At 35.7% G+C, this 72,089-nt stretch overlaps 2 protein-coding genes and 1 long non-coding RNA gene across 4 annotated transcripts in view; 2 read left to right on the plus strand and 1 right to left on the minus strand.

Annotated features, from left to right (window-relative positions):
- Positions 1–5,573: 5,573 nt before the first annotated feature.
- LOC135076474 (neuropeptide F) lies at positions 5,574–45,013 on the plus strand. 2 transcript variants are annotated; one of them, XM_063970937.1, is made up of 5 exons: positions 5,574–5,657; positions 24,455–24,614; positions 37,095–37,214; positions 40,657–40,705; positions 44,295–45,013. In XM_063970937.1, exons 2-5 carry the CDS (start codon positions 24,463–24,465, stop codon positions 44,337–44,339), a joined length of 366 nt encoding a protein of 121 aa, XP_063827007.1. In that variant the 5' UTR covers positions 5,574–5,657; positions 24,455–24,462; the 3' UTR covers positions 44,340–45,013. The 2 variants fall into 2 exon arrangements, with proteins under 2 accessions (XP_063827007.1, XP_063827009.1); XM_063970939.1 differs by lacking the exon at positions 37,095–37,214.
- Positions 7,009–11,691, plus strand: LOC135076799 (uncharacterized). Its single transcript, XR_010258333.1, has 2 exons — positions 7,009–7,715; positions 11,094–11,691. It is a non-coding gene; the product is annotated as an uncharacterized LOC135076799 (long non-coding RNA).
- Positions 45,014–60,570: 15,557 nt separating the features above from the next.
- Positions 60,571–72,089, minus strand: part of LOC135076655 (C3 and PZP-like alpha-2-macroglobulin domain-containing protein 8) — a 23,134-nt gene continuing 11,615 nt past the window's right edge. Inside the window, exons 5-10 of the mRNA XM_063971075.1 lie at positions 64,091–64,249; positions 63,529–63,726; positions 62,867–63,092; positions 62,654–62,761; positions 61,452–61,740; positions 60,571–60,999 (exon numbers count right to left, since the gene is read on the minus strand). Coding sequence (XP_063827145.1) covers positions 60,571–60,999; positions 61,452–61,740; positions 62,654–62,761; positions 62,867–63,092; positions 63,529–63,726; positions 64,091–64,249 — 1,409 coding nt within the window. The remainder of the gene's footprint in view (positions 61,000–61,451; positions 61,741–62,653; positions 62,762–62,866; positions 63,093–63,528; positions 63,727–64,090; positions 64,250–72,089) is intronic.

Below are 72,089 nucleotides of genomic sequence, written 5' to 3' on the forward strand. Positions count from 1 at the left end.
CGTTACATTTAGCAAGATTTAACGCAAGTTAACGTTAATCGTTAATCCGTTAACACATTATAATAAAACGAAAAAAATAATTGTATGCAAGGTTCAAATAGTTTCGAAAGCTTGTATCGCGCATGGACTTTATTCCTCTTTTTAGCCAGACAGTTTTGACAGTTCCAACTCCTTGCCAGACAGTTTTTTTAGGATAGCTGCATCTGTGGATAGCTGCCAAAGCCACGGTGACCCAAACTTCATAATTCACAACATTCTAACCTATATTAACCTATATTGGGAGCATACGCTGACAAACTTTCAGTTTTTATAAAATGACGTTGGTCTGGCGTTCACCAGCTCTTATTCTATATTATAGTATCTCAATCTCAGAGCCTTCCTTGGTTCAATTACAATACCCTCCTGAGACCCAGACACCTAAAAATTGTCGGATTGTCTTGAATTTTGGAAGGCAGGCTAAGTTACATATGTACAACAAACAAAAAATGCGAAAAAAAATCTAGCCACCTACATACGTCAAAATGGGGGGTGTCACTACGGGTTTCAAAGACATTAAAACGGGCTTGAATTAATTAATATTTTAATTACTTCAGGTATGGTAAAATAGGTGTTTTTAGTTTCAAATTGATCTGCAATTGTTTAGAATCATATAAGATTTACTTGTATGTTTGAGTAAAATCTTGGAAGCTGAATTAGAGCTACTGCTTCCTGCCTGATTGAGCTGAAATTTTGCATAGAAATGTAACTCAGATGAAACTTCAATTTAATGAGGTCATGGAGCTGATCTGATGATGGAGACGGAAGGTAGCCATAGAAACTCTGTGACTAAACGATGTAACTCTGTCGAGTTTTGACTCATTTGATTGGTATTGTCAAGTACTCTGGTCTTGGATGATATCGAGGGTCTGATCTGAGGATGGAGCATCAATTTTTTCATCATCATCATTGTCTCATCAAAGTTGCATAACATTGACTTGACGTTACCATCAGACAATCCTAAAAAGGACCATATTTCAAGTCACGCACGAGTGCCCAAAGTGTCACCAGTGACACTCGAATTAATTGACGAAAATACTTATTACAATAGAAACATTTTAATAGTTTTATCGCACAATCTGAGAGATATATTACCGTAGCACACAGAAAACACAAAACAATACCAAAAAACTTGTTTTAAATAATATTTTCTTTTCTTGGAATGTGTCATGTCGGAGGTCACGCGAATTCAAAATTTCAATTAATGTTTTCAAAATTAAAAACCCTTTCGTGCGAGGCATAGCAATTTTTTGGATATGTGACATATTCCAATGTTTCACACACTTTTATTAATTTTCATAAATACCAATAAATGGCGCTGTAAAAAAAAATTATATACTCAAGTGTCACGAGTGACACCGGGGGTCTCAGGAGGATACAATTTAGCACCAATGTGCTCGAAAAGACAAATCTAACAAATCCAAACTCGGTAAGATTCCACCGTTACGTTTAGGAATTCCTATGGCCACCTCCGGACTCCATCATCAGGACCCTGGACATCATCTAGTACTAAAGTGCTCGAAAAGACAAATCCAACGAACCCAAATTCGATGCGATTCCGCCGTTTCATTTAGGAGTTCCTATGGCCGCCTCCTGACTCCATCATTAGACCAGCTCAATGGTACCACAACATTCCACTTTCATCGTACTTACATAAGTATACCAAATTGCAGCTCAATCGGTTGAGGATAACTGGTCTTAAATTCAGTTGCAAGATTTGTCCCACCATACTAACAAGTGAAGTCAATATTGATATAAGCTTGTAAATAAATAAAAAAATAGCATTTTCTATATCGTTTCTTTCTGGTTACAAAAACTGTTGTTTTGGGTTCTGGAAGCCCGAACGTACTTGTCAGAACGCGTTTTTCTAGTGTTTTTCAGCATGACTGCTTTATCTTTTTGGTAAATAGTAGGTACTGGATTAACGATTAACGGACTTAGGATAATTTAACGGAAGTTAACGAGTCCGTTAACATTTTTTAAAGTTAACTTAAAAGTTAATCCGTTAATAGAAATGTTAACTTCGTTAATTAACGATTAACGGATTAACGAGTTAATGCCCAGCTATGGCCCTCAGGTTAGGCAAATTGACAACCGGATGTCCACATGTCCCTTAGTCTCCTTTTACGACATCCACATGTGGGAGTGGTCCTATTCAACTCTGATGGAGACACACAAAGACACGACTATCACTCTACCGGAAGTAGCGGAACTACACAGCTGAAATCAAATTTCAACAGCAATCAAAGATTGGTTTCCTCAATTCAATAGATAAATTGACAGTTCAATCGGGCTTTATTTATTTTTATTTATTTATTTTCTTAGAAAACCAACAGAGTTTTTCTGATATTAAATTATGGCTGAAACATATCCAAAATCATGGCAAATAACAGGTTTTCCTTCCCTATCAAATAGTAGAGTGTGTTCTTGGTAAAACAAAACTTTTTTGTCAGACATATTATTAATAAATGGGCTAGTGCTGATAAGAAGCAGCGCAACACCTTTTATAGGCCTGAAAGGCATTTCATGTTGCACCTAATAAAAAAAATATCGTTAGTTTAGAAAAGAAAATATATTTTTAATAAGTATTAAAAATACCTGAAAATTACGAAATTACTCGTCTTTTCTACCACTTTGTATGCTTTCTCTTAGAATGGAACGATTGCTTTCAGAAACTAATTCTCATCGCTAATCTCGTCTGTCATTAATCTGGCTGGATTGTAACAGTATTCAATAATCATTAGACTAACATTTCTGTTGGTGTAAGCAAAAAGGTTAAACAAAGTAGATGAAGAGCAGTGGCAACTAATAAAAAGTAAGTACATAGTACCTACCTTCAATCAGGCTAAGAGGATTCGATAGCAGTTAGCCCTTATTGGTTTGCACCTCGAGTTTGTTTCTAATAAAAACAATTGGACGTTTCACGTGTCATTTTGGCTGCAATTCTTTTTTATTTCATTAACAAATTGATTTTGACGGTAAGGTCGTACCTAACATACTTAATAGTTATAGGAACAGTGATATGGGATGATTATCCTAATGAATATTGTCTTTCTGAGCCATATTTACTAGGTTTGTTTATGCAAAATTGCAGAAAATGCAAGACAATGTTGACTTCTACTTGTTTTGCCAGTAAGTATTGAAAAGTTCATAAAGGTAGCAGGGAAGCGCTGGACGCAGGCCGCTACCAATCGATCAACATGGAAAGCATTGGGGGAGGCCAATGTTCAGCAGTGGACGTCCTATAGCTGAAATGATGATGATGATTGAAATGTTTGAAAGTAGCAACAGTATTAAATTTCTCCTTTGAATGATGAAGGAGTTAAAAAGCATTAAATTAATGCTACTTAAGTGCCATCATATGCATGTCTCGTTAAATGCCTCTATATACCCTAAGACTTCGATGCTAACTTTACTGGTCAGTGGAATCGTATTAAACATAGGAAAATCTTATTGATTTTAGCCAGTAATGTCCTTAACTGGCGAGTGTTTGACATTGTGATTGCTCTACCATCTTTGTGTGGGTCTATGTGAACCGATCCTAAGTACAAACAATGGCAAATCACAAGCTGAACACTGGCATCTTAATATTAGTTACATAAATATCCTATACTCTATAATGAAAATGAGTTACTTTACCAAAACTTATCTATTATCAGTTAGTTGCAACGATTTTAAGAAGAGATTAAAGAATCAAAAGGGGATTAATTTAACTAGATACCTTAGCTAAGGACAGAACAGACTTCTCTAGAAACTTTTACTTTTTGACGAATGAAGAATTCCATATTCTTCTCTTCTGATTTTCTCACTAGGCCCAAATTAGAAGAACTTAACAAGTTTCTGTTGCTGATTCTTGTATTAAAGTGATTTAATGAGTGATTTCATCAGTGACAATAAGAAACTTCGTTTCATTGTTTTTGGTCAGCTTTCTGAAATGTAAGTATTCGAAGGAACTTTGTTAGTAAATGGTTATTGCTACTATGATTTTCATTAAGACTTATTTATGGAGATAAGGGCTTTTAACTTGTGCTAGCCAAATGCACTATAACGAGTTTAAATTGCCAATGTCAACCCTATAATGAAAATCCTGTAACGCTTGGAAAAAGTTATTGTATGCTACTAATATTATAAATGCGCGGGTAGATAGCTAGTTGTATTATAAATGTGAAAGATCTTGAGGATAGATGGATGTTTGTTACTTTTTCATGCAAAAACTATTGAATGAAATTTAGTATAGAGATTGTGAGATACTTTCAGACCCAGGAAATACAGAAAGTTTTTATTTTGCTCTTTCAAAGGAGAACACGCGCACGATAAAGTGTTTCTGAAACAGAACGAAAATCATGCTGAAAAAAGTATGTAATACTTATTCCGACTATTCTGCCTTTCATTTAACAAGCACAGATATTATTATAAGGTAAAATACCCAATACTCTACACTTTTTGCACTTTGGCTAACTTTGCAACGGTGGTACGAAAAAACTATTTGACTTTGAAAAAATCTGATTGCCTGGCCAGGTAGATAATGTATTCCTCTTTTATGTTAATTTTTATTCGTTATCGTAGGTATTATGAATTAATTCAAATAATTATTTAACTGAAAAAAGACTAGTCTAAAATTAGCAATGTTATGATGAAGTAGGTACTTGAGCAGGTTAAATAGATAAGCTGTATTTAGGATCCGATGTGATTCAACTTTTCTAGGTGAAGAACGTTTTGCAAGAAATGATAAAAAAAATGTATTGTGACAAAAGGATATTAAAATAAGTGAACAGAAAGACATAATTGTGAAATAATGACCACAATTAATGTCAACTGTTAGGAGCGAATTAATATTTTTGTTATTTAAATATAAAGCAGTAGGTAATACAATTCTCTTTCGCAGTTATGTTATAGAATTAAAGTTTTTTTATTAGTTCAGTATTAAAATGACTGTTACAGGCTACTTTAGCATCAGAAAATCACACGCCGTAGTGTTGCTTTTTTATTTTAGAAACAAACGTAACTTGTTATTAAACCAAATGCGAAGGTAATTACAAATATGTAGTACCTTTTATAAATCTTACTGGCCACCTACTATCGTATCAGATGATCAGACAAGAAGGTTAAACGCCTTTTCAGAATAAAAAACATAGTAAAATAATGTTTTCAGCACGGTTATTAATATTCATAGTTCATAGTATTCGATAAGACGTGTTACTGGCCAGCTACTTCAGCTCCAGAAGATCGAACGTCAATTTTTTTTTCTGAAACAAAGGAAAAAGTTTTCTAAAAAACACATGTTTAAAATTAATAGTATTCGATAAGTGTAACTGGCCAGCTACTTCAGCTCCAGAAGATGGAACGTCATTTTTTTCTTCTGAAACAAAGGAAAAAGTTTTCTAAAAAACACATGTTTAAAAATAGTATTCGATAAGTGTAACTGGCCAGCTACTCCAGCGTCATCAAGGAGGTCGGTGCTGGGTGCTGGCGCCCACGCGTGCGTGGCCCCGCCTACAGCCCGCCCTAGCCCTATAAATGCTGGAACCTCCGTGCTCGAAGTCCACTCAACTTGTTGCTCATCCGTGCAACTCGACCTACCAAGTTTGAAAAGTTCGCCGCGCGTTCCGCACATCTATCCGGTAAGTGAGAGTTCTGATTTTAAATTTTGTTTCATAGCTTAGAGACTGTTTTAAATCACCTTATTAAAAATGTACGAACGAATATAATCTAGAAATAAAACAAATTAATATTACTTGAAAGGGAAAATAAGACATTGTCACAAAAACTAAAGTTGACTTCAAATTAAAAATTAAAATAGGAATTTTAATTACTACTTGAAAATGCTTAGAATTATTGGAAAATATGCTAAAATAGTGACTGACTTTCTTACATGGCACTATTCCTCATAAATCGAGGCAGGTTTTATGTTGAAAAGTTATGGTGGGACGTGTAACAGAGCTTTTAAAAAGCTCTTTTAACTACTGAGAATAAATGTTGCTTTTATTTTAAAATGATCTTCATAATATAAGTTTTAATGTTAAAATACCTTTTTACGACAAAGCTTTTTCTCGCCTTCGCTCCCGTCCTAACAATAGAGCTTAGACTTTTTTATTAAAACAATATTATAACTAATTATTATCCATTAAAATGTTAATTAAAGCTCTGAAATATTTTATAACTTTACAAAAATACAAATGAGAGAGAGAGAGAGAGTTAAGTTTAAGTTTTTATTAAGTTCAGAATGGAGCTTATTATACATCCTTTTATAGCAAATTATTATCTTTCTGAATTAAGTCCGTAGAGTCTGTTAATGTTACATTCCAAGATAAAAAATAAATAATTTACTTACAAGTATTATTGTTACTTACAAGTTTATTTATCTTACTAATATTATAAATGCGGAAGTTTGGTTATCTGGATGTCTGGATGTCTGGATGTTTGTTACTCTTTCACGCAAAAACTACTGAACGGATTTTGATGAAACTTTACAGTATTATTGTTTATAACCCAAAATAGCACATAGGCTATAATTTATGACGATATGTGACAAACTAAATTTCACGTGGGTGGAGCCGCGGGCAAAAGCTAGTCTTTTATATTCGCTAATAACAAGAGTCAATAAACTGTTACTAGCTCAAAACATGGACTCAATAAATGTTCATTGCTAACGAGCATCATGTAAGTACCTAACTGTATTTAGTTACTGTATTTTATCTAACAGAATACTGTTAAATATTGAGACAGCAAATAAAATCATGTCTTTGTTAAACGATTTTAATCTCTTATTAAAGTAGGTAGGCTTAGTTTCTAACTATCCCATAATGACATGAATAGTAGAGACTTTTGTTATTTAATGTCATAAAGTTAGTTTACCTTTATGTTTTAGGTAAGGTTTTTGGTTCTATAAACTTAAAATTTTATAATCGCAATAAATTATCACGAAAATAATGTACTGTATTTAAAAATAATTCTGTTTTCTCGCTGTTGCGGCCCTACTCGCGCCTCGTCATATTCTTATAGCAAAATCTACTTCTAATGTAAATGTCACATAACTTTTGTCAGTCAATACTTTATGTTGAGAACCATTGTATAAAATCACTTCTCTTTTGGATTCCGATCGAACAACATCAAAATTGTAACGTCTCAAGAATACAACGAAATAAGCAGTTTCCGAGTTTTATTTATAAAATTCCATCGCGTCTGCAAGGCGCGAACATTGGCGACCGTGACAGGACTGCAATTTCGGACAATTCTGGAAGATTAAGCCAAGGACACCTGGAGTCAGCCGAGCAGTGACGCAGCAAAAGCTTCACCTCGCAGCCTGGATTTCAGATAAGTGCCCTGATTATTCCTTCCTTACATCATCCCAACACTATTAAACCACACCTAAACCTTTTTTATTCCCGAAATCCTATCCAATTTAGTAAAAACTTTCACTTGTGCAAATTGTGTCTACCCCATAATTTTTATTCATTGTTCAAAATATCATCAAATCATTGTAATTTATCTCTTTTTCAAGTAATTAAAGCCAAATCCTAATCACAATAACGTATCGCGCCAGTAGTTTCCCGGTTTTTAGTATTTTTTGCCGAATATTTCAGTTGTGCCAGCGGCCGACCTCAACGAGCCGGCTAACGGGACATCAGCTGATTCAACGCGTCAACACCGGCTTCCTAGCTGCCGTCGGGGCTGAGGGCGTGAGATACGTATTCTTTTTATTATAAATTTGTGTCTTTCTGGGGCGCGGCTTTGTAATTTTGATTGGAACTACCTCGCATATTTTTTATCGTGTAAATTCTTTAAACATTCTATAATTTATTAATTAAACGCATTTCAATACTACAATTTACATTTCAAAACAGTATTTTATTAGTAATTTGACAAATTAATAGGAAATAATGACTGATCCAGCCACTTTATCACCGCATTTGGTATCGAGGCATTCGATGTCGAAAGATTTATTAGTGAAACGTAGTTCAATCAAAGGGCAAATTACTAGATTTAAAAACTACTTAAATAAAATTACAAAGCAGCCCTCGCTGACGACCATTGAGATTGCTGAGTTGTCACTTAAACTCAGCAAGTTCGAGGGTCAGTTAGCCAAATACGACGAGCTGCAAACTCAGATCGAATTAATAAATTCTGAAAATTTGGATTTTGAGATGGACGAGCGTGAACGCATTGAGCAAGACTTCATTTTGTGCATAGCTATGGCAAAGAGTTTCTTAGATGAACAAAATGAATCGAAATTAATAAGTCAAGACAAAAAACGCCGCGAATCTTTATTTTTAGAGGCTCAATCTTTTGACGCAGATTCTAGTGTTCGCCTACCTCAAATCCAAATAGCCAAATTTGACGGATCATATTTCCGCTGGTTAGAGTTCCGCGACACTTTCACTAATTTAATTCACAGCAATGAACGCTTGTCATCTATTCAAAAGTTTCACTATTTGATTTCCTATCTAGAGGGAGATGCAGCTCGTGTCATTTCAAATATTGAGGTGTCTTCTGCCAATTATAATGATGCTTGGCAATTAATTTACCAGCGTTATAATGACAGAAGACTACTCATTAATCATCACCTTAAATCATTGTATAACTTGCAACAGTCGACACGCGAAACTGAAAGCTCCCTACGATTTGTAGTAGATCATATCACCAAAAACTTGCGTGCCCTAGCCAACTTAGGTCAGCCCACAGAGCACTGGGACACATTAATTATATTTTTCATTTGCTCTAAACTTCATAACCATACTCTCATAAAGTGGGAAGAACAACGTAGCAATTTAGGAGATGTTCCCACCTTAGAACAATTTAAGCAGTTTTTAATTGACCGGGCACACATATTAGAATCTACTAGTCGTAATCAATGTAATAATAATTCTAATAACACTAATAATTACGTAAAATCAAATCAAAATTCAAATTTTAATAGCAATAAATCAACTTTTCAAACAAATTCACATAATGCAACTTTAAATTCCAATAATAATAATTCACACGTCTGTATTATTTGCAACAAAAGTCATAAAATATACGAATGTTCAATTTTTAAATCAAAATCAACACAGGATAGGTTAACAGACGTTTCTAAATATAAGTTATGTTCGAACTGCTTACGTCAAGGACACCCGGCCCGCGAGTGTCGTATGGGTCCATGTAGGCAGTGTAACGAGCGACATAATACACTACTGCATTCAGTTGATGCCACTAAAGCCAACAATGCTCAAATACAACCATCGGAATCCATTGTCAACTTCTCTAAAGAAGAAAATACACATGTCATTTTGACTACTGCCCTAATAGAAGTCGCGAATCCAATAACTAAAAAGGCAACTTTAGTTCGAGCCTTATTGGATTCAGGCAGTCAGTCATCTTTCATTACAAAATCATTGCAACAAAAACTATCATCACAGAATAATAATAAGTACTACGTACAGAAGTTTTACTTCGCAAAGGTATTTAAAAAAATGTATGCTCAATGTCATTAACAATATGGTGTAATTTAGCTTGTCTCAAGAGTCAAGCAAGTTTGTCAGAAGTTTTGTTGACAAACGTCAGTGATCGGTACTGCGCCGAAGCTATAGGGCTGACTTCGGTAAAATGATGTGACGTGAGGTGCCAATCTGCAGAAAATGGCGGAGGAAATACATGATTTAGCATGAATTATCATGAATAATATTAACTACTTATTTACCTCTCAGTGTCTTGAGGCAACCTAAAAAAGTACATTCTGTGTTTTTATTATTATTTAGGCAGTTAAATACTGCACAGTATTTAGTACACCATTTTCTTTATTTTTTTCCATCATACACAAGAATACGCGTGCGTGAGTCAATGTTCGCTCGTATGTGAGGCCTTGTCGAATAGTACTCTTGTAGGGGGCAATCGTGCGTGTTTTGTTTTCGATGTAAACTCGCGGAGATGAACAGGCCTGCTATCATTAAATTCTAATCCAACTTCCATAAATGTCATTGGAATTGGAAACAACTCAAGCTCAGTCAATAAAAGCTGTGTTGTTCAACTAAAATCCACTCGTCATAATTACCAAACAAATCTAAATTGCTTTGTTCTTGATGAGCTCACAGGAGTTCTTCCAAAGTCTCCAATTAATATAAATCAATTAAAATTACCTAAAAATATTAAATTGGCAGACCCTGATTTTAATCAGCCAGGCCCTATCGATCTTTTAATAGGCGCAGATCTATTTTGGGATGTTCTAATATGTCAACAAAAATCATTAGGAAAAAATAAACCGAAACTTCAAAACTCTAAGTTTGGCTGGTTAATTGGCGGTTCTATTAATTTATGCATAGGCAATCAACTACATTGCAATCAATCTTTAATCTATAAAAATAACTCTATTATTAATTTATCATGTTGCTTATCAAAATTCAATTAAATTAAATTAATTAATCACATTATTTATCTAATTTTACATTTGAGAGCATTCGTAATATTGTGCATGCTGGCTCACACATTCTCCTAGTGGCAGTGAGATAACGATCTGGCCAACAAAAGGCAGACTTGTCTCCCGGAGCACTGTGCGCCAGTGCGTTCGGTGCCGACGCGTGCAAGGTACAACATTCATATCTAAAGTGAGTGTTGCAAATCGTAGGGGACGCGATGCTCGCTTGTCGAAATGTTACTTTTGTTTATTCATATTTATTTTAGATACAAGTGTATTCATTTGGCAGCTGTAATTGAGTTAACTCACAATATTTTATTCCCCGCTGAGGTCAGCCAGCCGAAATATTCTTACTTAAATGATAAAAATTACATAATTTTACATTTTATTACATTCCTATTTAAATATTTTTTTTTTCTGATTTTGCTGCTCAAGAAAGCACAAAATTTTTATTTACCTACATACATCTCACGCCCCTCACTTTGGTGGCATCTGGGAAGCTGGTGTCAAATCGGCCAAATATCATTTAAGACGTGTAATAGACACGTTTCATTTAACTTTTTAGAAAATTTCTATCAACACTTTGCACAAGTGGAAGCTATACTAAATGGCCTTCCCTTGTGTCCTTTAACTTCATCCCTTGACAATTCCCTTTTCCTTTCCCCAGGGCACTTCTTAACCAGAAAGACCACTGAATGCGCTGCCGTCACCATCTCTGGAGGCTGATGATGAAAAACGACTCCAGCGCTACGCTCTGTTGGAGAAACTACAATATTTTTGGAGAAGAAGTTAGAAATTTTAACCAAATTGCAAGTCAGAACAAAATGGAGACAAAGCAAGAGCAAGATAAAGATAGGAGACTCTACAGGAGATTCTACTTCACGAGAAATCTCTCCCACCTCTTTGTTGACGTGCTGGGCGAGTAAACAAATTGCATCCCGGCCCTGATGGAATTGTCCGTGTTGCTGACGTGAAGACCACCTCCGGCAGCTACCGACGGCCCTTAGTGCGGCTCTGCCCGCTGCTCAGCGATGAAGACTTCGAGAGTTGAAGAGCTGGAGCCTTCAACCGGGGGGAGTATGTTGCGGCCCTACTCGCGCCTCGTCATATTCTTATAGCAAAATCTACTTCTAATGTAAATGTCACATAACTTTTGTCAGTCAATACTTTATGTTGAGAACCATTGTATAAAATCACTTCTCTTTTGGATTCCGATCGAACAACATCAAAATTGTAACGTCTCAAGAATACAACGAAATAAGCAGTTTCCGAGTTTTATTTATAAAATTCCATCGCGTCTGCAAGGCGCGAACACTCGCTCTTTACTAAATTAGCGCGTTCAACCAACCAAACAAACAAACAAACAAACTCTTTAGCTTTATAATATTAGTATAGATTCTATTTTCTGCTCGAACTACTTCTTAATAAGTTACCTAATAATCACTTATTTTGTAATCTAATACTATCATTCAATCAACCGCTGTACATTGAATTCCGTTTTATTTAAAAGACAACAAAATTTGTACTAAGTATATTTTATTTGTACATGATGTCTATCCATGTACTTACAACTAGCATATTCATAAAGAAGAAAAACACTTGAATTAATTATACATTTTTTTAAAAAACAAAGAAACGTGACAAATATGACAGATGTATCCTCACTGTGCATCTTCTATTGCATGTATCACGGGGAGTGCTCCGAAGAATTATCCGGACTTATTCCTGCCGCCACTTTTCGTCACCGATCTACCCGACAGCACTTCCACCCCCATCACTTAGATGGTTGGCAGTCCACAACAGTACGTTTCTCTAGAAACTTCCTGCCCCGTACAACCAAACTGTGGAATGGACTGTCGTCTGCGGTGTTTCCGGACGGATACGACCTGCAAGCTTTCAAGAGAAGAGCGTATCTTTACCTTAAAGGCCGGCAACGCACCTGTAACGCCCCTGGGTCTGCGGGTGTCTATGGGCGACGGTAATCACTTATCATCAGGTGATCCGTCTGCTCGTTTGCCTCCTGTCACATAAAACATAAAATATATATTCGAGTACCTATCCGTAGGGATGTAATTAATTCAATTTGTTCTTTCATGAAAACTTTTTTAAATTCATACTGATCATGCACCTGTAAAACCTGATTAAAATTAATTGGGTACCTTTTTACTGCAATATGCAATTGGTCGACCTTTTCAATGCGGGAATTAAAATATTTCATTCCGATTTTTGTTCTGCTGATCGGCATTCTCTAGAGACCTTTCTGAAGAGCTGTTGAAATTTTCATAATGTTTTTAATACGTGGTCAATGTTGGACTTGCAATATGCTTTCTTGTCATATTATTTTGTTAATGTGATATTCACATATCCTACCTTATGTTACCTTCTCGAATCTCGTAAGTGAGGGCAATAAGGTACCTATATTATTTGATTTATATCTTATGTATGACTATGGGTAGGTATAATAGAAACAAATGTTTCCTGAAAAAAAAGTGATTTTTCTCATTGAGAAAAATCCCTTTTTTTATTTAATTTTTTTATTATCAACATAAAAAAGGAGGTTGCGATGAGGTAGGTACATCTTAGGGAAATAACATTAATTTATTGCTAGTAGATATGTCATAATCTTGCAACAAGTATTAAGAATGTACCTTTAAATCGCACGTTTACTTTTGATTTTAATTTAAAGTATTACGTTTGAATTAACTAGGTAGCTATCTAAAGTAAACCAAATAAAATATCCTTAATACATAAATTAATAGTAAGTAGCTTAGCACTTAGTAGCTAAGAAATAAAAATAAATATTTTACTACTTTCTTATGCAGGATTCTACCTAATTTTATTTTTATTTTTGGTATCAAAGAGCTGGATAAATGGATAAATGATCATAAAAAGAAAATAGACTTAACGCTACATCAAAGTAAAATAAGCCGTGAAAGCTTAGAGCTTTCTTAATACGAATATACTTACTTAAGTATTTATCTTATTCATGACAGTATTCTTCCTACGGGCTTGAATTTAAACGAAACTTTCTTGGTCTTTATTTTTCATTTTATGTAAAACGTTTTTTCGAAAATACTTATTAGCCGTCAGGGTAGGTGGAGGGAATAGGAAAAGCCATAAGTGGGCTCATGACGAAAAGGAAAGAAGAAAAAAGCCAGGATTCATTACTTCAATGAGATTTAAACTTGAATCGTTTTTAGGGTTCCGTAGTCCCTTATAGTTTCGATATGTCTGTATGTCTGTCCGAGGTTTTGCTTGGAAACTGTTGGCAATAGGGAGCTGTAATTTTGTAGAGGTATGTATATTAATCATGCCGACAAAACGGTAGAATAAAATTTTGAAAAAAAAATTTTTTAGTGTAGTTCCCTACATGTAAGTGGAGATGATTTTTTTTTGTCATTTTCTATCCCATCGCCAACGTGTGGGTTAACGTTGGATAGCTTTATTAAAATGGCTTAGGGGTTTCTAAGACCATTTTTTGATTTAGGGATCCGCTTGCAAAATGTTAAGTTTAAAGTGCCAATTTTTGTCCGAGTACGGCTTCATTAACTGTTGGCTTGAAAAATCTGGAAAAATTCATGATAATAGTGTTTTTTTATGAACTTTAAAGGAAAACTACGAAAATATTAAAAGGGACTTTAGATGAAGTAATTGCTTACTTCTGAAATAGATTGTGGTAACGACGGACAACTATGGAACGCTACACTGCCCGTGGCACGACATGCACTTGCCACATGCCAATTTTAAAAAAAGATAATAAGTGATTCTTAATATTAAAATACACCGTAGGTATTCTCGTTATTTATGACATTAACTTCTTAAAAGTCCCAAACAATGGTTTTGTTCATAGAATTCAACTCTAATAAAGCGAACTATAAATATCTTCTATCTATGGTTTTCCTTTTTAAAGTCACTTCAGATATAATGTTCCACAAATATTCGATACAAAACGTTTCAAAATTACGAAAACAATCATTGTTATTACCCGGAATCGTACTTCAATACTCACTTAGAGATTATTTACTCGAATATTGTTATTGTATTTGAGCAATCATCGAGTAATTAATAATCGAATAAACAATCGAGAATTCATCGATTTTATCAACCTTTCGAGAGATGAGGCTACGTTTACAAAAAAGTTCTGTTTAGCAAAATGCAAAATTAGGAATTGATACTTTGGTACCAATCTTCTAAAAAGTCGAACAGTTAAAACCATCAACGTTTTGCCTAAATACAAATGTTTATTTAAAACAAATGACAATGAAAAACTAATTCTACAGAAAGGTCAAAAGTATTTGGGTCAGGATTCAATAAAAGAGTTATTTTTTAGGGTTCTGTGACTTGAAAAAATGTTAACATCAACTCCAGTTACACAAATACATGAAAGTTGCTACATAGAAAATGATTGACACCGGGTAAAACAAACACAACCTAAATTATTTTCCATATTTTGTAATATACTTCAAAAAAAGAATATCTCAAAAAGAAAATTACATTGTGTTAAAGTAATTTAACAAAGTTACGTTTCTATTTAAGTTAGGGTGTAAGGATAACACGGCAGATACTTTGAAGCAACGAATAAAACGTTTCATATTTTGAAAATCACGAAAAAAAAAACCTTATACATTCATTTAAAATATAGATCGAAAGTATTTCTTTGCTACGTATTCAACGTCGGACTAAACCCAGAACTTGAGATTTTAATATTTAAAAGCTCAACTGTTTTGCTACGGAGTTGTTACATTAATATTTTATAAAAAATATTGTCAATATGTAGGTATTACTTGCTAGATAATCCTTCTTCTTGATTTTTAGTGCAATAAAAAAAATCGCTCAAGCCAACTTGCATCTTATTCCAGGAGGGGTGCGATTTACCCTAAAAAATAACTTCTTAATTGAAAAATAATGTTATACTACCGTAGAAGACGCGTCCAGACTACATACTACGAGAAGCTACGAATCTCGTAGTCCGTAGTAAATGCTCGTAGTAAAGCCAAGGATGTCCTCAGTAATTTTTTGCACTATTATTGTGTATTAAGATGTTGCCAAATGCCAAATGTTGGTCTCGAAGCGCTGGTAGGGTAAAAAGATTATGAGAGATGTAGAGGCTCCTTAAGAGCAAAATGACGATTTGTAAGAACTATTTATTAGTCTAAACAAATAAAGAAATTTTGACTTTGACTTTACTGGTTTGTATTCATTACTCGAACATTCATGCTCTACTTTACAGGCACGTAAATGGCCTACATCTAAATCAAATTTACCTGTTTGCACTGAAACGTGAAATCTGTTTATTGGAATTCGACCTAGCGTTCACATTTAACAATGTTCCCAATTTTAATACCATCTCGGACCAGAGTGAATCACAACAACGGGAATTAATACCAGGGATGTTATGGATATCCGTAACCGTAACCGAAACTATCGGATATCCGAAATAAAAAAATATCCGTAACCGTAACCGAAACCGATTCAAAAGTTTCAGACAGTTTCGGATAAAGGCGGAGTACCTACTTGTCTGGCATTCCGTGGCAAAATCTGATATCCCCGCCTGTTTTACCATTATCATAGGTGCCGCCATAGTACATAAAATGGCTATATGGGTCGCACAGCATCTTGATATTTGAATTTTACATTTTTTAAATTTTAATATTCGTAACCGAAATTATCCGAAACTTTCGGATAATCCGTAATGATTTCATAACCGTAACCGTTATAATATTATTCTAATATCCGTAACCGTATCCATAACCGAAACTTCATATCCATAACATCCCTGAATACCAACAAATTCACCCCGAGCGATATTATTTTTTGTCATTCGTTTGTATTTTTTCACGGTGAAATTAATCAATTCCACGACTGTGATCTCTTTCGGACTTGTTTTTGATTTCAATCGGTGTGCTTCCGTGAAATTTCGATGCTGGGTCAGTTTTAAATTGATGTTTCTTTTTAAACAGGTATACAAATATTAAATTATTACTTTGCAGTCACAAAGGTAAAGATTTTTCAGTTTTCAGGACTTAGTATACTCTTGTTTTAATTACTTAATCGTCACCTACTTTCTGCGAAGAAAGGCCGTTTCTGTGGAGAGCATTTCATGGATCATATATCGAGCCTAATCAGTCCTAGCCTGGGATTTCAGTTGTAAACATCCACGAAGAATTCATTTCTTTTTCAGCCATTTTCATACCTTGCAGTCCATGAGTCTTCTTTTAAAAAAAGTGAAACTCATATTAACAGACTCACGCCCGTATTCACAAACGATGCTTGCTTATGTGAAACAGCTAATCGAACGCACAGCGTTGAATAGAGCTCTGTGATTGGTTCGTGTGTCACCCTGTGCGTACACGCGCACTGTGAGACCTCATTAGTAATTTTTGTGAATACGGGCGTCAGTTACACGCACACTTAAGTATCATTTGTAACAAAATATCATGTTTGTTTTTGACAGCAGTGGGACAGGCTTTTCGCACTACTCGTATGATTTGAGTGCGCTTCCATGTTGCCAATTTATGCGTAACCAAATATTAGCAGTCACTAGCTACCAAAATTTGCGCTATTATAGAAATACGACGAAATACAAACAACAAGTAGGTATCTAGCTCAGATCATAGAAAGAGAATAGATATGAAGTCGCGCGTAACTACAACGAGAACCAGTGTCGCCACATTTCCCCCACCACAGCTCCCACACACACATTCAACTGTGTAAAAACAAAGCGACTGAGAGTCTACGACAACATGTGCAACCGGCTTAAAAGTGCTGTGATTGGCCAGAAGGCATGCCTTATGGCCAATCAATGGCCGCGTGACGTGACGCACACTTTGAAAACACTAGTGAGAGAACAAAGATAAAATGGAGTCGACAAGATATCGATACTTTAAATCTAGGGGCAAGGCTCGAAACTGATTTCACAAAATGCTTATGTATGAAAACCTTTTTATTATTATACGTTATTATTAACTACTATCACGCATTTACTTTTTAATTATGGCGATCTGCGTACCGCATAATATGTTTATCAAAAATAATGCCTATATTATTATAAGGCTTTCAACTAGCTCTTATAGTAATTACATAGTTGACAGTTACTAATTACTTCTACTGTTATTATTTTTTTTGTAAAATCTTATAATCGCAAGTAACACATCATTTTTTTATTTAAAATTACAAAATATAAAATTATAATTTACTTCTATTTATCGATAATAGGAAATCGCATTAGAACACGAGCACGGCACTATGTTACGACCGGCACATGCGGCCGTACTGTGTATTTTCACACGACAGTGGATATCGGAAGAAATTAAATACATTGCGCAGTAGTTGAGCATGACATAAAGTGGTTGCTAACTAAATCGTCAATGTACAAGTGTGTTACAATTTTTATCACCACTGATTTCGATAACGCAGTAACTGTTACGGCACTGAATTCGTTCGTAAAAATGTTTAGTTTTTTTTATTTATAAGCAAAATACCAATGGATTTGCAATACTTACATGTAGTAAATGACTCCATTGTTCCTGTAGTTCTTCGTTTCACTTGTTTTATTGCACGTAACGACGCATTATCCAAAATATCGGAGAAAATTTCCTTAGTACGACTGAATCGCGACTAACCTAGCTACGCGGCTGATGTTCGTTTCTGGGCATATCGCGGAGACACGCGCCACGCCCCCGTTTCACATCTATTCCCTTCTATGATCTGAGGTATCTGGTGACATAATATTTAGCACCTAAGTAGCATTGCATTCACCTGTCGAAATAATTTGTAATTTTAAGAAGTAGTTTAAAGAGTAGCGGTTAAAATTTACTGATACTCGCAATATAATAATACAGCCAAATGTACCTACTTATGTCCGAACTACTTACTTACTTAGGTGCTCTAGGGAAATATCGTATGATGTGCTTAAGTTATTTAGGAATTAGGTTTTAGCCAAATATGCCTTGAGATTTTCTTTGTAAAGTAGATTTTCAAATTAGTATTTTTTTTAATGTTTTATGTACTTTTTTTAAATGTTTTAGGTGAACATGTACCTACAGTAGAAAATTATAATAAAATCAGTCCTATCTATATCAATCCTTTCTTAATACTCAACAGCAAAATTAATTATTTAATTAAATGATAAACCAGACCTTTCGATACATAAAGTTATCGCCTCATATTATCAAAAAGTAAATTGAGCTGATAATCGCGTTAACGGAAAAAAGATATTCCTAAAAACTTTTCACATTTTCCTCATATTTATTTCTATGAAATACTCTTATTTATTTTCAGACTAAATTTGTTTTTCCATAGAATTACAAAGAATTGAAAAGCGTAGGTTGCAACGATATTACTCCGAGATTTTTTTCGAGTAGATGTGTAAAGTTTTATTTTTATAGAATTTTAACAGCAAGTGAAGTCTTCTGTCTAATACCAATAAAATAATGCTGGAGAAAAAATATTTAAAGGCATTATAATAAAAAGAAATGTTGATGTTTTTGAAGATGATACTTATTTGTGTAATATGAAGTTTCAGAGAAATACAGTTTCCTTGATGAAAATATAAGGTGTCCATTTCTTTTTAACCTGTCTCAAATTTTCAAAGTACGGTAGGCGTGAAAAGCAGACAGACTCCATTACAATCGCATTTATAATGTTAGTCTGGCGTAGGATTACATTACTATACAAGTTTCTATCTAGAATAATCTTGGAGTCATGTGCGTCCCGGGGGAAAACATTGTATTTTACTTTGACGAGGTCCGTGTTTGTTTTGCTTATGGCGTAGGAAATGGATAGTCTTTGTTTGTCTACGGTTGCGTCAAAAGTCGTTAAATGGTTCCATGAGTTCTTATTTCGAAACAGTTCACGGCTATCCAGTTTTGTGGGATCCAGTAAGGCAGGGTCCGGCAAAACTGGACTGTCGTGTGAACACACGTAGGTATGTGTGTTTGAAATTGAATTACAAATTCAATCGGATCAGTTTTTTGCGGGACACTACAAACGGGATGTTAGTGTGAAAGTTAGTACTAAAACACGACACGTGTACTACTATGTACACGATCCTGCAAAAAACGGGTTGCCTCCGTGGGAACAACGTACGATTCTTTGTAGAATCATTTTTTTTTCCACACAATCTTTTTAACTAGTCATGATTATACCAACTCATTTAATTATACATATATTTTTGCTTTTAAAACGAATATTGTCAAACTTGTGGACGGAGCAGCGGCAAAAGGCTAGTCTCTTTTTAAGTAATGTAATAAGAAAAATGGAAACCTGCAACGCAAAACGTCGTCTATTCAATTAAAAAACCTGCTTTTGTCTTGTTAATAAGAAAAAGATACAAGGTAATGGGTGCTTTTGAAAAATCTTCAAATTGTTTGTTGAAACGACTTTGATTGTGATACTTGAAATTGATTTTATGGAAAATTTAAGTAAGAAGAAAAAATCGAATCCACCTCTTGGCGCCAAATCATTCATAGTGAAAAAATGCTTTAGACGTACTACTTCATAATAATATATTTTATCGTAACCTTTTCCCGTGACAGACAAATCGATCTATGAACAAAACTTTTGACACTCGCTGGGGAATCAAAAACTTATGTGGTGGGATCTAAAATCATGAAATTTGGTAAGAAGCACAAACTTTCAACACGAGTTGAGGAAAAAATTCAACAAAAGTTTATTGTATGTCACACTTTTAGGCCACTTTATCTTATAGGTACATAATTTGCAGTTAGATTTATAAGACAATATTATCTATGTTGATGATTTAAAAGATAACGATGATATTTTTGATAGAAAAGATAATTATACGCGTAGGTAAAATAATGAAAAAACGGAATTCCCAAACGGGAATCCGCCTCACACCTTAATGCGTGCGCTTAGGGTAAAATTGTATGGGGATGCTTTGTGATACCGGCGCCAAATTAACTTGTTAATTTGTTCATACACCGAATTACTTCTTTCAAAAAGGGAAATTGACGGTTTTCCATCAACTGTATGACTTACTACTTGCACAACTAATAAATGGGGAATTATAGAAGTTTCCCCACAATCCCGGGGACAAACTGGCCGATCCAGAACTCAAACAGCGGGACATTGTGTGGACTCGATCGCCGAAGCTTTGGGCAAACAACGAAATTTTGTTCCCACTACTTTTACTTCTTTTTAAGCTTTCGCGTACAGTGCGAGCCAAATTAACTTGAAGTTACCACGTTTACTTGTTAGTAAACATACTTAATGGACCTGAAAAAGAATCTATACTAGTCTACAGGGTGGAAACGATAAGTGATCTCACTCGATTATTTCTAAACTATGCAAGATATCGAAAAACTGTTTATTGATCCTGAAAGTACTTCACAAGCTCTTTCAAACGGTACCAATAAGAGGTTACAGAATAAACTAGAACTATCCGAAAATTCAATGTTTCCAGCTAGAGTAACTCTGTCTGTCTGTCTTGCTTTCACGCCTAAACCACTGAACCAATTTTGATGAAATTTGGCATAGAGATAGTTTGAGTTCCGGGAAAGGACATAGGATAGTCTTTATCCCGGTTTTTGAAACAGGAACGCGCGCGTTAATGTTTTTCTGTGACAGACAAAATTCCACGCGGGCGAAGCCGCGGGCGGAATGCTAGTTAGCATATAAGTGAGAAGAAGAGGAAAATAATATGAGTCTTTAGTTTTGTGAAGGATTCATAATAACTAGTATTAAGCTTTTTAAGCTATAAAATTATATCATCCTAGCCACAAGCACTTACAAATGGCCAAAATATCATTATTCTATCCATTTATAAAGTCTTGGATATTTTTTGGTATAACGAATAACAAAGCCCTCCCTTATTTGACAATTTCATGCTAATTTATTCGTAACACAATTTTCATAGCCACAAGACACGTGTCCGTTAGTTTTTATCGTATTTCCTTATAGCAAGGATGCTTCTACATCTTATAAGGGGCTTACACTACTTGTTATGTAGTTACAGGCAGGTAGTAACGTCCTAATATACCTGAACTATAATAGCATTACGTTAAGGCTTAGTTTAGTGGCCCATTCACGACACGTATGCTTTGTCTTAAATATAATACACATGTTGCTCAGTACTTACTAGGCCTGCCCACGTTTGTACTATGTAATAGGATAAGCAGAAGGGTAATATCAATTTGAAACCACGTTTAAATGAGTAATAGGATTATTCATTAAATTCTATTTGTGTCTGGATCATAATACAGGTCTAATTAAAATAAAGATTTCACAGAATAGGACTTATGGTTTTGTATTCACAAAAAGTGTTTTAATGACGAATAACAAGGATTTCTATATTATTATTTAGCACAGTCAGAATTTCTGTATAATATTATTTAAAATGTGTGTGTAAAAAGTAGAAAAAGAAAATCATTTTATTCTATTTTGAGATGATTGAAAGTACCTAACTAAGTATAGTAATGTTTCAATTGCAGGTTACAGAGTACTCCTTTTAGAATCATTCGTGTGTGTTACTACTTACCTAATAACTTGAAAAAAGAAAAATTCTAGTATTTTTTTCTTTATGCCATAAATAATATAGATACCGTGAAATCCTTTTAACGTAAAATGATATAAGAGTACGAGGAAATTGTTGTATTATTTCCTTAGATAAGCTGATGAAACTATTTCCCATGTGGTTCGGAAATGTGGGAAGTCAGAGGTCACACAATATAAGGGCATGCCCGTCTAAAGCCTCCCAGAGGGTCTGAGTTTATATCTTTGTAGTGTGAAGTGACAACAGTGAAAATATCTATCAAAATTGATGGTGCTGAACTAAATTCTATTTTTATAGATAGACGGATGTCACTTAATACTTTCTTATTTGGGTTGAATAGAAAACTATAGCTCAATATTTTACGAACTTTGAACTTTGTTAGTGCCCTAAAATAGACTTAACAGTCATTAAAAAAAAGTAATAAATTAACATGTCATCATGAGTTGACTAGACGTCTGTCTACCTATACACTGCAGCCACTTATTTAGCTGTTATAAGTGATTTTTACAACAAAAAAGTATAGCTTGATTTTCTGTCGACTACACATGGAGACAATTACAACCCACAAAACGTCATAGCGTGGCAAATTTTGCTCATCCAAACCGACATGTGAATATTGTGATGCAAATCGGGCAGGACGGGACTTGCCCATTGTCCTGGAAAATTGATTATGAGTTTATTTGAACAAGTTATGTGTGACATAATAGTGACGTAACAATATTATTATAGTTTTGTGGGTCGTTATTAAAAGGTTAAACAACTAAGCTATTTTTACCTGACTGCGCCAGAAGGAGGGTTATGTTTTTCGAGTGTGAAACAACTTGCAAAACTCGAACTGCCTAAGGCGGGAAATCTACTTATCGCTAAGAAATTTTAATAACTAAGCTATTAAAACTTTGCGTATCGTATAATTAACACGAAAATAGCGCCTTAATGTGAACTAACTGCTGACAAAAATCAAAGTTGTTTATTTATTCAATGTAGAAGAAAGCTTTCAAAGAAAAGATAAGAGATAAGGAAATGGAAATCAAAACGAAATGCTGATTTTGATTTGACTTTTTAAATTAACCTTTGTATAAACCTCGAGTTTTGTTTAGTACATGACTAACATTTTTCACCAGTATTTAATTGTTTTTTCCAACACACATTCTTTTAAAATAACACACAGCTACGATTATTGTTTGAAAACTCGTTTATTCACCTCATGGCGCTTCAAAATTTCATACTAATTTTAATAAAGCTAAACAAACAAAATGTTTCATGATGTAGCCAAGACACGCAGCCTCAAGTTTGTGTCCAGCTGACGTGAGCCGACTTGAGGTCTTTCTAATGAAGCGTAGGTAGCACTGTTAGGTGTACGAGTCACGTATACTAGAGCATTTCCCGTTTTGCCCCGGTCTTCCCTATAAAGGACAGTGCCAATCCATGTATGGAAGTTGGACCTTAGCCCAGAATGAAACCATAGTGCATTTTGTAACTCAGGCCAATACTAATTTGTTAACCGAAGCGCACTGAAATCTATCCCTGGAGTTAAGAGAAAAAAAGAGTTTTTTTTTTAATTCAAAGTATATACATATACTTATAAGCTAAAACTTCTTGCTTCATTTTGGAAATAATGAATTTCTGTCAACTTACCAAACAATTAAAACAGCGCTAGATCGTTATAAAGAATGTAAATCGCACTAAAGTAACGTGTACGGATACAGTATGGTTAAGTTCAACATAGCGAGTGTTATTTAATGCCACAATCGCGAAATCTTATGCGGAGTACGTATACATCGATGATATTTTGTATGTAAATAATTCAAAACAAAACTCTTTTTTTCTTTTAACTCCAGGAATAGATTTCAGTGCGCTTCGATTTACACATTTATTTATTTATTTATTTATTAGGTCTACCAACATTGTTACATTACAACATGTACACTCAAAAATAACAATTATGAACAAAGTTACAATGCATTACACATTAGTATAGGCCTGAGGAACAAAATGCACTATGGGTTGATTCTGGGCAACACTTGGTCCAGACCCTGGCACTATCCTTTTAATAATAAGTGCGATTTTGGCTACCTGATAGTCTCGTTAACCCCTCGTGGTAAACTAAATATGCTTGTGTTTCGCGTGGGTTTACCACAAGCAGCAACGGGGTTCGAACTCACGTTTCTTGGAGCTCGATTCGGCCAGGCATACACATTATTGGGATATTGTCGGTTTTTACACAATCTTCCTAAAAGCTGATTTTTCAATTATCGGATAACTTTTACCTGAAGAATAACTTTACATTGCCAGTTTCAGTATGGGAAATATGTCAAAATGACAATTTTATTCTTCAGATAACAGTTATCTGACGATTGGAAAATCAGCCCTTAAACAAAAATGTTCATTCTAAGGTTTAAGAATACAAAAAAACAATGTACCTACAATAGCTAAAGACGTACGGATTAAATTGTTCACTAACGCTAATAATGTTGACTGTACAAAATTAATCGACTTATCTATGATTTCTTTCACAGCATCCAAGATGATGAGCAAGAGAATTGCCGTCGCCATCGCCGTGGTCCTGGCCGTGATCTGCTTGGCTGAAGCCAGGGAGGAGGGTCCTCACGACATGGCCGACGCCCTCCGTATGCTCCAGGAACTCGACCGCTACTACACTCAAGCTGCTAGACCGAGGTATGTTTGCAGCATCGAATTAATGGCGAAGCTACACTATGCGGGTTATTAATCGAGACATGTGTAAACACGCACTTCAGTTAATTTCGTCGTATATCGCCCACACTTCGACGTGCGTGCTCGCGCTTCTTCTAGGTCAATTTCCCGTATAGTGTAACCGCGCCAAAGTCTCAGAGTCTAGGGTTGGTTGGTTCCTCATCTCTCATTTCCACCGCTGCAGTTACAAGAGTGGAACCAGGATGTATAGTTCAACCGATGATAGGTTTCCCTATCTTACCTTCACACATCAGGAAAAAAAGCCAGGCTAAAAACTACCACCAGAGGAAGTTTAGGTGTCGCTGAAGGTTAGAATAGTTTTTAGGTCGAAGCTAAACATGGTCTTAAGGAGTTATTTAGGAGTCAGTAGACCATAGCGCGATAGGAGATTCTGGGTTATTCGATCAGTAGCTTTCGCCACCCAAACTCTGTCATCCGTTCATTGAGTAAACACCTGAAACTAGAGACAGGACCTGATAGGCTTTCATCGGGTGCTACTATGATCACCTTAGTCCAGGTAGGAGGTTCTTCGGATGTAGGTACGTATTATTTTAAGTTTTCTTAAAACATTACCATGTTTTTGGACTTACTCAAATCTTAAGCAGAAGGGAGTGCTGTTTATGAAACAGTTTATTCTTCAGACTGCTTCCATCCATTGCTTGAAAAAAGGTAAGTCAGCTCAAGTTCGAAACTAATAATTGATAGTTAGGTAATAGCTAGGCACTGTCTAGAAGTTTATCATTATACGAAAGTATATTCTAATACCTATCCCAAAGGTTGTGGTAGAATATTATACCTGTAGAGATATTTAACATTTTAACATTACTATAAAATATTTATAATTAAAATAAAGTTTTAATAGAAATATGACGTCATCTTACGTCACCAAAAAAGTCTGAAGTGAACTTATTACCACAAAGCATTAGTATTTTCTGTCCACGCTTCTTTACTCTCAAAATAGGTTTATTTATATTCATAAAACAGTGAGCATCCTTGGAAGTTATTGACGGATGGTAGGTGGGCAATATGAAAGATCGCCTCATGATTCTCGGGCGGAATGGCCGTCCAAATATATTCTTTTGATGTATGCAGATAACCAGCCGGACCCCTCATCTAGGAATTTATTATTTTGAATAAATTTCCAATAAAAATCTTTTTGCAAGAAATATCGCGGTGAGTTAATGGAAATGGGACCTTTTTCAGAGGCTATTAAAATACACAGTCTGTGTATAAGCAATTTGCATAATAAGGTAGAGCTTGGCGTAGTCTAGTGAACTCTAGTGTTTACTATCGTGACCAAAGGAGGATGCCTAAATAACACTAATTAAATTCCGTTTACTGAAATGCAGAAATGGAGAGCAAATTTTGAAATTAAATCGTCTTCGTTTCTGTAATAATAATAATTTCTAAATCAATATTCTTCTTCAAAATACTTGTTATTGTGATATCAAAAGTGTTGGTTAATTCAAGAATCAAAACCAAAACCTAATAAAATTATTCTCGTAACTAACGTGTCACATCATCTCATTATAAAACCATTTTCATAAAAGTTGATTCAAACGAAACCCTTCTTTGTAGTTTAATCACTATGAAAATCGCTTCTATGCAATTTTGAGTACCTTAAGAGGGACTATGCACTATCACGCTTGCACATCGAAGATTAAAGATGAGTACGTCAGATACATTGTATATTAATCTCAGATATAAAGGGCAGGAACTTAATCTCTACTACATTGATGATATTCTGTAGAATTACATTTTACCTTTCCATAGGGGTGCTTACATAATATTACATATTAAACTTTCAATGTTTTAAAACATAGGTAATAAGTTTATTCTGTAGTCATGTTTTCACATTTTCGTAAAATTTACGTACCTACTTACGACTGAAAGTTGATCTCTTTTTTTATAACTGGCTTTGTAATGTACAAATTCCATATCAACCAATCGATAGAACAGACTTTTGGCCTAAAACGCCAACATTCACGAATTAGCAACTTAAGCAATCAGCATACCAATTTGTAGTGATGTCCCACGTTATGCATAAAGGCCAGCAGTGCGAGCGTGAGAGATGAATAAAGGAGTTGTCACGGGCAAATTACCACCACTGTAATCAGTTCTGGCCTTCAGCCTTTGTGTCTTCGAAATTGCACACACATTGCTTAGCAGAGGGAATATTTAATTGACTTGCAGTTGTACAGGCACACCAAGCTACGCACTGCAGTTTATGTAGTTGTAGTACATGCGATTATGTCAAAAATGTTTGTATGTATTTTATGTGGATAGGTCAAGTTTAACGTAATAACTATAATAATAATAATAAAAAAAAATATAATAATAAAAATAAGTAGAGTAAAAGTTAGATGTTGGCCGCACAAATTTCTAGCAGCCTTTCTATAGGTTGCTAAAGTGGGACAGTTAAGCTGAGTTGCACCACCTAATTTTGACCGTAACCATAACGATAACCGGTGTTTTTTGTATGGAGTTTGACAGACGTTTGTCAAAGTTAAAGTAAGATGGTGCAACCCAGCCTTAGTGAAGTGTAAATGCAGGCCAAGAGCTTCCTCGTAGATAAAAACATCCTATGAAGGGCTTGAATTCAACCAAGAGTCCAGGCAGCCATTTAAAAATATGATAGTAATAATCAAAGTACTCAATTTACTTGAAGCGAACCATTCCACTGTGCTATTGCATCCCTATCTCCTATTGATAATTGCAAACTAGTAGTTACACAAGCAAAGATAAAACTTTTCCAGATACTTTCTATTTCTGAGACGCGATAAAACCTAAAAGTCAGTTGCTAACCTATTCTCCACTGACAGCCTTGTTAGAGTTCAGAACTGGTGCAAAGTTTTTGTAAAAGGTGAGCAAGAACGTTTTTTTTTTTGCGTAGATACGCGAATCTGTACAAAGATAAAAAAATGGCTTTAAAGAAAATGTTATTTTAGATTAGCTTGATTGTTTGGTCATTTGCGCAAAGGCTTCACATACTCAGATTTGTATATTTGTTTATTTACAGAAACCGTAAATTTATGGAATTCAGGCAGGTAGTTATATCTGAAGTAGGATACTCGTACTTCAAGTATTTCAGCTGAAGTCATAACTTAGCCAAAGGAGTTTCAAATCGATGGGAAACATTTAATTAAATACAAGGCTCTCTCTCTAATATTCGAATACTTTGGCGAATATTCGAAAGTCGTAGTAAACCTACTTCATGGTTAAAGTTAGGAACCTATTCCTTGTAACTCAAGTGTCTCAAATTGACCAATATCAATATCAGTGCCGAGGACCCGTACTAACGCCCGTATTCACAAACATTACTATGAGGTCTCATAGTGCGCGTGGCCGCACAGGGTAACACATGAACCAATCACAGAGCTCTTTATACAACGCTGTGCGTTCAATTTGCTGCTTCACTTAAGCAAGCATCGCTTGTGAATACGGGCGTAAGAAACAGTGCTCAAAAACTAAATATCTCAGGTAGGTATAGCTTTTAAGGCGATAGTGAATATTACAGATATTCTGCCCTGTAAGTGCCTATGTACCATCCTAGACTGCATCTCACTTAACACCAGGTGCGATTACGTCAAATATATACCTGCCTTGTTATCCATAAAAAAATATGTTTGTAACTTTTAACACTTGGACCAATCTCAAGTGATAATATTTTAAATTCTTTATAACTCGGAAAATCGAATAGAACAACGACAATAAAAACCATTCTCAAATTCAAATAATTGTGTTTTAGGGTCATCTGAGACATAATATCCAATGTTTTTTAATTAAAAACCAAATTTTATCGAAATGGTTATTGCCGTACTTTTCCCGGAAAGGGACGGAATCCACAAAAAGCAATAATGCTGGTTTATAAGCCACAATATAAGAAAACTCCCACGGAACACTTGAACCTTTAGGCGGTTATCACACTGCGCCGCGCTCCGCCGCGGAGCGCGGGGCGACAGATTTAATCATTGTATGCAAGTACCTCAGTTTGTATAGAAAACACGCGCGGCACTTCACACTGACAACGCGTCAGCGCGCGTGATTTTTTATATGAAAATCACGCGGCGCGGTGGAGCGCGGCGCAGTGTGATAACCGCCTTATTGTAGTTGAGTCAAAATAGTACTAGCTTTCATTTTATAATGGTGATAATCAACTAAATTAAAAGATAAAGAACCAAAACCACGTGGGTGTAAATAAAATCAAAGCAGTTCACGATTTCATAATGTAAAAGAATAAAATAAATACTGTTTCAAAGATACATGCACTACTGAAAATGTTAAATACTGAAAAGTGAAAATTCACTGACCTTACTCCATCAAAAAGTGTTTGAGGAAACTTTCTGTGTAGTCTTTTAAATAGTCACACTAACTCATGGAGTATTATTTTTCAAAGGCTTGTCTATAGCGATACAAAAGAAAATTCAACTGCCTATGTCATGAAAAATAGTATCAACTCTCAAAACGATTTTTATTTATTTATTTGATCTAACATTAACCAATTTCACTATCTTAAAATGTTTGCTCGTTGAAATCTAATTAATTAACAGTACCTAGTTAGTATTTTGCGACACCGGTGTCTCAAATGGCTAACATTATAGCTAACAATTTCAAATGACGTCATTCATCTTACAGCTCAATAGAATAGAATTTAAAATTCTCAACATCGAGTTGGCTAATGGTGGAGCAGTATTGTGGATGTGGGCTACGTGACAAACTTACTTCGGCCATTTGAATAGAAACGACAACAAAGGCGATAGCGCTAACGTTTAACGCCCAAGTTCTTTAAGTTCTTTTAAAAATAATGCCCCTTTTATAGCCCCTGGCTATATATATATATCTACGTGTTTTCGTTAAGAATTTCCGTAAATGAGCAAAAAATATTTGTGCCAATCAACACGTGCTGTAGTTGCTTTTTTTTATTTGATTTGTATGGTGAGTTTTGGATGACAAATAATTATACTTTTAATAACTTCAAATAATTTTGCTGAAAGCTGTATGCTGAACCTGAAAGCGTTTAGAATACACAATATGTTAAATTATGCTGTTGTGTAAACAAATCCATACACTGAAAATAGATGGTATACCTTTTCGGCTCGTAGCACAATTTGAAATGCATATTTAATGAACAAAAACAATCATTGTAACACTCGCATGTAATATGAATGTTGATAATTCCAATGAGCGTAATATTTATTAAGGCAAATTTTCTCATGAATGTTTTACTTTGGTTGTATAATATTTTGCCGTTCCTTACAAATCTTCCTATAACTTACAATATTGTATAAAATGTTGTCGTAAAATAAATTCATCATCATCATCATCCTTTCAGCCATAGGACGTCCACTGCTGAACATAGGCCTCCCCCAATGATTTCCTTAATGACCGGTTGGTAGCGGCCTAGTGTTAAATAAAATACTACTTATAATCGTAAAACTGTTCCATCCAAATATTGGAGCAAACTTTCGACACGTAAATGTAAGGAGACGGATCTTGGCCAAACTCGCAACTTTCGTGGGACGTATGGTCGTTGGTCAGCTATCGAGAGCTAAAACTAAAACAAGTTAGCGACTTAGAGTTTGTGATGGAGTAAGGCAATTTGAGTCAGGCTGCCGAATTGTAACTCGACACGACAATATGTGATTATGAACTTTACTATCTTGACCACAAAGTCACATTTACCAAAAGCACAAAAGTTCGAAAAGCATAAATTAATAGCAGTTCTATCAACTTTGTACGTTTTTGAGTCTTGGATCGCAAAAGGCATACATTTTTAAAGTCAAAGTCAATTTCTTAGTTACAAAATTAACTCTTCATATTTTTTGCTGCTATATTATTTTATGATCCATTAAAAGTTTGGGGCTAAATCATTGTTTATCGGAAGATTTGGTTTGAAGGTTTCAAATGATTATGAAACAGCTTTAAGCCGAGGCTATCTGGACCTAGAATCATTAGTCTTGCCAAGATTTAAAAATGACTTTATTACTATCGTCAATAAATACTAAAGTTATTTTTCTATATCTTAAACTAGTGATTGAAACAAACTTTCTGTAAGCTCTCTTAAATGTCGGGTTTTCCTTGGAGATTATTCATAGCATAGCATACCCATCCTACGCACATAGAATCTGTATAATAAACATTAAAGTAAGTACCTAAACACATTCCAAACTACGACATGGGTATGTAAAAAGACACCATGGAACCACTATACACTCGTGTATTCATTGTAAGTAGGTACTACAGAATATAATAATAACTTTTGCAAAACTTCCTCTCAGGTTATTCAAAAATAGTTTATTGAATGTTCTTTTCAACCGACTTCAAAAAAGGAGGAGGTTCTCAATTCGACCCGTATGTTTTTTTTTTTTTTCTATGTTTGTTACGCGATAACTCCGCCAATTATGAACCGATTTGAACAAATCTTTTTTCTGCGTATAGGTAATACCTCAAGGGTGGTTCCATTTAAATTTAATAATAGAAAAAACAACCCCCAAGGGTGGAAAATTGGGGATGAACTTTTTTATACGCAATATCTCCGCCGATTATAAATCAATTTGAACGATTATTTTTTTGTTGAATAGGTATTATCAAAAGGGTGGTTTCATGCGAATTTGAAAAAAATATTTCACCCCCAAGGGTGGAAAATTGGGGATGAACTTTTTTATACCCAATATTTTCAATTTGTAGTTTTTTTTTGTGTTCACGCATTTGAAGTCGGTTTTATTTTTTTAAAAAGTTATAGATTATTATTCAGCTACGTTAACAGGAAATGACATGCTAAATTAAAAACGAATACGGACTTGCAAAGGAATATTTTAATTTCCCTTAGGCGCTTGCAGGTATTAGGCACTGCAATTCCATTACCGTTTGGTAAGGTAATGTGCAAAGCTACAAATAAACAAAGCATATTATTCTTATAATGGAATATGTTGTTTGTTTGCTCACCACATGTCATGTGCTACACTACCGCCGCTTTTTCATTTTAGAAACCAAGGGTAAGTTGCACAACCTAACTTTAACAGTAACTATAACGATAGCCGGTGCTTTTTGTATAGAGTTTGACAGATTTTTGACGTTTGTTAAAGTCAAAATAAGATGGTGCAACCCAGCCTTATATTCCATAAAATATGCTAAAATAAATAATATGATCTTTTGTTAATCTCATTTGCGATTTGATTTCGTAATGCGGTTTAGTGACTTTTTGCGTTTGAAAAGCTGTTGATTTCTAAAGCGATATGATAGCTTGGACAGGACATTGATTGCCGACGCTAAAAAGCCTAGTACGACTTTAACCCTTAAATAAATAAACAAAAAACTTGTTTAAGTTTATGCCCAAATAGTATAAAAACAGATTATATCCTCCCCGGATTATATACCACTGAAACGATGGAAAGTAAACCGTAGGGACACAATATTGTTAAAAAAACGGTTGAACCTGATACTTTTATGTTACAAAAAAGACTTCAATAACATTCTGTCACATACATTAATGAACGTTAGGATTTAATTACATGCAATTTAATTATTACATTTTTTTTAAAAGTCCAGTACTTTCGATTTGGGAGTGGGGACTGAAATGCTTCTGAAGGTGCAAAGGGATTTTTTATTTAATTTGACTAAAGACCTAGAGATTTATGATTTGCTTACTTATACGAGTATAATATTACAGCATTCCATAGTGTAATTTCGTTTGTAATTGCGAATTCTGTTAACTACCCAAGTAATAGACATTAGCTGCTTTAGGGCTTTGAAATCCGATTATTCCATAAGGTACCAGACGTAACCACCCGGTGCTTAGTGTGTTTTACAGGAGGGTTAAAACGCAGTCAGGTTTACGGTGCAAACAGCTTTGTAACTACATTTTGAGACTGCTTTAATATTACACTGTAGTATTACGATAATTATGAGAATTGTTAGTAATGTTCAATTTATGAATTTTCAGTTTATTTTATGTATACCACATTTTCTTTGTATACCGTATTAAAAAAAAAGAAGTAAATAATATTATCTAGTTTGTCAATATTGCTTGAGCTTTAATCCGTATCTACAGATTCAGCTCAATACGTAAGTAAATAAAGCTCCAATTTTACTGTTCTTTATTTTCAGTTTGAGTAATTAATGTGAGCCATTTAAAAATTATCATTGAATCTCAAACTAAGTATTTATTGTTGAATTGAAATGAAGTTAAGTATTTATAGCTTATAATAACTATATGTAGCAAGCAAACTCTGTTTGCTATTTATTGGTAGAAATATGATCAAAGAACTTTTTATCAGCTTATTTGGCACGTCCTAACTGCATAATTAATGCCAACTTTGACATTTGACGATTTAAGGGGAAGGTGTACACTTAACACTATAAGGGCGGCATGTGACCTTTCCCACCTATCCACCCCCGTAATCTACTTAAAGATTTCCATATTCACAAAAAAGGGTCTTGAGGCTTAAACTTATCCAGATTTTTCCAACAAATTGCTAGTGTGTCCGGCGATGAAACAAAAACAGCTGATGTTATCATTTGATTATATGCGGTATTCTTTACCCAATGACCAGAAACTGTTATTTTTCACTTTACACTGACAGGAAGGCCGCTGAAGTACTTTACAGAAATACAAGTGAAAATAGTCATGCTAACAATAACATTTTTCGTTAATTATGCGAATTGTCCAATGTAATTTTAATTTGTCACTCTATTTGCTACCCACGGGAATTGATCGGTTTGTATTTTCGTACTAATTGAAGTGTGACATATTTTGTTTATGTAACTTTTATCGTTACTATTATTTTGTCGTTTAAATAAATACGATGAAACACAGCTTAATAAGTACTTGAACGTTCTTGTGTGCTTTGAAAATAACTGTAATTTTGACGCCTCAATGGACAACTTTCCAATTTTTTTCTTTTAATAAATCTTGAAAATATTAGTAAAACTAATAAATAATTGTGAAATAATCAGGAAAATATCTCTACAAATACAAAAGTTACAGGGCCCTAAAGTTGCGCATAACAAATATTCGCGCCTTAGAGATTGCGTACCTTGAATTAAGATGTATGTATACTAGGGTTAATGGCAAACATCGATGTCATCTCAAGCTAGTAATACTATCAGTATCGTGGAATAAATCACCTAAGGAGGTCAATTAGTACTCAACTAGCTAAACAAAAGAGTTTAGAAAACTTACACAGAAGTGTATTTAATGCTTTTAAATGACATAATGTAACGGATGACAGGAAAAGTTTATTGCTCCATTATTATATTGTGAAATAGTTCTAGATTAGAACACTAGTATCTAAAACGCGATAAGTGCTTATTAACAAGGGAACTCATGTAAAAAGCCAATCTATAATCAGATTTTGTGATAATGTAATCTAAAACGACATTATCTATGTAATGTTATAATTTGAAGGAGGGTTGCCTCAAATCTATATTTGGACTTATACTTTACAACAATAATTAAATCAATAAATAATATAATCAAATCAAAACCATGAACAACACTCGAATCTATTAAGATTCAGCCCAATTAATAAACTGTAGTGATTTTAAGAGGCTAAAGGGTTATTTTGGCGTAGGTACTCAGCTATCTTAAACGCTTAATTCAATTTGTTAGTTTTTATAGAATACTGTTACTTCATTCCTATTTCATGTAGAAGCGGAGTGTGCAACAGTTTTTTTTAAATATATATTTTATTTAAATTACGTAATATAGAAAAGACTTTCATTAACTACCAAAATAAAGAAAATCTTGGACATATTTTTACTTACTTATTTATTAATCATGTCCCAAAAGTTACAAAATTTTCCGTCTCTACATTTATTGACATATTTTGATTTTGAAAGAATTTGTAATAACAAATACTCATAATTGGTGAATGAGTGTTATTACAACAATAACTTCAATACAAAGGGTAACCAGGCGCCTGAGTTAAAAATTCCGTCAAAATATCTTAACAAGGTAATCATATAAATTTCGGCACAGTGATCTGAATTCAGATATCGGGCAGGTAATCCTTAACGGCAATTATTTGCTTAGTAACTGTTTGATTACACCTACACAATTGGCTAAACTTTTAAGTGCCACCCCTATTGACATAGCGGGCGTAATTAAAACACTTCATATTGACATTACACTCTACGCGCGCTGTAATGAGACACAGTTATCAGTATACCCTCCTATTTGAATTGGTTTGTCCACAAGGACCACTTAAACTTATCAGGTAATGCGTGTAAAATATCCTTAATGGGAAAGGAAAATATTAGGATAACACCATCCCATGGAAAACTTGAATGACTTTTGCATGACTCACTATAACTTGTAAAAAGCTTTTAATGCTGACGCGTAAAAGGTCCCTGTAAGAGACCAAATAAAACTTTAAGCTTCCAGAGCTATAATTTAGGCTTTACATAGAAGTCTATTTTTTATGTGTTGCCAAAGTATAAACATAAGTTTCACAAATAAATGTATCAGATTTTTTTGGATCTTTGGGGATCTAAACTCTTAAATGATTGACGTCCGTATGAAACAGAAACGTCCGTTAAAATAACAAAACTCCAATTTTACTTTTACAATTATTTCAGTCGTCAGAACGCTCATTAAGCAAATGGGTACGGAATTAATCAAAGATTTCAATACAAATTCACGTTTACTTTTTCGAAAACACAATTCATCATAATAAATATTATATTTACTTGGGATACTTTCTACAAAACAGTTCCAACAACCTATTTCGAATAGCACTTTTAAATCTCAACGCATAAGCTAATGAAAATTAAAAGAGCTCCTTTGCTGTAGCACAATAAAAAGTTGATTGTAGAATACCACAAAGGATGGCAAAGTACAAAGTTACAGAGTCATTTGCCCCTATCACCTCGTCAAAGGGAGATGTTTATTTACTGGGATTCTTGAAAAAAATATCTCCACCTTTTTACGCTAAAAGCCCGCTGCGTGCAGCTTTAAAACGAAGATAAAAACCATCTTTCTGTTTACACTTTGCTAATTAATAGCACTGACATTTTGAAAGTTGGTGATTGGAATAACTTGGTAGCTTCAAGTTTGAAATGTTAATATTAGTTCTATCCTTGTTTTATTGAAAAACAAATAAATATTTTCAACAGACTAATTACGGGATTGTTACTATACAACGTAACCACAAAATATAACAGAAGACAAACTCCATACTAAACGCGCTCGAGCCACGCACACATAGACACCGCTCTAGCAAGACTGTCTTGGACGAATGCGAGCGCGACGTGGCGCGAGCGCGACAGACGTTCGCCACACGTTCGCTGTGGTTCGCTTGAGTCACGCGCCGGTCAACCGCCTGTGATGTTATTTTGTTTTGCGAAATTGACGAAAATGAGTGAACAGAAAAAGTCGTATTATAATATTGTTCGGTATTTGGTTGCTTAAACTCATCATTAAAAATACCGAATTTTCATTTTTTAAATTACCAGTTGATTCGGGGAGGTAAGTAAGTTATTTATTTGAATTTCAATTTAAATTGAAAGCCAACTCAATTATTAGGAATATCGAATTGTTTTAGAGAGGTTTTAGGAATTATTGGATAACTAGCTTTTGCCCGCGGCTTCACCCGCGTGAAATTTAGTTTGTCACAGATCGTCATAAATTATAGCCTATATGTTATTCAGGGTTATAAACAATAATACTGTAAAGTTACATCAAAATCCGTTCAGTAGTTTTTGCGTGAAAGAGCAACAAACATCCAGACATCCAAACTTTCGCATTTATAATATTATATTAGGTAGTTGGATAATAGTGTCAACCACTCAACTAAATACTACTTCCTTCTCGTGTATTTGTTTGCAAACTATTACTATAATAACGTACTAAATATAAATAAGTATACGTGGATATCTGTTACTGTTTTTCTTGCATAGTATTAAGAGTAACATTTTTCTATGATAACGAAATAAACGCAACACATGACAAGACAACCCTAGCGCGACGGCCGAGCGTGCGAGCGAGAGAGGTATGCAAATCGAGGTACATACATGAGTTTACCTTCTGTTATATTTTGTGACGTAACGCTGAATAATAAGAAAGTTGCCTTTGATCGCTCTTATGTATTGAAATGTAACAATAAAAGTAGATACTTTTTCAGGTGCAATTGTTACATTGTTGCCAACAATGTGTAAGTTTGGTATAGTTTTTAAAGTTATAATTTCAACTTCAAACTGACACAAAATTTTAATAAAAAGTTATAGTTAGATCCTGTATGTTTAATATTTATTTCAGTAAGTTTACGGTTTCTCACGATAACACAACACAAAATGTCCCCTCACTGAACCACAGAATTTTAGGCCACCCAACTTTTACCGTTATTACAACTGCCATACGGTTCGACATCGTATCTTGGTCGTATCCTCAGTCCTACCCGTAGTGTTGTGCGTGATTGTGTTACATAGATAACAATATATTGGCAGGATCGATCGCCGCGACGTCTCGGATGGGGACCGAGTCGACCCAGAATTGTTAGATCGCGCGATGCGGCTTATCCAGTTGCAGAACCTAGACCGCATTTACTCCTACCACACCCGACCAAGGTACGATAGTCGATGTTTCTCCCCGCCCCCTTATCGATAACGCACACCGCACTATTTTATACTTCCACATCCAATGCATGACGTTTTTGTTTTAATTACGATCACATTTAGGTGATGTTTTATTGATTTTGCAATAGATTACAGCACTGGCTTCAGGTAGAAAAACAAACACATTTTGCGTTTACATTAGAAATGAATTATGATATAGGCATTGTGTAAGCATTGTTCGAGGGACCCACGAATACATATGTCTATCAAATATTTGTCCCCGTGAAATGTATTTGAGACATTGTTCGATTCACGATTTGGTTTCCTCACTATTTGCTTTTGTGGGCCCAAAATTTGTAGTTACGGTTTGTTTAATGGGAATATTAATAGCCAAAAAGTTAGGATAAATAAACTCAAATAATTGCTGGTACTAGGTATATCGTAACTATGACTTTAGATAAGTTGAATCAATTAGAATGAAAACTAGTTAACAACGTCCAAAAAGGGTTACTTGGGATCATCATCATCAAATGTGAAGAAGCTAAATTTTATCGCGATATCACCTGTTAAAATAATAAATATGAGTTGTATTTTTAATGCTCATCGTTCCTGGTATCGATCTTAAACAAATTACCTAGGTATCAAGGAAAGATGAATCCAATCAATGTTGAAAATGACGTATTTCCAGTTATGCACTGATTCTTGAAAGATAATTTACAGAGGTATTTAAATAATTCATTGGAAACGATTTAATATTTTCTCAACAACAACAAAATGTATACCAAAATTTGAGATTGAATAAGCGTGGGAAGTGCAGACATCGCATCGTTTAAAAATTAATTTATTTTAATTGAAAACGAGTCGCACACCCCGTTTATTAATACTTCAGGGCTGTTTCAGTTAATATCTGAGGGCTTTAAGCTCTGAACCAGGGATGTTATGGATATCCGTAACTGAAACCGAAACTTTCGGATATCCAAAATAAATAAATATCCGAAACGTAACCATAACTGATTCAAAATGTTTCGGATAGTTTCGGATGTAGGCAGAGCCAATCAAGTCCTTACGCTGATTAAATTATTGCATTTTGAAGTACATGAGTTTTTTTCCATAATATAAAAACTTTTTTGTGAGACCAAAAGAAGGTGACATATGTCAAAAAGAATCTTTTTGTACCCTTTTTATTCGTAAGGCATGAACTGTGTTGGACAACTATTGCAATTTGCATTCTATAGCATAGATATCCGTGACCGTAACCGAAACTTTCGGATATCCGAAATAAAAAAAAATATCCGTAACCATAACCGAAACCGGCATATTAGTATTCCAATATCCGTAACCGTATCCATAACCGAAACTACATATCCATAACATCACGACTCTGAACCGGAGCTTTAAAAGACTTGCAATATCCTGAGCACTCATTTTTTCTTTTATTCGTAACTAGTTAGACATGGTTCAGCTCAAAAGATTTCGGTTCGTCAAAGGAGTACTATAAGGACCCTTCGGGACTGTATTAATGGAACTATTTGGGAATAGAGTATCTTTTTGCTGATAAAAGATTTTAGAAGTGGATCAGTAGTAGTTTTGGAGTTTACTTCTTATTACCTACTCACAAAAGATTCGTAATATTACGTGTAGGAATAACGCAAAGTGTTCAAGTTCGTCACCTCATTTACCGAGTAACATACAAAAAGTGGTTAGCCTTATTGGCATACAAATACCATGTTTCTTTTTTATCACAAGAAAATATTAAGTTTCATTTCCGTAACATTGTAACTATATAGTACAAATGCTAACATTTCGTAATTAATTGTGATTACGAGTATAATTACGAAATAATATCAGTCAAGTGAACAGTCTAATTGCCTCATGTGCCCACTAAATGCACGTTATAAGCACTGTAGTGTCAAATCCAGTGGTTCCCAAAGTTGTCTGGGCTACGACTCATTTAATACAAGTTCCCAAACCCGGGACCCACCTATAGGAAATTTAACCGTTACCAATATGCCTAAATAAAGGACTCGGAACTGTAGGGTGGTGTGTCATTCTACAGGTAGGGCCCACTCAATGTTCGCTCGCGATCCACCTCTGGGTTGCCACCCATAGTTTGGGAAACCCTGGCCTAATCACGTAGCTAGGTATCTAATCAGCTGTGAACTAAGATAGTGCAGAGATATCAAGGTGTATTTGAAGTCAAGGAGCTAGAAAGCCAATTAGGTCAGATTATTAGGCTGGATAGTAGGAAATGTTAATGTTAATTCAATTATATGTAAAGTTGAAATAATCAATTGAGAACAGTGGTAAGTATTCGTTTGAAAATTCAGAAGTGACATTAGTATTTAACTTGGTTAGTTGTATTATGTTTATGAGATCAAATTAGATATTAAATAAATCCCGACGGTGTTAACTACAGATTGGTTGAGGTAAACCAAAGTAAACAATTTTGTTTTTGGTCAAGAAAATTCAATAATATTTTTGATCTAAATATTGTGTCAACCGTTAATTGTCTGACCCACGCTTACGAAGTCTGAGCTTTCAAATAAATAAATAAATCCATATTCTAACGGTACCTGATAGCATTGAAATTCAATTTTCGACACGTCCATTTATATTCAAGGCCTTTTTTCAATTCCACTATGTGGTCAGCTGGAGGCTTTTCAGCTAAAATTATTTTGATCTCTCTTCGAATCAATGTCATGCATAAAGTATCAATGCGTGGGTGTCCAATAGGTACATTATAATAATATGTGTCTACTTTTATCACACAGATTTTAAATCAAATCAACTAACAAATTATTGAGGATTGTTTTGATTTCTGATCAGTGGGCTGAGTGTGAGTTTACATCAAACGCGCTCACTAATTTATGAAAATTTTAGTTTTTTAACGTTTCCCGCTAGGGGCGCTGTACAATCCGTCATACATATGTCATTAATTGACGCGCTCACACGCGTTTGATATAAACTCACACTAGGCACTCAGGGCAGAAACCATTTTTTTCCCATCACATTTGGGACTTTGGGATATAAAACTTACTGTTTCTACATAGTTACTTACAAACTTCCTTACATCAATCAACCTAATTCTCTCCTTCTTAGATATAGTAAGAGGTAGGGTAAAGGATTTATGTTTTTCCAACATGCAATCTATCTCTATTTCAAAAATCATTAACTGGCACTGTGGTAGCGTGAAAACGTAACAAACGTGAATTTCTTTGGCATTATTTTGTAATGTTTAGCAAATTTTTTCGTTATCTTATGCCCATATTCACAAACGATGCTTGCTTAAGTGAAGCAGCAAATCGAACGCACAGCGTTGAATAGAGCTTTGCGATTGGTTCGTGTCACCCTGTGCGTCCACGCGCACTGTGAGACATAGTAATGTTTGTGAATACGGGCGTTCGACCGTTTAAGATTTTTATTCAGTGTGTAAACATTTTCCATTTTGTTACAGGTTCGGCAAGCGATCGGATGCGTTCACGAACTGGGCTAAGGATCTCGAAGTAAGTTTATTTATTTGGGATTACGTCACTGTTTGACATCAATTTAACCTTTTAAACGGAAATGCGTGACACATGCCTTTCGTTTTGGGAACTACTACCTGGAATCGTATGTTTAAAAATAAAAGAAACATAATTTTAAAAGTTTTTTCTACATTGATATTTCCAAACGTACATTTTGGATTGTGAGAATTAGAAATCATTTAGAATTTCAATCAGATTTTACTTATAGCAAAATTATTAAGTAGGTTATTGGGTTATTACCAAAATCTTTAACTCGTGTTATAAATTAATTACTCTCCAAACATTTTCAAAAGATCTGAGGAACAATTTTGTAACGTCCTTACAAAGTGTTACATTAAAGTGTTGATTGATCAAAGAAAAATAATCTCTTTACGTTAATTACTAAAGTGTAGACACTCTAATTAAATGCAGTAGGTGTTACACTAATCAAGGTGGATTCAGTGGGTTTAAACCAAGGTTCAAAGTCAATAAATAAAATGAAGTTTCTAACTAAATCACAACTTCATGCGCTTTTATCGGTAAAAAAAAAAGTGAAATAATTACGTCACCAAAAACTATTGTGTATTTTACGCACAAGGGATTGTATAAAATTAAAATTTATTTGTATTACTCGTATACGGAAAAAATCAACAAAACAGCTAAACATACAATTTGATTTGTTACGAGCCAAAGTAAGAATTATAAGTTTGTAAAAACCAGATAGGTTTTGACGCTTAATTTGTAAGAAGACATGTAAATTCTAATTTTCATAAGATTTTCCACTGATTTTATAGATTTTTTAAATTTTTTTTTTCAAAAACCTCATAGATTCGGCAGACTTTTCTCAGAGGCGGAGTGCCTACTGAGCCTACACTTATTGTAGCTTATTTGATGATTTGAATGAACAGGTACGTATTAATCACATTAACCACCCAGGCTTATTAAATTTGTAGAGCCCTTTATAATCAAATTCCACTGGATCTAGTAAAGCATAGTCCAACAAATAAGGTTGGCGATTGGAGGATATTCAGTTAGCTAGTTACGCGTGGTTGTGATTTACTTTTTGTGAAGTCCTATAAAGATACACGAGGGAATTTAAAATAGTAACATTGGATACGATGTTTTTAATTTAATTGACCACGGCTTAAACATTCCCGTTAATTGGCAGCGTACGGCTTACCACAATACTGAATTAATACTTCGACTTTTAAAGATTTATCACGACAAAATGAATCCTGGAATTCGAATGAATATATTCATTGCATTGGAAAGTTCTGGAATGATGACAAAAGAATATCGAATAGACTTGAAGCAATAATAAAATTGAATTGCTAACTCAAAAGTGGCGGTTTTCAATAACGCACCCACTTTATAGGTTACAGTTAAGTGTAGCCTTAAGATGTGGAATAGAACTGAATAATATACCAATATCGCGTTTATAGCCGCCTACGGGTTTATGAATGCTTAACAATATCGCTGCAATATTGATATTCGAAGTTAAGTATCAAGATACTTTAATATCTTTAACAATGGCACAAAGAGCTACAGCAATACTTCATCTATTAAATATAATACATACAATACTTTAAATAGAAAAATACAAAGTCGAATTTAATAATAATATGTCAGCTAATTCAGGCCAAAAAGATCATTCGATTTTGATAGTACCTACTTGAAATGTAGAGATTTTATTTTTAGCGCGTACCTAATAGGGAAAAATATTATGAGGCGTATAATTACCCTTTAAGGCTAAGTCTTAAACGTTTTGTATTCTATAATTTATTAATAAATATTGTGGCATGTAAAATCAAGAAAAAACCTGTATGGACTTATTCAACTATCTCATACCTTTGAAAAAATACCTTGAAACGAGATTTTGGCTGAGTCTGGTGGATTACTTTTAATTACTATGTAACAAAGTACTGACGTACGAAGATTATTACATTCAAAAATGTATCTTAAAATCACGGTACGGGTAGATTATTCGTTACTTAATAAGGAATTTAGATTACTTATGAAATTTCCATCGAGAATTAAGCCAGTCGTTAAATACATTGTTATTAAGGCGCAGAGTTAACGACGATTTATAAACACATTCAGAGCTTCAGTTTTATTGCTTTTAGTAGTTATTTGATAGCCTAAATAATTATTTGCGATTTATTTCAATATAAGAATATACTCGTAAATATATATTTATCTAAAAGTTGTTATGGCTCTCAACTGTTTGATGATATTAATTATAAATCGTTCATTCGTCAATAACTTACAAAGCTTTTAAGCTTCGCATTTAATTACAAAACAAAGGAGTCTGTCGAAAACATCATACTAGATTGGATTATCAGACTTAAATAGGAAATATTGATTGAACCAAAATTAAAATTGGTAAATTTGATCAAACTTACTTATTAATTATACCTAATTACCTACCTATAGCGATAGATATTGAAATTGTAAAAGGAGAGTCATTAAATGATAAATGAATCAATCAATAAATTTTATTGATTGTTTTTATGGTTTTTACAAAATTTTTAAGAAGGTTCTAAATAACATTGTAGTTGAATTTCAATGTATTTTGATATGTTTAATTTAGGTGTATAGTTTGTCATGTTTTTATAAATGATTAGCATGGCAGAAAATGGCAGGACGTTGAGGAATATGAATATTGCGACAAGATATTGTGGTCGGTCGTTGACAGTTTTATGAAATCGTTCATCTCCTGGGAATATGTTGGCAGAAATATTTCTTCGAACTACATAGATTTACGAGATAAAATAACGATTATAGTATTTATAGTTGTCTAATATTAGATGATGTAAAAGAAATAGTGATTCCAGTGATTCTTTTCATGCGTTGGATTACAGAATACTTTTGAGAAATAGTTTTTTTTACCTACGAAATCAGTCTTCAGGCTTCTTTCGGAAGGTTTGGGACTAACCGTGGACTGACACTGGCTGAAATGAGGACAATATATTTAGATAAATTAGTCTGAAACTCTTTTATTACATTGTAAAGTATAACAATTAACAAGTGAAATAAAAGTAAAATCGTGCAATGTTTCCTTGTAAAGCTTCCCAAATTGTGACCTGAGTTATACAGACTGAAAAGGACTGACGCTCGCTGAATGCTGTCAAGGCAAACCTCGTTAGCTCCTGCTGCGGCCTAGATATGTCAATGGGCGCAGTTTGATATGAATTTCGAAATAGGAAACCTGACATTGGGGAATGGGGACAAAACTCTACCAGTAGATTCTCAACTCAGTAGGTTCATGGTGTGTATTTAGGTATGTTTTCATTTTCAATAGGTAAAAGATGCATTGAAATGTGCCTACCTACTACTTAAAACTCGTAGGGAGGTACGCAGTAGATTAATATTTTGAAAGAAGAACTTTAAACTTTTTAGTAGAATCACAATGACGTCGAGCTGGCAGAAAAAATATGCTCGATGAGATTTTTATCGAATCTTTAACATTTTAATATTTCCATAACTTTTGGCTACGTATTTCAAATGCTAATATTATCCATGATTTTTGCCGTCGTTGTTTTCAAACCTTCAAAATATTATAATGTTGATTTTATTTGTTTTCTTACAGAAGCCGGACTTACCCGCTTGGTTGGCGTACGCCAGAAGGAGATGAGGGGCGCAACAGCTGCCGGGTCTATAAGTCACTATCAATGTTCATGATCACTACACTATGTACCGGACTCAATGTTAATACCGTTAATATTACACCTCTTTCTGTCGTTCATGTTACACTCGTTGTCTCTGTTATCATGTTCCAAATTCAAATTTTTGAAATATAAAAAGTTACTTTTTAATTTAGAATAGATTTCATTTAGAAGTTTACTTTTTAAATGTTTAAATGGTTTCCATTTCAATAAATAATTAGGTTGATTGAAAATAGGCTGGCATTTCAATCTCTTCTATCGTTTTAATTAATTATATTTATTATCTGTGGTGCTTTTGTACTTAGCTGTTTATCTTTATTTTAATTTGTGAAATTCTAGTCAATACGATAGCATTTATGTGCTATCTTCTGAAAACAATTTGTGCCAAAGTTATCTTTTACTTTTACAAAAAATGATTTTTCTTGGAAAAACCTCTCGATTCAGAAGTATTTTAATATTATTGTTTCTATAATGTAACCCAGTCGATCAATCCCATAGTCATTAGGTATTCATAGAATCTTTTCTGTATGTTTAAGAATTATTATGTCATAATATTTGAACCAAAATAATTGTACCTTTACGGATAAAATATCATTGTAACGTTATGAATGAATAAAAGCAATTAAGAAAACGTAATATTAAATTGTTCGTTTTATTACCCTTATTTTAAAGACAATGCAAATTTTTAAAAGATCATATAAATTGGGCCATTACAGTAACAGACAGTTTAGTAGTTATTATATGAACTTTTAGTCAGGTACCCACATAATCAAGAACTCGAAACCAACATTTTTCATCAGAATTAAGTAATATCTATACTTAGGTATAATAAATCTGTAGAGAGGTCAATTCTGTACATGAAATATATTTTCAAAATAACTATCAGGGGGTGATTAGTGATCGTTACTGATGCCAAAAATGCAATCAGTAAAATTTTTGTCTGTTGTCTGTCTGTCTGTCTGTCTGTCTGTATGTTCCTTATAGAAACAAAAACTACTCCACGGATTTTAACGAAACTTGGTACAATTATTCTTCATACTTCTGGGCAGGTTATAGTATACTTAGGAATTCCCACGGGAACAGGAATTAGCGGGAAAATCCTTTTGTATGAAAAATCTAAACCGCTTAAGTTAGTCGCTTGAAATTTGGCATGCAGGTACCTTAGTAAACTTAAAGCTTAGTTACAACAGGATATTGCAAAATTCCCACGAGAACGGGAGTTAGCGGAAAAAAACATTTGTATGAAAAAATCTAAACCGCGTAAGATAGATGAAGGGGGTAAAACGGGATCCACGCGTACGAAGTCGCGGGCGGCCGCTAGTTTTCTAGTAAAAACTTTGATGTTGTGTGAATAAAAATGTATGTTTCTGACAAATTCAATTGGTAACAATGAAAATATATTACCCTACATTATCATTTATAAAATATGAGCAGTCAAGTCCAAGGCTTCGTTCTCGTATTAATAGACACACCTAAGACAAATAATAATTTAACTATTTACCTGTAACCTAATAAAATTTTATTCTGTGACTGAAGAAAATGAAAGCTTTAGGTAGTTATTATAAAAAAATAATTAATGATGGAACTGAAAAACTGCAGTCACAACTAATACGTAAGAGGTCACTTACCGGAAAGTGCAGCATAGTATATCCACCCACTAAGTGGACCGACGAAAATAAAGGTAGCAGGACGGCGCTGGATGCAGAGCGCTACCAACCGGTAATTATAGAAATCATTGGGGGAGGCCTATGTTCAGCAGTGGATGTCCTATGACTGAAATGATGATGATGTGTGTATCTAAGTAAAGCACAAAAACCTAGATATGTTTTAACTTATAAAGTCGTAAAGTCCTACGAGCGAATTATGTAAGATTTGTACTCACTTACCTATTTATTGAAAGTCCTTCAATAGGCACAAACAGAGCAGTTATTTCTTTTCAATTCAAATAACTCAACGAAGTTTATTCCGGCATCCATTGAATCCACAAAGTTCAAAGAAAGAATGTATTTGTAGTAAGTTTGCTCGGCAAATAAATAATTGTGCATACAAAGAAAACCCGTTTCGTAACAGTTCGTTTAGTACTTTGAAGAGAAGATAAAAAGCAACGAAATAAGTGGATGAGCTGATTTTTTGTGATGTCTAGGGCGTGAGAATAATTGTATGAAATATGGGAAAATATTTTTCTTTCAATAGTTTTATCAAGATTTTCTTTCTAAGCCTAGACCACCGATTTTTTGTCGGCCGATATTTTAGTCGGGTAGTAAAATCAGTATGGAGATGTATGAAAGTGTAGACATTACACCGATTGGGTATCGGCCGATTCTTCATACAAATTAGAATCGGGTCCAACTATCGGCCAACTAAAAGTCGGTGGTCTGCACCTAGGCTTAAGGCGTGAGTTGTGACCAACGCAATCCAACTCTTAGTTTAAAATAAAGTATTTAATATTCAGAACAATATCATTCCTATTGTTTCAAACCTGTACTCTAGGTAGTTACTATTGAAAGTGGGTTCAATAAGTAAAAGTGTACTTAGTTTCATCTATCAATCGAACTTGAATTTTCTATGCTCTGAAAACTAAACTCTAATCACTAAATTGAGATAGATTTGAATCTTCTTTTATAAATAAACTACTTTTATGGATGATCGTTCCTAGTTTTACACGCGTTAAACTTTATATTTTTACTTTGTATAGAGTAAGAGTTAGGATCCCAAAGGATTTTATTTATTTGTGAGGTCTTTTTATGTTTTTTTTTGTTTTGTTGATAATAAAGGTTAATTTAATTGATTTTCAATTAGTTTCAACTTAACTGAGCAATATCTTTGAGAATAATTATCTTTTAAATTCAAGTTGAGAATAACATACGATCCAAAATTGGTCCGAGTTGAGGGTAGGTACGTATTAAAACACCTGATACTGTGTTACCATCTTTATCTTTCCTATTAATAAGATTTGTGTCAGTACATCGAGGTATCATACTTAACGTGACTAGCTTATTTTAAGCACAGACATAAATTTCATTTTAACATACGCCATGACACTTTATACATTTTAAATTGACGAAATCCTCTGCACAAGCACCTAGTTTCATACAACCGTACATTTACACATATTTAGATAGTGCTTATTTAATAAGATTTATTTATACAATCAGATTTAAAATGGCCGAGAAGAGCGTTATAATGCAGGAACCAGATTGAAAATAAACGTAATTTCATGAACTTAATATATTATACAAACTAACAATTTAGAAGCGTCATGTAGCGCTGCAATACGACTCTATCACAATTTATTATCTTGTTTATTTAGTTCATGCCAATTGACTTTAACGATTTTGCAAACTAATAAATGACCGATTAACATTGACACCGACCAAAAATCGTGTAACCAACTAATCGCCAATTTTGCGGTGTTTGCGGTCACAACTTAGTGAGGCAAAAAGTTAGACTAATGAAATTGTGCAATGGCTTCATTTACAAAAAAAATATCTTATAGCTGAATTAAAGCGAAGTTCAAATTATAAACCTTTGCTCAATAATTACGAGTAGATTAAATCCAGTGATTAAAATGTTGGGAAACAATCAAATACAGGCTCGAGTTTGAACCAAGTTTAGCCTGCCCTTTCAGGATACGGGCTTGAAACTGTTGAGGCATAATACGGTTTACAGTATTGCCACTAAGTGCAAATGGCAAGTCTTGCCACTTCTAACACTTCCATCAAGGTTGAGTTTTAAGAGAAGCTGGTAGTAGCGTGATAATAATTTTCAAAAAGATTGGCAGAAATTGCAAAAATATTTTATATATCTAACTATAATTACATTTTCAGGGATATTGTTTCCCGACCACAGAAACAGATAAGTATTACACAAAAACTCTTATTTCACTCATATTTTTAACTAGGTATATAATTACTTTTATATTTCGCATTTCAAGACTTTTAATTATATGAATTTAATCTTTATTTTCATCTGTCATTATAACTAATCTATTGGTAAATCTAGAGAAGAAGTGGTGTTATTTTTAAGGACACTCGGAAGTTAGATAGAATTTCCTGATCTAAATTACAATTTGACATTATTCAAGGTGAACTTTTGTGGTTACGAAAAGTTCACGCATTTTTCGCACATCTAAAGAGACTACAGAATAAGAAATTGTTAATTTAATGATACAGCATACATGTTAGATACTATAGATTACCTAGTACCTAAGTAAGTAAAAGATTATTGAGATTTATGGGTAATGTCCTCGAAGATAATCTGAAAGCTAAAGCGAATAATCTGGATTTTACAAATTCAAACTCGCTCTATAACTTTGAAAACAGTCATTTTATACTTCAACATAAATATTGTGCTAATTTGAAATTTTTGGCCATCACGAAAATATTTTGACTTCCGGTAAATTTTGAAAATCTACTATATAAAAATAAGTCGGGTTTTCCTCCCTGACGCTATAACTCCAGAACGCACGAACCGATTTCCACGGTTTTGCATTCGTTGGAAAGGTCTCGGGCTCCGTGAGGTTCATAGCAAAGAAAATTCGGGAAAAGGGGGTAAAACGAGATCCACGCGTACGAAGTCGCGGGCGGCCGCTAGTCGCATATAAATATCTACTGTTCGCGATTTACTTTATTGTGTAAGTTACGATTACTTACGGTGAGTTTCAGTACCAGGCAGAACTATAATTTCTTGACCGTCTTCAAGACGAAATGTTTTGTTTTCACTTATGTACCTAAGTAGTTACTCTGAATATTTTGATTCAAATTATTATAAGTAATCAAATCAAAAATGCTTGCTGTATCATCAAGTTTCAACTTCGAAATTAAATTATCTAGACAGCTACAGTAAGAGACTACGATTTACATACAATAGATACAGAAGACGATAGATTAGACGGATGGAAATTCTGGGGCATTAGCATTACATTACATTACTATAGAACACTATAAGAATTCACTATCTGTATACTAAGGGATAAATAATTTACTCTAGGGAACGAAATGGGAAAGTTTTAGTTTACACACTACGATTTTGGCAACATTCATCCTATTCAACTTTTTACATAAATTAGTACAAAAGAATAAATATATCTTAAAATCTAGCTAGGGCTACCATGTAGACACAGAAAGTGCTAGGTAGTTCTAAATATCAAAATGGAATTTTCTTTTGAAGTTCTGAAAATAATTTTCGACTAGGTAGTAATTGGGTAGCCCTTTATAATTCTAAGCTACTTTAGCTGCTATCTTCTAGCCCTTCTAGTTTTTTACCCAGCATCTTCTACAAGCATTCTTCTTCATAATCCAGACCAATGCAAAGTCTACGAAGCCAACTATCTTTTTCTACACTGTAATACAATGTCTTAAGAAACAAAATTTGGAACTTCGGGCTTTGAGCAATTGGACAAAAGACATCCACACATCCATTGAATTTGTAGTCACAGCGCATATCTTAATAATATTAAAGTTACAGCTTAAGTTAATATTTACAAAAGACATACAGTCGTAACTTATTAAATTATAGATACTTACAAACAATAAGTGCATTAGGTACCTTACATCGCTCTAACAATCAACAATTACGTGCATAGAAATTGCCGTGTCAGGTCGAGATATTAACAATCATAATACATACAGGTTAGTGGCATGAGTGTGTTACAAAAATATTCACTGAAGTCTTTATCTTACATATTACATAACAATAAGGTTTATAATGACCGGTTGTCGTTAGTTGTGTTTTGTGTTTGTGCAAGTATGGTTATCCTGTTGTGCACTTGTAACTTATCCTCTATTTTTGAAGGATCATCATCAGAACCCTCTTTGAGGAGTTCCCAAAGATTGTTCTTATCCAGAATTTCGAAGCCACCTTTATTTTCAGGGGCAATGTCTGACTTTACTGTGTCAGATAAAGTTTTAGATGTCTCGGATATTGGCGTCGAAGGTATTTTATGGATCTCCTTATTTATTGATTTTAGAGTTTTCACTGTACGCTTTTCAGTGCTTATGTTTTTTATTTTTGTTTTGTTTATTTTGACATCGATATTATCTGTTTCATTCTTTTTGGCAATGTCCGTTGTGTGGTTTGATTCTATTCGTGGCTTTTTGATCTGCGACAATGCTTTAGGTTTTTTAGTTCGGTAATGTATATTTTTGATATTGCTGTTAGTGATTGCTGTAATTGTGTGTGGTATTGTAGACGTTTCTAAATGTTCCTTGTGATGTGTTTCGGCTTTTGTAACAATTACTTTTTCTTCTTTTACAATATCAGTCGGTTTCGATTCATTGATAACTTCGGCAATATCGTTAGAATTCTTTTCGGTTACTGGAATATTCGTTGTTTGTATTTCCGATTTAATTATAGTGATATTTGAGTTTTGGAAAATTATTGGTTTATTTATTTTTACGGGGGTCATGGTATGAATACTCAAGGATTTTGTTTTTTCAAATATTTTTTCTCCATACGTAGCTTTCAAAGTTCCCTTTCTGCGAGGTAGAGGTTTCTTTTTTATTTCCTCCTTTTTATACAATGGTTTTGATAGTATTTTTTGTACAATTAGTTCTCCGCCGTGCTTTGGCACTAAAGGAACGATATTACTTTCAACTTTGGCCACATCGGAATAATTGACATAAGTAGCAGTCGGAATGATGATTGGGTCTGTATTATCTTCTGTTGTTGAGATTGAAATGTTCAATAGTTTAGCATTTATTGTGGTCATCACTTCTGCTGTTGTTGTTTCTGGTTCCTTAGTTTTTGGTGATATTAGAGTTGAAATTTCACCTTTCGTTACCTCTTCAATTGGTTCATATGTATTTTTTGCAATTTCTGTTGTAGTTGTCATTCTGCTAGTTACAGGCGTTGTACTTTCAACTTCTGTATGCTCAGTTGTTGTTTTCTCTTTTTTCTTCTCCACATTGGTATCTTTTGAGTCCTCTCTCGTATGGTCAGTTGTTGTAGCTTCTTTTTTGTCTTCAGCTGTATCTTTTGAGTCCTCGTCAGATTTATTTTCACTTTTCCTGAACTCGTAGTCTCGGCTGCAAATGCGTCCACATTCGCAAATGTTGTCAATGCTAGTTGTAGTTTGGAGACTCGCTAGTTCTGTTTTATCAAACCAAGTGATGAAGTCATCATCAGTTATGCCTCTGAGCAAGGGGCTGCCTGGTCTAGCGTGGAAGAAGGTTTCTACAGCTAAATCTGGGCGGGTAGATGGATATATTTTGGCAAAGGCTGGTCGTAGACTTGTGATGATGAATTTCGATCTTGCTTCGTACGTTACGCAGACCGGGCATGTTGAGCTTATCTGTAAGAAAATACAAACAAATATTATTAACTGTAGTAAAATCGTCCAAGGTTACTAAAATGCTTATCATGGAGATGGCATAAATATACTTACATTGGCAAACACGAACCACACTGACTCGCCACGTGACCCATAATGGAGGTCAGCAAAGGTTGCACCATCTAATACCACAGGGTTCACAGAGTGTAGCTCATATCCAGAGAACAGAGAAGATTCCAGACGAAGTATCCCAGAGCGCTCTTTGCCTTTCCATCTGAAAAGAAATTTGATTGTTCATATACCTACCTTCAATAGCCTAGCAAAAACAAACTGGGTAATCCTAAGAATTTACAGGCAGTACGCAATAAAATTAATAAGTAAGTAACTCTCATTTATCTAAGCTTTTCAAAAAGTGCAAAGGTGAATCCGTGACAAGTTTTATTACACTTACTTGAAGCAGGTCTTGATGATCAAAGTAGGTAAGTTGCCCTGTAAATCTTCAATACTGCTCCGTTCGGGTCTTATCTCTTCAATGATGGCTGCCTGGATGTTCAGCAGAGCGTTTTCAGGTTTTGGAGTGTACGTTGAATAAGATATTGTACCCTGTAAAATCCATGAAAAAATATTATCCATTATAACCAAGACAAAACTACGCGTGGTGGGTCCAAAAAACGGGAAATGATTAAGTCATAGTTTGAGTTTTGGAAAAGCTGAATCGCTACTCTAGCTCATAAAAAAGAAATTCTTCTACCATCGATATATACGAAACTGTATTTAGCAGCTGTGCAATGTGTGTTGAAAAAAAAACATATGGTAGACAAACAGTAGTGGGTGGCAAGGGCAATCGCAGCGGTTTGGACTAAAGAGCCTTGTCTACCTTCGGTCCCATGCTAATTTTAGTCTGAGACACAACAAGCGCCCAATATCTATTGAAAGAAAAGCTACACACCTGAACAGTAGCACAGCCAGCTCCGGTAGCGTAGACAAACACTTTGGTGGGCAGGCCGGGCAGTTGGAGCGGCCTTGGCGGCGTCCTGGCGCGTAGTTCCAGAGTATCAGTTAGCTCCATGCCGGCTGTAGCCAGGGACACCGTGAGGGCTCGATGTCTGATGAAGAAAGATGAGATTGTATTTGAAACGGCTATTGAGTACTTTTTTAGTATCTAGTTAAAGGTAGCAGGAAGGCGCTGGACGCAGGCCGCTACCAACCGGGCAACATGAAAAGCATTGGGGGAGGCCTATGTTCAGCAGTGGACGTCCTATGGCTGAGATGATGATGATGATAATGATCTAGTTACCATATTGGAACATTTCGTAGCGCTACAACAAGGATCGGTGGATAAGTTTTGCAACTCAAGACAATGTCGATTTATTCTAACATCATTCTTTGGAGATGTATGATAATAAAAGAAAAAAAAGCGTTTTCCGTTGTGGGCCAAAGTAGGTAGATCGATGGCGGCCGTTGCGCGGCACTTGGCGAGAAGGCGCTCTTAATTGCGACGTTTGCTTACCTATCATAAGTCAAAGCGATGCCGCTTGGGCCTTAGCCTTCGTGGCACTGTGGGCATGACTAAAGGGTGCCTCTGTAGTGTCGAGACCCGGTAGTATAGGAACCGTGTGCTTACATATCATGAGCCAAAGCGGCATACTGTGCTGCAGCCTTCGTAGCAGTTTGGCCTACAGTGCTACTAAGGCTGCGCTACAAAGGAAACTACAGAGTCACCCTTGTCTCTGTAGCGTCGAGATCCGTGGTAGTATAGGAACCGTGTGCTTACCTATCACGAGCCAAAGAAGCATACTGTGCCGCGGCCTTCGTAGCAGTTTGGCCTAACAGTGCTACGAAGGCTGCGTACAAAGGCTGCGCTACAAAGGAAACTACAGAGTCACCTTTGCCTCTGTAGCGTCGAGACCCGGTAGTATAGGAACCGTGTGCTTACCTATCATGAGCCAAAGCGGCATACTGTGCTGCAGCCTTCGTAGCACTATAAGCCAGGCTGGGGTGCCTCTGTAGCGTCGAGACTCGATAGTATAGCAACCGTGTGGTTACCGCTCATGAGTTAATGCGCGGTTCAGTATGCTACTGAGCCGCAGCCTTCGTAGCAGTTTGGCCTACAGTGCTACGAAGGCTGCGCTACGAAGGACGCTACAGAGTCATCCTTACCTCTGTAGCATCGAGACTCGGTAGTATAGGAATTGTGTGCTTACCTATCATGAGCCAAAGCAGCATACTGGGCCGCAGCCTTCGTAGCACTATAGGCCAGGCTGGGGTGCCTCTGTAGCGTGGAAGCCCGGTAGTACAGGAACCTCGCCACAGCTTCTCCTTCGGCTAGAGCGGTAGTATAGGAAGATAGGAACCGTGTGCTTACCTGTCATGAGCCAAAGCGGCATATTGTGCTTTGTAGCACTGTACCTATCATGAGGCAAAGCAGCATACTGGGCTGTAGCCTTCGTAGCACTATAAGTCAGGCTGGGGTGCCTCTGTAGCGTCGAGGCCCGGTAGTACAGGAATCTCGGCGCAGCTTCTCCTTCGGGTAGAGCGGTAGTATAGGAAGATAGGAACCGTGTGCTTACCTATCATGAGCCAAAGCAGCATACTGGGCCGCAGCCTTCGTGGCACTATAAGCCAGATTGGGGTGCCTCTGTAGCGTGGAAGCCCGGTAGTACAGGAACCTACTTTAATTGGTCGTATGCTTACCTATCATGAGCCAGAGCGGCATATTGTGCTGCAGCCTTCGTAGCACTATAGGCCAGACTGGGGTACCTTTGTAAAGTCGAGGCCCGGTAGTAAAGGAACCTCACCGCCACCCCAGTGTTCTATTGTTACTGCTTCTTAATACTAAAAGATGACTTACCTATCATGAGCCAAAGCGGCATACTGTGCTGCAGCCTTCGTAGCACTATAGGCCAGGCTGGGGTGCCTCTGTAGCGTGGAAGCCCGGTAGTACAGGAACCTCGCCACAGCTTCTCCTTCGGCTAGAGCGGTAGTATAGGAAGATAGGAACCGTGTGCTTACCTGTCATGAGCCAAAGCGGCATATTGTGCTGCAGCCTTCGTAGCACTATAAGCCAGGCTGGGGTGCCTCTGTAGCGTCGAGACTCGATAGTATAGCAACCGTGTGGTTACCGCTCATGAGTTAATGCGCGGTTCAGTATGCTACTGAGCCGCAGCCTTTGTAGCAGTTTGGCCTACAGTGCTACGAAGGCTGCGCTACGAAGGACGCTACAGAGTCATACTTACCTCTGTAGCATCGAGACTCGGTAGTATAGGAACCGTGTGCTTACCTATCATGAGGCAAAGCAGCATACTGGGCTGTAGCCTTCGTAGCACTATAAGTCAGGCTGGGGTGCCTCTGTAGCGTCGAGGCCCGGCAGTAAAGGAACTTCACCGCCACCCCAGTGTTCTATTGTTACTGCTTCTTAATACTTAAAGATGACTTACCTATCATGAGCCAAAGCAGCATACTGGGCCGCAGCCTTCGTAGCACTATAGGCCAGGCTGGGGTGCCTCTGTAGCGTGGAAGCCCGGTAGTACAGGAACCTAGCCGCGGCTTCACCTTCGGCGAGAGCGCCGCGGGCGCACGCTGCAAGAAGCACTCGGACTCCGGCCACGTATTGTTCCATTGTTACTGCTTCTGTTGGTGGATAAAGGGGGATTTTAACACGAAGTTACCCAAGTAGCAATTGGTATTAATGGCAAAATCTTACTTGTCTTAACCCTATCTAAATTTACACTTAAGCTAAAACCAAATTAACTTAGAATGGAGATTTTTTTCTTTAAGACTTTATATTCTTCATCGAGCGCTACTTAAGCAAATTAAGAATACCCAAAACCAAGTTGAGTATTCTTTAGATAATTTGGTCTTAAGTTATTCTTAGCTTAAGTTAAAAAAAACTTATTTTACTAAATTAAGATTTTTTGTATGCTCACTTAATACTAAATAGTATAGATAAAGTATTATTTAAGTGTTGCAAAGTAAATAAAGTATTCGTAGATTTACTTAGGACTTTTTAAAGACCATTGTCTTAAAAATAGTTTTCTGAAGATTAAGTTGATTACTTTTTGACTAGAATTAGTACATTTTGAGAAAAAATACTCTTTACGGGACGATTTCGATAAAACAGGATCACGCCTATTAATTCAAGGTAATGCACCTGCGTGCGTAGCTTATTGTATTAATTTTTGATACAAAATGCGTGCGGTCGCCCGCAAACTAAATTATGCTATTACTAGCGGCCGCCCGCGACTTCGTGGGTGCGTGGATCCCGTTTTACCCCCTTCATCTATCTTACGCGGTTTAGATTTTTTCATACAAATGTTTTTTCCCACTCACTCCCGTTACCGTGAGAATTTTGCAATATCCTGTTGTAACTAAGCTTTAAGTTTACTAAGATACCTGCATGCCAAATTTCAAGCGTCTACCTTAAGCGGTTTAGATTTTTCATACAAAAGGATTTTCCCGCTAATTCCCGTTCCCGTGGGAATTTTGCAATTTCCTGTTGTAACTAAGCTTTAAGTTTAGTAAGATACCTGCATGCCAAATTTCAAGCGTCTAACTTAAGCGGTTTAGATTTTTCATACAAAAGGATTTTCCCGCTAATTCCCGTTCCCGTGGGAATTCCTAAGTATATTATAACCTGCCCAGGAGTACGAAGAATAATTGTACCAAGTTTCGTTAAAATCCGTCAAGTAGTTTTTGTTTCTATAAGGAACATACAGACGGACAGACAGACAGACAGACAAAAATTTTACTGATTGCATTTTTGGCATTAGTATCGATCACTAATCACCCCTGATAGTTATTTTGAAAATATATTCCATGTACAGAATTGACCTCTCTACAGATTTATTATAAGTATAAATAAGTAAACTCAAAATATGATTTACTAAAATATTGTCTAAAATGTTTTCGAAATTGTATGGTAAAGTTGGGTACAACATGATATTATACAATTTAACTAACTAGGTGACAGTAGGCCTACCTTTAAAAAATCTTAACATAATAACTACCGAAAAATGTTTCTTATAATTGTAATCCACACTTATTTACGCTTCTCAACCTTCTCATTTAATAAATTAGAAACACTGTGTGATTTTTAACAAAATCACAAATTGTTAAAATTCCATAAAAACAATGAAATAAAAACTTTTCACAATAAAATACGTCATGTGTTCATTAATACGGCAACAATCATATGGCCGATATTCAATAAATTTAATTGCTTATCTCTGAGTGTTGCAATTACAGAGTTCAAAGAATACTTTACGAAATATGTTATAACAAAACTAAAAACGCAAAAACCAATTAAAATCCTATTAGAACCATTTTCGACTTCCACACGGACAATCCGAGGGAGAAATCATATAATTAATAAATTAGTTAGTAAATGAATTGTTCTTTAATGTATAGCAAGACCAATAATTTAGCAAGACTGAGACAGAATGAAAACTATATAGTTTTAACTAAATAAAACTAAAGATCTACTTGATACCATATGCACTTAAGTAATACTTCATCAAGTGAATTTTAAGTGTAAGTTAAATCTAATGTTTCTAAACTAATACTATGTAAAGTATAACTTGACTCAACTCTTTCTTCACTAAACTTACAAATTCAAAATCTTCTATAATCTTGCTACATTAAGACAAATTAGAATTACCGCCATTATGAGCTATGTGTAACAAAAAATAAATCAGAAATTAACCAATAATATCATAACAAGAGGACATTTAAATTGAAGTACGTCTTTGTTACACTTTTTCTAGTTGCATAAATGTCTAAGAACGTTTGCATAAAATAAAATCTTATTTTATAACCTCAAAGTTTTCTTTATACAATACTATTTCGTAATATTTTATTTATCTTATTAGGTTTTTTTTCAAGGCCCTCCTGTTTTATAACATTATCCATTGATTTTACACGAGAAACCACAATGCGTTTTATATTTTCTATGCAAAAATGACATTCACGGTCTATTCTAGACATAATATAAATTAGTTATGAAAATAAATGAATCGCCATTTTTATCTAAAGTTGATTTAGTGTTAAAGATCACAATGTTTACTAAATTAAAGTTCCTCTTTAATAAAAAGTGTCTTACATAGTTCTTCATGAAGTTAAATAAACCTTAGCTGTAAAAATAATGTATTACTCTTAAATAAGTATTCAAGATATCTTCAACTCTATTTCCTTGTCTACAGTCATACTACAAGTTATATTATAGTACTTGTTTAGAAATTCTTAAAACTACACTCTTAATTAGGGTTTAAGTCTGCCTTAAGCGTTGTCTTAACTCTGTCTCAGTGATTTCCAAAGGATTGTGCCCTTTTTTGCTTACCGTTGTCTTGGGGCATAACTTCAAGATTTCTTGAGTGCGACTATTGTCTTGGCCAAGACAACGGCTGGAATTAGGCTACTAGTCTTCAAGATATCTTCAATGCCTTATGAAGACAATCTGTTGCTACTTGGGATAGTACAAGCTAAGAAATAAAACCTTCGATTTTTTTCACAAAAGTATGCATAGTATAGTTTGTAGCGACGTTGTCAACCAGAATTGTAAGTTGATCGATTACTTTCTATTGGCTGACTTATATTCTGTATAACCGCTAGGTACGTAGTAATATATCTTTGCAGAGATGAGGAAGGTAAGGTTCAGAATGAAGTTTAATATATTAGGTACTAACAAATAACGATTCCTTCAGAGAATTTCAGAGGTTAGCAACAATTTGAATAGCGAGTAAAACCATATCCTATAAGGTGATAACTTGTAGATTTTTTTTTAGAAAATTTATCATACATTGATTTGCATTCCCTTTTTAAGATTTGATCATTTATCCCATATCTACACTAACTTCACGAAAAATGATGATGGAAAAACTTTTCTACTCTCAATACTTGTTACATACCATAAGAAGTGGTTTTGATGTTCCTAGACGTCTCTTCTAGAAGCCAGTCCGCTGCGTCCTTCCTAGGCGCGGGCCATCCGAACTCGCCTTCCTCAGTCGTCGACGCATTCCTCAGTATCACCAATGCCTCAGGAACTATGGGACTTCTGTAAAATAATAATTTATTGCGCTAATTAGCACAGTATTTACCTAACCATAATCTTATACATTTTTTTACTTAGTTATTATGTAAAATCCTGCAGTCACCAAACAATAGTATTTCTATTGTCTGGTCTATGAATTGGTGGTACGTGAGGGCTAATACGTATATTTAATTTTATTTTATTAACTTAGGATAGAGCGTCAGTCTGTCAAAATATGATATACTTATATTCGAGATCATGGTTTTCCATCGGCATCAGCTAATGACATGATTTTGCGTATAGTATGGATTAGAGATGAAACGGATAGTTGTTTGGCCGGATACCGGATACCGGATATCCGGCGAGCTGCTAGGCCGGATAGCCGGATATCCGGCGGCCGGATAGTTGGCCCTTTGACGAGTTTAGCGCACAGTGCCCCGATTGCGCTAAAAATTTTACGACTTTAAAGATTTAACGACGAACGAACTTCAGCTGTTTTGACAAATCCATATCGAGATGTTGTTTTGACAGCTAGTTGAAACGAAGCATATTATTCGTAAACAGAGAGTAGCTGCGCCTTCGAGTGAAGTTAGAACATTCTTCAAAACGTTCAAAACAAAGTAAACGTCACTATTTTCTGTCAAAAGTAGTGCAACCACACATGAACTTCGAAATCGACCTTCGATTCTAGCTAAATATCTCATGTGACAATTTTGTGTCTGTTTTGCGCATAAACTTTACCCTGATACCGAATTTGCACCTCAGCTGGAATGAAAAACGAAGCGCAACTGGAGAAGAACCGCCAATGAATTGGAGACGTTAAAAATTAGCGCAATCGGGGCCCTGGTGCTTCGAACGCGATCAGTGGGTCTAGTAGATTAGACAAGTCACACTTTTCGAAAATCTAATCCGTCCGAATAGAATGTCAGATTTTGCCACTTGTCTAGGGGGCAGATCAATTTTATTCATCATCGTGAGTGTGTGATTGAATAGCGAAAGTTAAATTAGTTTACTTGCTGCGTAATCTGACTGAACTGCATCATGTCATCAGACCATCAGTGAAAAAAAGATCGCCTATTTTATTTGACAATATTTCGACATTAACAGATATTTACTATTTATGTATTCGTCATTAGAGTGAACAGCCCAGAAAAAGAAATTAGTTTTTCGAAAGGTCTTAATATGGCTTTATTGAAACTTTTTGGACTTTTTAATAAAAGCCGTCATAAGTCATTTTATTGATATTTTTACCTCAAAGATTAATGTATTTCATTTTATTATAGGAAATTGTCGTAGTTTTTTACTATCCGGTATCCGGCCGGATAGTGAGTTACTATCCGGTATCCGGCCGGATAGTAAATTTAGGCCGGATATCCGGCCTACCGGATAGTTACCGGATATCCGTTTCATCTCTAGTATGGATTCATTCATACAAAAATATATTGGACAGGGCACAAAGTACGCAGAAGTGACGACCGATGGGGCAACAAGGTTCTGGAGTGGAGGCCACGTACCAGAAAACGCAGCGTGGGACGTCCACCCACAAGGTGGATCGACGACCTGATAAAGGTAGCAGTAAGATGCTGTATGCAGGCCGCTACCAACAGTGCGATGTGGAAGTCATTGGGGGAGGTATATGTTCAGCAGTGGACCTCCTGTGGCTGAAATGATGATGATGATGATGAAAAATATATTGCTTTTATTACCTAGCAAGAACTAGAGCTAACACAGTGGCAGCAAGGGCTGCAGGCGAGGTTAGGTTATAAAGATTCTTCTCCAAATAACTCTGGGACTTCTTTGCTGTGTCTGCGTCCAGCTGTAACAAAAATTATAACAATCACACTAAGCCAAACTCTGCGGCATATTTAGTAATTTAATTCGTTTTTTAAGGGTCAAAACTCTACTCTCAGTTGGTCGGTATTATGTTCATACTTGCCTGGTTCTCAATTCCAACTTCAAGCAACGCCACCAATGTTTCTGCCGTGACTTCGACCTTCCTCTCCCAATCGATTTCCTCCTGAGTCATATTCCCATCTTTATCATAATAGTAATACTCGTTCACATTGACTTCCTTATCTGAGGAGTTAGTTTTCTTCATTTCCACAGGATAGTAGTCTACTTCTTTATCAGCTGGTAGTGGAGTGAAGGACCCATCATGGTTCTGTCTGGTTTGTATCCACTTTTTGATGTTCTGCAACAGTTCTGGGTCCACTGGGTAGTAGGACTGGATTTTGGTGAGGATCTCCAAGATCTTGATCGTGGACAAGTGACTGCTCATGGCTGGATGGTCGCTGAAGGAGTTGTCGCTTTTGCGGAAAGATAGAAGGACTTGCACCTGGAAATAAACGATCAGATCAGCTCTTCATTATTTTGCTTCGAAATTGAATTCTTGATAATTGATACTAAGTAAAACATTTTTGTGTAGATTCGGCAGTCAAGATGTAGTCTTTACAAAAAGTTAAAAATACTAAATTAATTTCTTATAATTTTATTGTTTCTTCAACATCGGTGCAAAGAAAAGAAATCACATGAGTAAAGTTTACTTATGTGATCAACTGTACCAGTCTTCGTTCCTTTCAGCCGAAAGACGTCCACTGCTGGACAAAGGCCTCCCCTAAGGATTTCCACAAAGACCGGTCCTGCGCCGCTCGCATTCAGGCACCTCCCGCGACCTTCACCAGATCGTCGGTCCACCTAGTGGGAGGCCTGCCCACGCTACGTCTTCCGGCTCGTGGTTGCCACTCAAGAACTTTAATGTTAGCTGTACAATTTATTTCATGACCTAACCTGCTCAGGCAACTTCTTCAATATCCTCTCCCTTTCCGCATCTTCAACCAAATGCGGTATATGCTCCAACGCCAGCAGCGGAGCTAAGCTAGCCGAAGCCGCCGACAGTTGCGAGTCTCTCCACACCTCAGCCCACTGGTCGGTCGAGTCCATCTGAAGACTGTAGAGCGGGAGATGGAGACCGCCAGAGACTAGCAGAGTCCCGCTTGCGGACCCGGGGACCACGCCTCGGGGAAGACCGAGTTCCAGGACTTGGGAGAAGCCTGCCTCTTCGTTGAAGTTCCAGATTCTGGAAATGTAATTATTGTTGGCATAAGTAGGTTATTACATGTTATGCAACATTAGTTATCTATGGTCTATGCATGAGTGAAGTACCACCACGGTAAGGATTAAATAAATATATTAAAATTTGACCTGGTTGTAACGGTCGTGAACTAATGATAGTTGAGTACTAAATCATCAAACATCAGCATTTTTTCTCAAGAATCACTTCATCACTGGTGGTGAACTGCTCTTTAACCTTAGGATCAAAAGCTAGTTAAGTAGTTTCTTACCTGAAATCCGCTTTATCTCCTCATAGCGCGCTAAAGCCCACGTATTTGATCCTCATGTCTGGAGTGAGCGGCCAGACCAGGAGTCTTTTCTCAGAAGGTGCTGCACCTCTCCCTACGGAGAGTCTGCCGTCCTCCCACCAGGCGTATCACGACCCGGCTCCAGAGCATTCCTCGTCTACTCTAGTAACGACTAAATCTACAATTTTTCTCACCTGAAGTTCGCTTTATCCCCTCATAGTGCGCTAAAGCCCACGAATTTGATCCTCATGTCAGGAGCAAGTGGCCAGACCAGGAGTCTTCTCTCGGAAGGTGCCGCCCTCCTGCCTACAGAGAGTCAGCCGCTCTCCCACCAGGCGTATCATGACCCGGCTCCAGAACTATCCGCGTCCACTCTAGTAATAACCATAATCTATCATGTCTCTCACCTGAAATCCGCTTTATCTCCCCACAGCGCGCTAAAGCCCAAATATTTGATCCTCATATCAGGAGCAAGTGGCCAGACAAGGAGTCTTCTCTCGGAAGGCGCTGCCCCTCTTCCTACGGAGAGTCAGCCGCCCTGCCACCACACCCACCAGGCGCACCAGGAACCAGCATTGGAACATTTTTTATCCACTCTAGTAACGACCACAATCTACCATTTTTTCTCACCTGAAATCCGCTTTATCTCCCCACAGCGCGCTAAAGCCCACGTATTTGATCCCCATGCCAGGAGCAAGTCGCCAGACCAGGCGTCTTCTCTCGGAAGGTGCTGCCCCTCTCCCCACGGAGAGTTTGCCGTCCTCCCACCAGGCGTATCACGACCCGGCTCCAGAACATTCCTCGTCCACTCTAGTAACGACAAAAATCTACCATTTATCTCACCTGAAATCCGCTTTATCTCCCCACAGCGCACTAAAGCCCACGAATTTGATCCTCATGTCAGGAGCGAGCGGCCAGACCAGGAGTCTTCTCTCGGAAGGTGCTGCACCTCTTCCTACGGAGAGGCGGCCACCCTCCCACCAGACCCACCAGGCACACCAGGAACCAGCATTGGAACATTCTTCGTCACTTTCTGTCTGTTCTGCGCTGGCTAAGTGGACGTCGTAGCCTGTAAGTTAAGGTATGGGTTCATGAGTAAGTAGAAGTTGTTGATATTTTAATATACATATTTTGCACGCATTAGGAATGTGTAATTACACGTTTTGGTTCGGCCATCCTAGAGTCCGTGAGTGTAGCCATATTCAAAAATTTTATCATAAGTCGTCGCTTGCCTGACTGACGTATCTGTCATTTTTTTCGAAACGGTTATCTACACCATCTTAATCAATTTCGCAAGACGAATCGATCTGTCTAATCGCCTGAAAATTTTGCAAAATGTCAGTTACGTTAGTTAGAGAGGCAACCGATGAAGTGAGATTTTATCTTAAGACAACCATGCGTTAGTGTTAATTTCTCTTGAGTGATTTTATATGAAACTTAACTTTACTTGTATAATTGAACCTTTTGTCTTTTTGTAATTTGAATTGGATTCAAAATACACTCACCATGTTTTCCTTTAGCGATCCACACCCTGGTCTTCTCGAAGACGACTCTGTACATGTCATCGGAGGGCTCCCGTATGGCCGACAACGCGACATGGGCGGCGCCTTGCGAACGGAGTTCCAACACTAGACCAGCTCTGTTCCTTGGCGCTGCCACCCACTGCCACTCCCAGGATCCTCGGGATGAGACAGCTAGGTGCTCTGAAGAAATAGGCGATGTAAGTTAATAATAGTACTTTAAGAACGAATAACAAATCTGAAGTAGAACCACAGAATAATAATAAGTACTAGAACTGAGCACGTTTAAGTGCTAACGCTACACGCTATCTGCACCACGAAACCATGCGAGCAGAAACCTTTCCAAACAACTAACACAAACTAGGTACTCTAGGTAGTGTTGGACCATCAAAATTCTGATTCACACAAATCGTATTACGAATTCGTTGAACAATTTGTGTAATGAACTAATATTTCATTTGAATGCTTAAAAATTTGGTCTGCCACGTTATAAGTGGTAGAAAATTGACTGACGGAATATAATTTAGGGATAATAATATAGTCTCACCATTGGCACAGAAGTAGGCACTCTGTGTGTCGCTCCTGTGCAATCCTTCGGGAAGCACTAAGACACTGGCTGACCGGATCACTGAACCCACGAGCGTCTCGTTGTTGAACGAAGTGTACGACACTGAGCAGTTGTCAGCGCTGTACCCGGTTATTTCCACTGAAAAGAGAAATAAAATAACTTAATAATACAATCTACTTAGTGAGGAAAGAATTCATGGTCAATACATAGTATTTTAATTCCAGTATTTGCTATTCAATCAAGCTATAGTACCTAAGTACCGTACCTCTAACCATTTAGGTCATCCCTACAGTTTTCAAGTTTCAAATACACACATAAAGCTATTAAATCTACCATTGTCTTTCCCATAACGGATAAATTAAAAGTCCCAATGTATCGGCTTCAACCATAAAAGTATGCTTTTACGAGGTAACTCCATTATCGAATTCAATCATTCAGCATACGATGACTGCTCTTAATACGGTTCCAATATGCCATAAAGCAAAAGTGTATAGAAGGTTTATGACTATAAGGTTCCACCACGTTAAATTCTCACCACGTTATACTGACAGAATATGTCGCGCTTGCAACTAGTGTCAAGTCCCATCGAAGACGGTGATGGCATTTAGCAGGGAATGTTGATGGATTGACTGCGGTCGTCACTTTATCCGCATCGCATCGTAGGTGTAAAATTTTGTTCCTAATGTAGGTAAGAGCACCCGTGGCGTCAAAAAAGGTGCTATTACGGTCATAAATAAACTCCTCCTAAATTCTTTTCTATGCGGCATAAAATGGATGTAGGTATTTTTGGGTACCGTTAACTTCGAAGCTTGAATTTTTTACAGCTCCGCGCAGCTCTTTTTTACGGGACCCTAAAAACGAACTACAAAATTCGGAAAGCCGCAATTTTTTCGTCTTCCTCCAAGTGGGTTTCCAAAAAATCAGCTGACACTGCATATTCAGCCGAAACCTACTGTTTTGCTGCGTATTGATCTCCACTGTGATACCGCCCTCAAACGTATATTGTCTCGTAATCCAGGGCAACATAAAATTACTTTATTCTCCCTGTGTTCCTTTCAACTCATTCCTGACGCAGCATTTTTATCTCTATTCTTTATGATTATGACAGTACGAGTGGCGTCGCGCCCCAGTTCATAAGCGGTAACGGTCGTAATGATGATAAAATGCCGATTTGCATTTTTGTTTGCTTCTTTGCATCAAAATGAACGATGCCACTTGGATATTTTTTCCGGGAATACACGTTTTAATATATTTTTATGGATGCACGTTTATTTTTGGTGTCTATGTCAAAATTACCCTATTTTTTGGGTGGAATTAAAAAGTTTAATTAAGTTCGTTATAGATAAACGCATACAATGCTTAAACAATATTGCCAAATGCCTTAAATTATGACTTTTACCTAAAATACCAACTTCTTCTACATTACTCCAGAAGTAGAGCATGTTTATCAATTAAAAACTGTTATCTTTAAAGTAGTTTAGGTAGATAAAATGGAGGGGAGACTGGAGAAACAGACCTAACTTTTAGCCGAAGCGGTGGTGGCATAATCTGGGGGCACGGTAGTGCCCCCACCAAGTCGAGCAAAAAAGCGGCACGGCCGTACCATCCTTTTCTCGAAGCAAATCAGGCCATTTTCGACCCCCTGTATCATCGTTGTGGATTAGTAAATTACTTGGACCAAATCGCTACATTCTCGTCACTTGCACAAATGCGTGGGTATCACAAATGCCATGCCAGGCCTGGCTCACTCCGCGCGGTACATCCGATAATTACCTACAGCGAAGCGCCCCGCCGGCGGGTATTATATCAGTCGAGTGTCACGCGCGCGCCCGTCAGGACGCTGGCGTGCGTTGTAATACCTAATTCTATGATCGAAGTATTATTTAAAAATGGACATAAAGAGAAAGAAATATTATTGTGCGGCGTTCGGGTGCTTAAATTCGAAAAGAAATCTACCTGATTTATCTTTTTTTTCGCTTCCCAAAGATGCTGAAAGGTATGTTGGCCATGTAGGTAATCAATAATTCTTAGGATAGTATAGGAACCTAACCTACCATGACTACTGCTCAGAATGCGTTCGTTCGTTTTAGCCAAAAATGACGTCCACTGCTGGACAAAGGCCTCTCCCAAGGTTTTCCATAATGAATGCGTACTTACCTACATACGTACCTCATTACAAATAAGTAGATTAATTATTTTTTTACTAGACACTACTAGACAGCAACCCTAACAGCGTAAGAAGAGTTCAGAGGCACGCGATAGAAAGAGACAAAACTTGTAGGTGAATAAAATTGTAGGTACGTAGTGCTGTGCGAGCTGAATTCCACTGTATCGCGTCGTAGCAAGACTCGCATTTATTTAAATCGTCTTGCGGAGTAATCCTTCTGTACCTGTACTATTACTTATTCTGTGGCCATGCGAAGAATCTACCGCTACAGCCCCGATGCGGGGAACACTCAGGAAGCAATGGGAATGTAATATTTTTACTGTAAGTGTGAAGCGAGGAATGGGGATAATTAATCTTGTTGTTTTTAGTCACTGAATTTTCCTTATGAATACATGCTATGAAAGTTTTTAGGAAATGCAGTTATTTTTTTATACTTTGGCTGAGTTGCACCACCTTATTTAACCGTAGCATTAACATTTACCGGTGCTTTTTGTATGGAGTTTGACAGATTTTTGACGTTTGTCAAAGTTAAAGTAAAATAGTGCAACTCAGCCTTAGAAAATTTGATGAAACGGGATATAAACCTATGTAAAGGTATAAAACCTGTGTAATTAAAAAAAACTTTAAGAAAGAAACAAGTTTCAACACTTTCTTAACTTGCAAGCCCTTTGCTAACTTATTATTTTGTCTCCGAAGTGAATCATTCAACAAAATCATGAGTAGGTGTCGTGGACGCGAAGCTCAGCATACTTGCCAATTAAATTTTGATTGGAAACGGACTTTGCTTAATTGACTACCAACAAGGAAAACCGTTAATTGGTTTGATTGGCTTAATGATTGTAAGAGTATTATTTCGACTTCGAAGTTTCATTAATAAACTAATCACGTTGACAGTATTTTCCTGAAATGGAACTATTGCCATGATTTAAGCCACTTTCTTGGTACCGTGATAATAGGATTCCCTATTAATGGAATTCCCAGAATTTGTATCCCAAACGGGGCATGCTTCGTGGCTAGGTGGTTCGAGTTCTGAACTTCAATGGCCAATGCAGTTGCAGATTCGAATCTTGCTGATGTTATTTATAAAAGTTAGTGTGATGAGTCTTGTATACTCACTTTGACTTTAGCATTTTCATAAAATAGAACATTACTTAGGTTATAAATAAGTGATTTACGTTTGATCCATTTCCTAGTCGGCAGTGTTCGTAGTCTGCTTCTAAAGGAAATAAATATTTACTTAGATATCACAAAAGTAGGAAAAAAAGGTTTTGAACTTATACGTATATTGTAATGCTAATAAATAACATTAAACTAATAATATTCCATTAACAAACAAGTGATTGTCAGTCCCCAGCGTTATCGCCAGCAATCACGAGCCGCAAACTCAGATGTCACCCCATCAGTTCCCCAGGCGATATGGAAACTAAACTACCTTGGAACCCGCAACGAATTTAATCAAAGGCAAAATGGACCGCACGTTTACAGGTAGGGATAATAACCCTCCACGAGATAACGACACAATCACAATGCTGTACAACAGTGCAGCCAAACAAGGCCCTAGTTTCACGTCAATTTTAGTTTAATCTAAATGGTAATAGAAACCAGCGAGAATGACGAACTAATAATATTTGAGTATCAACACCGAAAGGGCTCAGAGATTGGAAATTTAAATTTGCAACGCTCATCAGGTTTACATGAATTTTTGAAGCTGAATTTCAATTCAGGTCATCGTTTCATTTTTAATAGTTTCGCAGCTCAAAGTTTGCAAGTGCTAAGTTTCGTTCTCTGAAGATTTTGCGTGGGAATTGTGGCATTGAGTGAAATACAATTAGGATCAATTTAGTATCAAGTTGAAACTCGTGTACTCGCTTAGGATTTTTGAAATTAATCATGATCAATTAATTAAAGTAGATTGATAATGAAGCTTCATCGAAACCATATTGGATTATAGGTCTAATATTAATATTATCTTGGTTTCAGGAATAATCTTTGTCTTAATATCGCACACCTAGATCTAAACTGAGACAACTCAAAAAAGGGCATTTTTCAGGAGGCGAAAAAAACGTATTACTACATTTTTTGTTAGGGAAGTTATGAAACTCAGTTTTATTTTGGATTATTGATAGGCTGTGAAAGGATCCTGTATATAAACTGGGTCAAAAAATCTATCCTTTTTACCTTTAATCGCAGTTTTTTTAGTTGTTACATTTTAGGAGAATGACTTTGTATAAATAATAAAGTACATTTAGACTTGAATCAGTTTTTTTTGGACATTTTGAGATTTGAGTTCTCCTTTTCCACTCTTATAATTTGTATATCGTGCCATTTAACTTGATTCCGATTTTCGTCTAAAACCAAATTAGTTGCCCACATTTTTTGCAAGATTTTAGTGTCATAAAACTTTTCAAATGTCATCTCTACACGTTCTTTGGTCCTCTGTATTTCAAAATTTCAAGATGTGACTGAGTCCTCTTCCTGCACTGTTAAAGTGGTTTTCATTGAATGTTTCGATATCCTAAATGATCAATTTAGGAATTGTTTGAGAAAACAGTTCATTTTGAACACGATCTGGATCAGCATAAGAGATAAAAATGAAGATTTCATGACATGGTGAACATGATAGGTGTTTGAGTTTCTTCAGCTACTTTTTCTTAGCATCAACCGATCGATATGTTTATTTATTAATTTATTTACTTATTATAGACCTTTTTTCTACATTATTTTATATTTCTACATTATAAAGAAGGTTTTATCTCTTGTGCAGACAACAGAATATCAGACTATACACTTGTATTACAACTACATAAGTTACTACAGTGTTTAACTTGAAGTGCCGTCGTCTGTACATTGCCTTTTAATTATCTTTACACTGTTCTCTTAAAATACTTACAAGAAAACGACCCAGCATAATTTTTTTCGGAAAATAAAAATAATATCCACTGTAAGTTTTGCTTATCCAACAATAGTAAGTTAACTCAAAACACTCTTCTCAAACAAAACAGGAGATAGTTTGAATAAAACTAACACTATTTAGAAACAGGGATTAACATACTGTACCTGATTTTAGGAGAAATATTCAAAACTACACGTTGTGTATAGAAAAACATTGAAATGAAATTTGTTCCAACAAAACTACGCCAACTAGAAATTCACAAGTTGATTCATCAAAACCAACTCAACTCAAAATAGTAACAAAATATAAGTTGCTTTATCAAACAAAACTGGAACAAGTCAAAATGTTTTGGTTAACTATTGCAGAACAATTCATCAATACTGTTACTACTCAAATTAACTCATTATATATTTTCTGATTAACTGTAACAAATCTAAATATCCGCGTTTTCGTTTATTTTAATACGTGCACTCTCTGATACTAGCGAAGGTCAACTGACAAAACGCTTGTTTAGGTGGAAGGGGTTGACAAGCGTTGATTCAACAAAAGTAAGTTATCGCCATCTAGCGGCAAATGGATTAAGGCTTTATTAAACCTGTTATGTTGGAAAGATGCGTATGATAACCGAGTATTTGAATACAAGTATAAGTCAAAATTGACAATTTTTGAGTTGTCTCAGTTTAGATCTAGGTGTGCGATATGTTGCCTTTAGATTTCAATATTTTCTGTAGTTTTTTGCAAATCTTAATTTAATTTTAATATTCGTGGATGAAGCCGCAGGTATAAAGCTATTAATTATCTCTAGGGTAAAAACAAAAACGTTATTTTTGAATTGAAAAGTTCCACGAATTTCTCCTAACGGCTTAATATGAAACTGTAACTTGAGAACAATAACTGAGCTTCAAATTGTCGGCTCAATATCTCTAAAGCTCTCAAGAGAGCGTCGAAAGCTAGCCAAGTTGACGCTGGTGTGTTTACACCGCAAACTTGGGTGGTATGATATTTGCCAACAAAAATACTGCAAGCTAAATTAGTCCGCAACTTTATTTCAGGAGCCGATATTACAGTGGGAAGTTGCTTGTACCTACTATTGATATTCAGAAACACAGTACACCACTAGCGAAGTTTTCCAATAAATATAGGTATTGCTCTACGAATCTATGATTCTTTGTAATTTAATAAAGAGTCAGATATGTGTTGTATAGTTGGGTTGTGTTATAGAAAATATGCGTGGAGCACTCTACATTATTAATTTTCAGGAATGTAAATGATTTTTCGTATATCGCATTGCGTTTGCAATCCTTTCAAACATTGTATGGTTTCACTGATATAAAATACGGGTAGGTAACATGTCGGTTTTTCCTTTATTCGTTTGGCATTTTTCAAATTACAGCTCAAGAGATCGTTTACTTTTAATGATGCGAGGATTTTAGGCAACGCATGAAGATTGCTTAAAGATGACAAAATATAAATTGCATCGATATGGTAGCATATAATTTAATCGTTATTTTGAGAATTTGATAATGAGATTATTTTGTGACGACATTTCACTTTTAATTTTAGAGTTAAAAACCCGTAAATAGATCTTAATCTAAGTATTTACACGATCTACAATGGAGTTTGTATCAAGTTTTAAGCTTTCTTTAATTAAAAGGGGCATATTAATGGTGTGTGTGTATAACAAACTTGTTTATAAAATTGGTTTATTACAGTTCTCTGTTAGATGAAGACAATGTATTTGGCGAATTATTCTAGTGAAGTCAAACAAGAAGTGTTTACCTAGTTCGATTCTGGGAACTCAATATTTGCAATCGATACCAGTATTGCAGAGGTTTCAGCAGACGGCCATAGTTTCTGAGAAATTGTAGCGATTGGATTCCTTGTTTTTCTCTTTTTGTTATTCTTTACACCCGTATTGTGGCTATGGCTTCTATTAATTGTCATATTGTCATGGCTGAAGGGTATTGAAGAAATAGGCAAATTAATTATATTATTATGTTGATATCGTATTAATATAATACAGTGTTTAGTTAGTCGTCTAATACGTCGGCGACACCTATTTTAGGACTTCAAAATAAATGCCTACCACGGCATGTATATTTTTTATACAATATTTTAATAGCCATCTACCAGGTACATATTCTCGATAATTTTACTCGAATGAAATAGGTAAATGTGCAAAAGATATCAGCTCATTAGAAATTTGGGAAGTGGGTCAAATTGGTCAACAAGTGGAGCTAATAATTATAAGGAAAGATGAAAAATATTTTTACGTTATTAAATTGAACTAATTAGTAAACAGTTGAAGTCAGCATGCCTCAACTTCACAATCATCTCGGGACGAATCTGCTGAACCAGTTTCGAGAATTTAGCTGAAAAGTTCATTAAAATATTTTGCTCGACAGACTTTCCACAATAAAGGTAGAATAAGTAAGCTCTCTTTGTTTATCAAAAGATTCATCTACCTATCGAGGTACAAAGCACAACAGAGCTAAATACAGGCATCTAATTTAATTGTGATATGTGCAAGATTGTCTGGTTTTGGTTTGTGTTAAATTCCCGCAACAATTATTACTAACTACACAGCGTGAACCCATACACATGCAAATTCACGTTGCACCGCCCACACTCCCACAGATGGTGTGTGAAACTCCAGGTAATGTAATTGTTTAAACCCACTAACAAGGAAATGCATTAGATGTGTTTAACAGCACGAAGTATCTACAAGAATAGTTTCGGGAATTTGGTAATTGTCACCGCTAATTCTTAAATACTCATTGAGAGTTAATATGCCACCAATATTTTCTCTTAGATTTTGAATGGCAATAGGACCCAACTTTTGAATGAAGCCATATTGTTTTAATTTTGTCATAATCCTTAATCGTGTAAGTAGGTATATTCCGAAGACTATAGCGATT

This window comes from Ostrinia nubilalis, chromosome 12 (assembly GCF_963855985.1).
Source record: "Ostrinia nubilalis chromosome 12, ilOstNubi1.1, whole genome shotgun sequence".
Taxonomy (NCBI): Eukaryota; Metazoa; Arthropoda; class Insecta; order Lepidoptera; family Crambidae; genus Ostrinia; species Ostrinia nubilalis.

Bases quoted from the DNA above. Each gene is read 5' to 3' on its own strand.
- LOC135076474 (XM_063970937.1), top strand. From the start codon at position 24,463: ATGATGAGCAAGAGAATTGCCGTCGCCATCGCCGTGGTCCTGGCCGTG. The intron at 24,615-37,094 runs GTATGTTTGCAG...ATATATTGGCAG, and splicing joins ACTCAAGCTGCTAGACCGAG to GATCGATCGCCGCGACGTCT. The intron at 40,706-44,294 runs GTAAGTTTATTT...GTTTTCTTACAG, and splicing joins ACTGGGCTAAGGATCTCGAA to AAGCCGGACTTACCCGCTTG.